Below are 72,089 nucleotides of genomic sequence, written 5' to 3' on the forward strand. Positions count from 1 at the left end.
TGCAGCCTCAGTAGTGTGTGTCAAAGGGTATGTACAGTTTTACAGCCCTTTGGGCATATTACTAGTTCACAACTACACCAATAATGCATGTAAAGAAAGTAGTTTGAGAATGAAATGTTACAGTGCTGTTCCTAAGTGCTTGATATCTCTTTATCCATTCTAGAATTTGGTCAGAGATCAATGTCAAACTTAACAGTTTATGCTTCCTAGAATCTACTTCTTTTCTTTTTCTTGAAAATGGGGAGAATTTTTGAACATATCTAGTCTTCTGGTATCTTTTTAATACTCTGTTTTCTCTAAACTTGTAAAAAGCATGTGATGTAATTCATGTGAAAATGAAGATGGGTAGTATTAAAGTGGTTACCATCTCCCTACCTCATTGAATTTTTAAACATGCTGGTTCTACCTTTCCCAGTTTGAAATGATTTTTTTTCGGGTAGAAAAGTCAAAAACAAATTTGATCTGAAAATTATCTGTCTCAGGCTGGTAGTCTTATTCTTTCTTGTTCTTCTTGCTCTGAATACAGCTCAAAATGGTCTTTATGTTGACTTTTGCATTTATTGTTGCTGTTTTATTTTGTAAGATTTAAACCTTTCTGATATTCTGTCTTCATCCCACTTTTGTGTAGTTTTCTTTGGTTATCATTTCCTTTTGTGTTTTAATTTCAATGGACTCATATTCTCTTCAAAATGGGTACTTCCTGTAATGATGCCAAGTGTAGCCCTCCATGCCCACCTCTCATTGATCTGTGCCCTTATACCAAAGGGTACATCTTTTTAGTTTATTTGGATACCAGTGTAACACTTAGGGAATCCACCTGTCATCACTTTCTTGTGCTACTTAACTTGTGAGCTCTATCTATATATCCATCCATCTATCCATCTACTTAATTTGTGAGATCTATCTATCTATCTATCTATCTACCTATCTATCCATCTATCTATCTTTCTATCTACCTATCTATTATTCTAAAAGTTGCTAGGTGGCAAACTGAACCTGGAGTAAGGAATACCTGAGTTCAAATTTAGTCTCGCATGCTTACCAGCTGTATGACCCTGGTCAAGTCTCTTAAGTTCTGTATGCCTCAGTTTCCTCAACTATAAAATGGGGACAATAATGGTAACTACTCCAAAGGGTTGTTGTGAAGATCAAATAAGACAATATTTATAAAGTGCTTAGCACAGTGCCTGGCACATAGTAGACATTTAACAAATGCTTGCTTCTTTTCCTCTCCCCTTCTCTTCTTCCCTCTCTCCTTCACTCCCTCCTTCCCATCTTTCCTTCCTTTCTTTTCTTCATTCTTCCTTCCTCCCTTCCTTCCCTCCCTCCTTCCTTCTTTTCTTCTTTCTTTCCCTCCCTTCTTCCTTCCTTCCCTCCTTCCTTCCTTCCTTCTTTCTTTCCTTCCTTCCTTCCTTTCCTCCTTTCCTTCCCTCCCTCCTTCCTTCTTTTCTTCTTTTTTCCCCCCCTCCTTCCCTCCCTCCTTCCTTCTTTTCTTCTTTCTTTCCCTCCCTCCTTCCTTCCTTCCTATCTTTCTTCATTCCTACCTTCTATTTTTGGTTGTTTCATTAGAATTTCATTACTACTTCTCATTCCTCTTGAGATTCTCCCTTTGTAGTCTCTCTTGCCTTGGGAGTACTTTTGGGTATGCTTCTTACCTGCACGGAAATAAATTAAGCTACATCCTTGTTTTGAAGCCTTACTTTCTATAGAAGAATGGAAACAATTGAGATTTTCTTGAAATAGGATGTTAAGGAACAAAATGAAGGCAACAATGATATTTACTAGTATTTCCAATCACAGAGAGGTTCACTGCTGCATGGGAGAAGTATTTCTCACCTTCCAGGCTCTCATTCTGTTCACACATCACTTCTTGTGAAGTGCACTGCATCAGAAATTTGGCTGCAATCTGGAGGAATCCTGAAATCCCAGAACTTTCCCAATGGCTAAAATATGGCACTGTGAAAACAGAAGCATTCATGCCCTAAAAAACAGTGAAATGAGTCAAGAACCAGTTGAAATTCATATAGGAGAGACAAAAAAGTAAAGAAAAGCAAACCAAAGCACTTTAAGAGATGGCATAATGATTTATCCACTCTTATGGATTGTTATGCTTTTCCCTTTTGCAGTAAAAGACACTGTGATTCTGTTTCCACGTACTAATCTCTTCACAAACCCCAAAGTGCCACATCTCTTGGGATAATATCCTTTTACTATCCTTTGTTTGTCTCACCCTGTTTTATCTGTGTTATTTATTGTCTGATAAACAAAATCATCTATTGCAAATATTATATCATTTCATTCAAAAGGAAATTTGCCTAAATAAGCAAAAGCAACCATGGAAATCCTACTGGTTCCTAGTTAAAGAATTTAACACATTGATTTTTCACAGAAACTAAAACATGTTAAAAAGAAATGGCTTTATTAATTATTTTAAGTATGGTCAATACAATTCTGTATCCAGAATAAGAAAAAAAAAGTGGATTCTGTTTTGTTGTTCTTTACTTACAGGTTGTTTTTATTGTTTTAAAATATGTATGACTAGAATCATAGCTTTTTAGAACTGGAAAGAACTTTGGAATTCTTTCAAGACCAATTGCTTTATTTTCCAGATGCAAAAAGCGGAAGCCTAGAAAGACTGAATGTCTTGTTCAACCTCACAGAGCTAATTAATGGCAAAGCCAGAACTAGGACCCACTTTTCCTTTGCCTCAGTTCTCCTTCTAGGAAGATGAGTTAACATTTGCTTCATAACTTAATTTATGGAGATAATTTAAACCAATGTAAGCATTTTATGATCAGGGTTAGGTAGGTTCACCTCTCCCTCTTTATAATAGTCCTGGTAAACAATGGCAGTTAATTGGGAAAGACTTTGGTATTTGAGAGTAATCAGACCTGACCGCAAGTGCTGTCTATACTACTTACTAGTTATGTGATCCATTGCAAGGTATCTGTGTCTCAAATTTCTCATTGATATTATAGGAACAATAATATTTGCACCATCTACTTCACAAATCTTCAGTGCTGGATAAATGTGAACTATTATTAACAAAGTGAATTGGACTCAGGCTGAAGTATGTAACAAGAAAAATAATCAGTTTCTTTTTCATAAGGAAATATATTTTTCTTTAGGGGAAAAATATATTTTTATGAAGATTTCAGAGATGCATGGTAAGATGTGTGAAATGTTATAGAAGTGAGCCAGAAGAACAGTGTACGTGATGACTAGAGAAAGGTAAAGGCAGAGAACAAGAAAATTAACTCAAAAAGCCCTGAATGTGGTATATTATAATGACCTAGCACTGTTCCAAAGAGAAGGCAAAAAAAAATTCACCTCCCTCCCTTCTCAATAGAGGTAAGAGAAAATGATCTGGAGAGTCACCTAGACTGATGGGCCTGGATGGTTCATTGGTTAGTTTTGATGAACTTTTTTTTTTCAAAATCCCTTTCCTTTTTATTCTTTGTTGCAAGAGATAGATCATTATTTTTGTTTTATTATTAGACAAGGAGGAAATGAACTAAAACAAAAATAGAGAGATGTATTTGAAAAGGAAGATGAAATAAATATATTAATATATTTTAAAATAATGTTTTCAAGTATCTAACATGAGGAAAGCTTTTTATTATGGATTTAATATGTGAAGAAACCAGCCCCAATCTCAGAAGAAAAATGGTTTGTGTCCTATCCACCTGACAAGTTGAGTATGATTTTGAGGTCTTATTTTGTATTGTAGCACTGTGTGACAGATGTCTTTATTATCTAGAAGAAATATTGCTGCTATCACTTGTATAATAAACAATATAAGTGTCTGTGTGATACTGCTTTAGTAATGGGAGGATATGTGTAGTCATGTTTTCATGGCTTTCAACACTTTGGCACCATTGGTTTTTAAATGGAGAGCTGTCATTTTTCTTCATGTCAACCAATGCAATTGTCTTTGTTATTTATGGCAGAAATCCCTTGTAAGATATAACCCTCAAATTAAATAATCTTTTTCCCCCTTCTTCCCCATTTCACAGTGGATGTAAGGAAACAAACATTTAATAGGCATATATAACATGCAAGGCATTCTGTAGAGCACTTTGCAAATATGATATTACTTGACCCTCACAACTCTGACAGGTAGGTGTTATTATTACCCCCACTTTGCCATTGAAGAAACTAAGGCAGGCAGAGATTAAGTGATTTGCTCAACCTAATACAGCTAATAAGTGTCTCAGTCTTCCTGATTTCAGGCCTAGCACCCTATTCACTATGCCACCTCCCTTCCTTAAGTAGTATTAAAGAAAATCAATAGAAAAAAAAAGTTGGGCGATGACTCATCTCCAGCAGGGGACAGGTTAGATAATGATCTCTCCCCATTTTTTCTCTCTTTGTTTACCTTGGATAGGGAGGGATAGGTACTAGTTGTATGGCCAGTGAGAAGAATAGCACCAGGAGAGAGAAAATAACTCACATTTATATTGCATTAAATTAAGAGTTATGAAAAATTCTCCTACGTATACAGTGCAGTATTATGATTCCCAACTTGCAGATGAAGAAACTGAGGCTCAGAGGAATAAAGTGAATTTTCCAAGGCCGTCTACTCAGGTGATAAAATCAGGACAAGGACCCAGGTCTTCTGGCTTCAAGATCAATACACTCTCCTCTGACCCATATAAAGCTAAAGTATCATCTCTGGACACAGGAAGATAAGCACATTCTTTGATGGTGGTGAGTTCCCACTCCAGATGAGCTTCATCTTTCTGTTTGAAATGAAACCATTTAACATTACTGTAAGTGAATTTTCTCAGGTCTAAAAGGTGTTCTGTTTATAGTAACAGCACACAATATTGGTGCTTGCCTTCTGTACCTCAATCAGGCTTGGAGGGATGAGGAGGGGAGTGCCCAGGGACTTAATCAGCATCCTTAAATATTCAGAGGAAAGTAACCTTTGATGTTGTGTTGACATTCTGTGTTTAATTCACACATAGAACTTGATGCTTCTTTATTCTCTAGGAAGCTCCCAAAGGAGAGCATTCCAATAAGAAGAGATGCAGGTCAAGGTGTGACCCTCTATGGAGCTACAATGAGAACAACTTGTGTGCCACCCCTAGTGTTATGCCTGTTTGCTAGCATTGCTATCTCTAGAGTCGGATTAAATTCAACTTCATTGGGTTTTGGGGGAGGCAATCTGGGTTAAGTGACTTGGCCAGGGTCACACAGCTAGTAAGTGTCTGAGGCTGGATTTGAACTCAGGTCCTCCTAACTCCAAGGCCAGTGCTCTATCCACTATGCCACCAAGTTGCCTCTAAATTCAACTTCAAATCCAACATTTATTAAGCACCTGCTAATTACAAGGCACTGGGAATATAAAGATTTAAAATAACAGGGGTCCTGCCCCCAAAGAATTTGCAGTCTTTTAGTGGAGGGTGTGTGTGTGGATATCAGATATACCACAAATTACAAATAGAAACAATACAAATATATATGTATATGTGTATATATACATATATATGTGCATAGAGAGAATATACAATAGTATTTGTTGTTATTTGATTATTTTCTGTCATGTCCAACTTTTCATGAGCCAATTTAGGGTTTTCTTAGCAAAGATACTGAAGTGGTTTGCCATTTCCTTCTCCAGCTCATTTTACAGATGAGGAAACTGAGGCAAATAGGGTTAAGTGACTTGCCTAGGGTCATATAGCTAGTAAGTGATTTGAACTCAGGAAGATAAGCCTTCCTCATTCCAGACATGGGACTCTATCCACTGCACCACCTACCTGCCCCATATATAATGGTATAGACATTATATAATATTTGAAGATATGATAGGGGAAAATAGAAAAGGGATCATGCATTTTTAACTAATAAAAATGTCAGGAGGGATCCTTTTATTTTAAATAAAATAATTTTCAATGTTTCTGAAGGAATATTTCCCAATACTTTACCTAATTACTATACCAGTGAGTTTCTATGCTGATGTGAACATTTTGTAACTATTTGATTTGCATCTTAAATAATTGTTAAAATCCTTTATATGTGTAATGCCCCTGCCCAAGGACAATTTGGGGCAGTTCCCTGAAAGGTAGTGCTGTGATGCTACTTAAGAGAGAACTGTGACTCCTGATTGTTTGGGAGACCTTTGAGCCCATGAAACTGTGTGAGTATGGAAACTTTGGAGAATCAGAGTTTAACAAAGATGTGCTAGAGAGATGGTCTAAATTTTTGCATGCAAATGGGATCACTTAGAATCTTAGATACATGGGGGATGTCATTCTCTATGACTTCTCTTGATTCCCAATTTCTGTGCCCCCAAAATGACTAAGAACAGACCTGCACAGAGATAATATTCCCCCTAAGGATTGTATCTTGCTTCTAAATTGAAGAACTCAATTAATTTTGTGTATTCTGTCGACTACTTTAACATTCATAACTTCCCTGACTTCTATTTACTGTTTTCTTTGATAAATAGGTTGTTCTTTATTTGTGACTCTCTTTTGTGTAGCCAGTGTTGGGTGGAAAGAAGCTAAGCTGGCCAAGGGTAAGTTATATTTATCCTCTCCTTTAGAGTGACCAGAAAAAGTGGCTTTTATTCTGAATTCCTAAAACAGCATCAGACCATAAATCACAAGTATTTGAGGTGTCATATATAGATATTCTAGCCCAATACCATTCTTGGGGCTAGGAAAGTGAAGGAATGAATGTTCAACCACAGACTTTTCTTACTCCCACAAAGGCAGGACTCCCTTGGATAAAGAGAGGAACGGACCCCAGATCACGTATCTATTTATCCATGTCACACACCAACCAGTCTGTGTATGTTCAATGATCGTCTATCATATATTACATGTGCAATATATTTTCCCCAAAATCTGATTTTTTGTTGTTTTTAAGCTTATCTTCTAATTATTCTGAGTTCAAAATAGTTTTTTTTTAAAATACAGTCAATGATTTTGACATATCTGTAAAATCAGACAGGATTATTACAGGTGAAGAAACTGAGGCATATTTTCAAGCACTGCAAGATATTTGTGATCTTTTAGGAGAAACAGTTTTTAATATTAAATGGCCAGATGACTTCTATAAAGGTATTCTGAGTTAGTAACCTGAAGCCCAAACCCAGATAATTTGTTTCAAAAAATAGACAAGTTATTTCTATAGATTTATACACATGGAGAGCCAAAGCACCTGTTCCAGGATTTAAAGTCAGAGAAGACTGCATATTACTTACTGACTCTGGCTGCCTTTAAATATCTCCTAGCAGTGAAAATAATTGCTATTTCAAGAAGGCGGTTGAAAAAACAAATGTAGAGTTTCAAGTATTTTCTATACAAATTTCTTTTTTATGACTCTTTTTTGTCTTTGGTAACTCCCTTCAGAATAAAGCAGGAAATTTCATTCATTTAATAAATATATTTTCAAATGACCTTTCAGTGGCTTGAATAGTTCAGAGAAAAGTAATCCAGCCTAATAAGGAGCTTTTCACCTTTCTGAATGTAAAGATTTGTGATAAGTAAATAATAAAGGGCACCATTTTAAATATTTTCAAAATGTTTGCCATTTTGGCATTATAATTTTATTTGAATTATTTTATTATAAACCTAGCAAACATCCACAAACATTTCATTGCAAATAAAAACAAAAATGTGAACTTCTATTACTGTTTTTTGAAAGTCTATATTAAACTTAAGCAAAGAAAAGCTGAGTAGCTTTGAAAATAATGTATATTATTTATTATATAGGTTTTTTGATATGGAAATTTACAGTATTATATTGAATCCTCTCATATTCTGCTGTGTACATGGAAATATTCTCTTTTTTTCTCATTTTGTATATAACTTTGAAACGAATTTTAAAAATTATAAGAAAAAAGTGAACCAAAAATGTCTATGTTAAACTCAAACTGAAAGTAATAAAATTGTGGATAGAGCACTGGCTCTGAAGTCAGGAGGACCTGAGTTCAAATCTGGCCTCAGACACTTAATACTTACTAGCTGTTGTGACCCTGGGCAAGTCACTTAACCCCATTGCCTAGCAAAAAAACAAAACAAACAAACAAAAAAAGTGATAAAATTGCTGTTTGTTTTCTCCTGTGAAGTTTTAGTATCTTATACTCTTTTCTTTCCTCTTACTTTACATCTCTATTTCTACCTATTAAGCCATTGTTCTCTCCCCTCCCACTATAGAAGCCCTTATTTGTTTAAAAGAAAATACAGTGAAGCAAAACATTTAAGACATTGTTTTCCTTTACAGCATTATGAAAATTGTCCTCCTGATCCAATTCATTTCACCCTACATAAGTTCATACATATTTTCCCATGTTTTCTTGAATTTTTCATATGTGTCATTTCTTACGGCACAATAATATTTCATGACATTAACATATTAGGGTTTTTTTCCCAACTTTTTTTCAGTTGATGGGGAACCCATTTTGTTTTTAGTTCTTTACCCCACAAATATTGCAGCTATCAGTATTTATGTATGGAATGACAGTCTAAAACAGATGGCAGACCCCATCAGCTTGCTCCGATGCCATCTTTCTACAAGAAGAGGCTGAGAACATGTTTCCCCATTAGTCATCATGATGTGTAAGAAAACTACATTGAAGAGACAACAGACCATACATTTACCATTCTGTACTTGGTTTCCATTGGCTAATTCATTCACTGGAAAGAACTTTTTTTTTTGATGGACTGTTTAGCTGGGACAGTCAGCATCTTTAAAAGACCTGAGTAAGTTTCAACCTCCCCTTTCCCTCATTCTTGTCTAAGGAATCTCAGTGACTTTTTTGGTCTTTTGGTTGACTATGCAGCAAGAGGAAAGGTCTCAGAGCCTTCATCTCCCTGAAACCATAACCCTTACTCATTCCCCAAAAAAGACCTTGGTCTTTGATCTTTTTGATATATTAATTTCCATTTTAAGGAGTACAGTCCCCATCTTGGTCCAGAGAGTGAGCCAGAAGAATCTAGGATTCATAATCCAAAAGAGGTGTGACAGAAAAAAATTGTTTGTAATGACAGAAATATTACTATCCAGTAATATTACCTATTTCCTGCCACTCTTCTAAATAATCCTATTAATGTCAGAATTCTACAGATGTCCTTGCCTTCCTCTTCTTAAAATATTTGCTCTGAATTAGGTTGAGCTGAACTACACTCTAAGTTTCCACCCTGGGATTTTACCTTGTACAAGAACCTCGCTTGAATTGGATCTCAGCTCCCAATGCCTTTGTGCTGTTCCTTGAGATTTATAGTGAGTTAGATCACAAATGGTAAACTAATCAAATTAATGGTTATTCTTGCTCAGATTGTGAAGGGTGACTGGGATTTCATGACCAGGCTTTGCTACCTAATGTGAACCCATCCCCTATCCCCTTTCTCCTAAAAGTATAAGAACCTTTTATTGTGAGTCTGCTGAAGGAACATCCCCCAGAGCGGCAGATTTGCTACCCTGTTGTCACAATTAAAGATGCTTTATTCCTCCACTCATGAGCTTGATTTATTTCAGGACTTGACAGGTGTCACAGCCAGTCCAACATTGATACCTTTGAATGTGACTTTTGGGACCCAGTCTAGTGGTAGCTGTGAAATGAATTCATCCAGAAGAGATGACACTTTTGGAGGTGAACTTGGTGGAACCAATGCTATGTAAGAACCAAGAACTAACTAAAATTTTTAGCCTATTCCTCCAGAGACTGAGGTGCTTTGTAAGGAAGAGTATGCCCTGGAGGTATTGGAAGAAATGTTTGTACTTTGTTCTTCCTATATCTTTGAAGTAAATATCCCTTTGCAAAAGGAATTAAGGTGCTAGTGAGTAGCCTCTAAAAATGGAAGCAATACAGCTGGGCCTAGAAAAGCATGACCTCCTCCCAGGATACTCTGGTACCCTGTGGGGTAAGACAGCAGAGCTGGCTCTGGGAGAGGAAGCAAGAACATATATGTTACATGTACATAGGGGTTTTTCCTATCTTTGACTTCTTTTAAATAAATATCCAGTATTCTAGTTGTTGATTTTATTTATTTATTTTTACTACCTCTGTATTTCTCCAGGGCAAGATGTATTGATAAATATGTTTATTTAACAAGGGATCATGGAAGGTATTTGGCTGGCTAGTAGAGCTAGCTGCTACTGTCTTTGAACTGATTACTACTCTGTGTGCTTGTAGAACAACCCCTTTAAGGATCCTGACCTTGAGGCATGACTTTCTAGACTATGCCCATAAAGCTGCTCTGAAGGGATCTCTCACTCAGTTCCCAAAATGTCATTACGTTGCACACGGTTTCCCCCTTGGACATCCCAGCCTTCTCCCACCAGTCTCCTCTGCTCCAAATACTGACATGCATTCACTGCCTCTCAAAAGGCCTCTCCTCCTACCCCTCTATTAAAATGAGTGGAGAAACATTGGGGAATTCACAAGTAGAGAAACATTGCGGAATTCCTCCTGTCCACTGGGGGGCATAGATCTCCACCAATTTTGGATTACCAATATCTATTTTATATTAGTTGTACCTGTTTGCAAAATGCTGTAAGCATTCCAGTCTAAGAAAAAAAAAAAAACACAACTTTTTCCTGCATGACCTGGAATGAACCTAAATTCTTAAGCACAGTCTCTCACTTAGCTCTCCTGGCAACATTAAAAGAAAAACTGGGTCCAAAAAATGGGCTTAACTTTTTTTTTTTAAGTATGGATACAATAAATAGTAAGATACAGCTCTACCAAACTAACCCCATGGTATAGTCTCCCATGCGCAAATTTAGAGAATCCACCCCACATGTTCACATGGACTATTTGTGCCCAATCTGTGGTAAAACATTCAGAGCTCATATTGGTCAGATCAGCACAGCCCAATGCACTGTATCTGACTCTAGCATAGTGATGTCATTTTGGTCTTTTTCAAGATCAAAGAACAACAACCAATCATTAATTTTACCAGGGTACTAATGAAGGAAATGAGAATTGTTGTTGGAGCAGAGGCAAAGAAGAGGCAAAGATAACAGGAGCACACTTCCTTCTTTTCCCAGTTGACCTCCTCTTCCTAGTTGCCACCTCTCCCATAGAAGGGAAGGGAACAGGAGAATGAGCTAAAGTGATGGAGAAGAAAACCAGAGGGCTATTTCCCTCCAATGTATACAAGCATCCTAGAATAGTTTAAACCTATTTTTTAAAAAAAGAGTAGGATAAAAATTGTCATCCTAAGAAGTGCTGGAAATCACTTTGTTCTTCCTCATTTTTCTACCCAGCTCTTATAAATAAAGAAATAAACTAAGATGGTAAAATTGGGCCATGGAATCTCCTACTTTAGCATTCAGCCTGTAATTAATGCTTTTTGACAGACTTACTAACATGACATGATCCAAGCTATGGGACAGGTTCCCAAAGCTTTTAGCTTCAAGTAATTTCAATTTCTGCCTTGAAATATTTCTAGCTACTCTCTGGTGCTTTAGGTGGAGAAAGTTTTCCAGGAGAACAGTAAATGCAGGCTGTGAAAATATCAATGGTGTGTGCAGATGATAGATGTGGGGAAAAGAGGAAGGAAAAATCCATTTGGAAGGGGCATTCATGTTGGCAGGTCTTCATGCTAGAAAACAGGTCTTCCGGTGAAGAGATAGTAAATGGCTTTGTTGCCTTATTTTATTTTATTTTATATTTCAATAACCAGCTCTGTAGGCTTAACTTAACTAGTCTAAATTTGCATGTTAAATCTTGGCAATAGAAAAAAAAAAGAAGAAAAAAACACTCAAAACTCAAATAATTTGCCCTCCTGGATATACCCTTTAATAATGAAATGTTTTCTCTATAAAAGGGTGCCCATGAGAATTCAGCAAAAGCAGAAAGTCTGGGATGCTAAAGGACTGAGAAGCTGAGATTGCTTGAATCTCAAAATTGCCTATGAAGAGGCCAGTAAGACAACAAAATTGTCTCTAGGGCACAATCTACATTCTTACCTGGTGCTAGGTCACTTGTCTGCTCAAGATTCCCAAAGCAGTATGGAAGGTGAAACTTAAAGAATCCAAACTAATCGAACTAAAGGGAGATGGAGGTGCTGAAACAGAGATGTCACAGAGAGGCATCAGAGGGAGATTTGAAGGCATTAAGTTGAATTGCTTTTTTTTTCTTTTTCTTTTTCTTTTTTAACAAGTTGTAAGTACTGTCTATTATGGTATACAGAGCCAAAAAGCCAGATGTTCTGGGTACAATTCCCTGATTCTGCTGCTCAGCTGCCTGTGTTACCATGAATAACTCATCTCTCCTAGTCTCTAACTCATCTGTAAATTGAAGGAGTTTGGTGTCAAAGTCCTTTTCTACATCAAGATCCTAGGATCTTGTTTGAAAGCTGACAAAAAAACCCACACATTCCTTTTTAAATATCCAAGTCTATTCTCTCCTCTCTCTGCTCCTTATATTCATTCTCTCCTCCCTCTCTGTCTCTCTCTCTGTGTGTCTCTGTGTCTCTCTCTGTCTCTCTCTGTCTCTGTCTCTCTCTGTTTCTCTCTCCCTCTTTTCCTCTTTCCCCCTTCCCTCTTCTCTCTTTCCCCTCCCTCCCTCTCCTTTCTTCTTTTCTTTCTTCCTCCTTCCCTCCCTATTCCTTTGCTGCCTTCCCTTTCTCCAATCTTCTTACTTTTCTTTCTCCACCCTCAAACAACATATCCACAAAATGCACCATTCCCAGCTTTGTGCCTAGGATTTGTTTCATTCTATTCTACTTTAAAAGGAAGCCTTTCCCCCCCCCCCCCACATACACTAAAAAAAATCAGCTAAACATTGCCTCTCCACAGATGTTGAGGCCTCAGATCACAGTTCGGAGGGAAGGAACGATTTATCAACATCATCTGTCAGAAGTCAATAGGCTGTCATTCAGACTCCAATGGTCCCAAACAGGTGCCTGTTCCTTATCCCCACAATACCCAAGACTCCCAAGAGGGAGGCCCCATGTCAGTCCTTAGTGGTTCCACTGACAGGTGTTTCTCTCTGTGACCAGACAACAGGTGTTTTCCTGATGTATCCTTCCAAGAGCCAGGGAACTGAAGGAGAAAACAAAACTGATTTTTGAAAACTGATTACTGTAATTAAGAGCAGTGGTAAGGCACATGATACACACACATATATGCACACATCCACACATGCATGCGTGCACACACACACACACACACACACACACCTTGCTTCAACTTTCAAACCTTCAAACTGAAGAATAAATCACATTATACTTACTAAAGTGTTAAAGATTTGTCTCTTTTTTGGAAGAAAATTCAAATATCTATTAAATCACCTTTTATAATATGTCTTATACTTTCTCCGTTACATTCATTCATTTCTTTTTCTAGTTATTCAATATCATTTCTGGAAACTGCTAGTGAATAGCATCACACTGGGGGGTACAAATCATAGAATATAATGTTTATCAGCAAGAGGGACAACATATACTTGCATAACTAAATAGTAACATGATTATTAAACCTATCTCATAATATCTTTTATCATGATGCATCTCTTAGCCAAGGAAAATGGCTTCACAGGTTATAATGAGAAAGAAAGAAAGAAGGAAGGAAAGAAAGAAGAAAAGAAGGAAAGAAAGAAGGAAGGAAGGAAGAAAAATTGTACCTGATGCTGAGTAGGATACATATCCTTTTTATATCCATTTCCATATTCAAGAAAGTGAAATTCCTTTATGTGGTCATTGTCTTTTGTCACTCCATCTCTCCCTATATTTCATTAGTCTTGAACCTCTTCTCTGCTCTCACCATGCCCTCCCATTACTCCAACCTTCAGTCCTTTTTTAGACAATCATTCAAGCTCCAGCTATACTTTTCTCCCTTCTCAATTTTGATCTTTTGTATATCAATCTACTCTCCACTCTCCATTATTCCCTTGTCCCATAACTGATCAAACTGTGTCAAACTCCACCCCTGGTTACTCCCATCATCCACTTCATTTGTTCCTGCTCACATGCTGCTGAGTAAAGGTGGAAGAAGTCATGAAACCAAGTTGCCTGGGTCAAATGCAGTAGCAAGGCTACTCCTATCTACTCTTCCCTACTCAGTTATCTATTCCAGTCACCATAGTGGTTATTCCAAATCTCTTCTCACCTCAAACTTCCCACAGAATCCTTTATCTCACTATCTCAGCTCAATACTTCACACTTCAACAAAGAATTGAGGCAATTTGGGGCAAGCTCCCTTTTTAATCCCAAATTCCTCATACCATACATGTCTAATATAAGCGTATGGTATTTCCTCTTTCCTTCCACTCTCTGATGAAGAGATGATCCTTCTCCTTGCCAAGACTAACATCTTGATCCAATCCTCCTTCACATTGCTATAAATTATTTTGAACATATGGGTCCTTTCCACTTTATTTGATTTCTTTGGGGTAGTAGTATCACTGAGTCACAGGGATGCACAACTGAGTGCCTTTTGGGGGCATAATTGCAAATAATTGAAATGATTTGTATTTGCAAAACGCTTAGACCAATTAACAGATTCACCAAAAATACATTGGTGTGTCTGAACTTCCACACCCCCTCCAATAGTTGTCATTTTTCTTTATCAAACTGATAGATACAAGGTTGAATCTCAGAGTTGTTTTAATTTGCACTTCTCTTGTTTTTAATGATTTGTAGCATTTTTCATATGGTTGTTGACAGCTTGCATTTTTTTCCTGTTTAGAACTGCCTATTCACACCCTTTGATTATTTCTGTGCTGAGGAATGGTTCTTGTTCTTATGTCTTTGAACGAATTCCCTATATATCTTGGGTATCAGACCATCATCAGAAAAGATTGCTGCCAAGTTTCATTTCCCAAATAACTGTTTTTCTTCTAATTCTAACTGTATTGGTTTTATTTGCACAAAATCTTTACATTTATCTGTATTCCACTAACCAACTTTTCTAACTTTTAAGTAATATTAGTTTTGATAATTTCTGCATTGTGATATATTTGTAGATCTGATACTACTAGGTCCCCCTCCATCCTTTGGATCTTGAATGGAATACAACAAATTTGTAAATTTGGGTTGCATTTTCATTTCTGGATTTTTTTGGGGGGGGGCATGTTCCAACCACGGGAAATTAATAATTCAAATTATTTGAGCCTATCTTTATTTCTATAAAGTATGAATATTTCTGTGTGTCTTTTCTGTGGAGTCCCAAATAGTTTTAACATTCTACAATTACTTTAATATTTTTTTCTATATCTTCATGTAGGGTGGGCTGATTATTTTTTTTTTTTTTTAGGCAGGGGTTATTTTATATTCTGCTTTGCTGAAATAATTATTTTATTTAATTTTAGTTGAATCAATAAAATTCCCTAAGTAAAACATCATATCTGCAAAAATGATACTTTTGCTTCCTAAATACCTATGTTTATTCCTTTTTCTTCTTATTGCCACAACTAGCATTTCTAGTACTATATCAAATAACAGTAGTGACAGTAGACAAACTTGCTTTGCCTTTAATGGTTACAGATAATGCTGGCTTTTGGTTTTAGATTCATGCTACTTAAAATATTGAGAAAATATCATATTTTTGTGCTTTCTTACATAAATGTGTGTTGCATTTTGTCAAAAACCTTTCTTGCATCTATTGATATAATCATGTGATTTTTATGTTTTTGTAATTAATGTAATCTATTATGTTTAGAATTGTCCTAATCATAATCCTAATGTCCCATCAACCTTGCTTTTCTGGTGTAAATCCAACCTGATTATAACTTAACCAATGTAATGTGTTGCTGTAATTTCTTTGCTAATATTTTATTCAATATTTTAATATTAATATTCATTGTGGGTATTTGTACATAGTTTTCTATCTTTGATTCATATTTCCTTGGTATAGTTATCAGGGTCATATTTGTTTCATAAGAATTTGGTAGAGTCCCTTTTCCTATTTTTATAAACAACTGATAGAATATTGGAATTTATTTTTATTGGAATGTTTCATAGAATTCCTTTATAAATCAATCTGGTCCTGGGATTTTTTCCTTCGGAATTTTCTTTGTGGTGATTCAAGTTCTTTCTCTGAGATTATGTTATTTAAATTATGTACTTGTTATTCTCTTAATATGGACCATTTACTTTGGGAAATATTAATTTATTTTATCTAAGTTATTAGTCTGGTTGGCATATAGTTTTACAAGATAGTTTCTGATAATTTCCTTCGTTTCTATTTAATCTGTTGTAAATTTTCCTTTTTAATTTTAATTTTCATTAAATCATTTCATTTTAGTGTTATTAATTTTGTTTTCTTCTTTTTTCATAAATTACTTATCAGTTTATCTATCATATTAGTTTTCAAAAAATCAATTCCTACTTTCACATGTCAATTCAATGTGGATTTTTCTGCTTTTAATTTCATCTCCCCTTTCATTTTCAAAATTTTTGGTTTTGTGTGTTAGTTAACAAAAACATTATTTTTCTAGTCTTTTTTTAGTATTATTCTAATTTTGCTCTTTTTCTCTTCTATTGAGAAGAGTATTGAGAGATGATGTAAGCAACAAGATGGAGGAATAGACACTTTCTGCATTTATCATGACCTCTCAAACCTCTCCAAAATATGAATTATGCATAAAAGATAAAGCAATTTCAGCTATCTCTGTGCTCTAAGACCTCTTTGACCTTAGACCTCACCAAGAACTCTGACAAAGTAAAAACCCAATGAACTAACAGCACAGATTACTAATCCTTTTTTTTTTTTTGGCTAGGCAATGGGGTTAAGTGACTTGCCCAGGGTCACACAGCTAATAAGTGTTATGTGTCTGAGGCCAGATTTGAACTCAGATCTTCCTGAATTCAGGTCCAGTGCTTTATCCACTGCATCACCTAGCTGCCACTAGATTACTAATCTTTAAACTCTAACTTTCATTAAGCAACCATCCTCTACCAAGAGGCATGCTCTGGCATAGCTTACCCACAGGTTTGTAAAAAATCTCTCAATTCTCCCTTCTTCCCCCCATTCCCAATCCTTGGAAAACCAAAATGTAGAAGTTTCCTCTGACTGGGACTGTAATAGTTTATGCTGCAATAGTACTCATCTAGAGAAGAGAAGAACGGAGGAAACTGAGGCAGAATGCTCGTGTGAGTAGAGTATATTGTGCTCCACTAAGCCTAAGAAAAAGTGAACTGGTATTTAGTTATAACTAGTTCTGTACACACAGAAATCACTCAGAGCAAACACTAGAGATGGTGAAATAGGAATTTTTCAGTATGGAAAAGGACTGAGATAGCTTTGATATAGTCTGTAGGGAAGGAGTCAGAAAGTGAGCAAGGAAACATGACTGAAGTTAAACTGAGTTAAGAAATGTTAAGAAAACATGAGCATAAGCAGATAAATCACAGGACATGTAATAATAAGAGGGGATATGGCCTCCAGATCAGCTAAGGACACTCAAAAATCTGTGAATAAATATTACAAGAAAAAGGAAAATGAATTAAGACCTTATGAGGCAGAGAGTCCTGTGGCTGTGAGGCAGGAAACAGAATGTTCCCAAATTGTTTAAAAGAGAAATAAGAATTTTAAAAAGCAGAATTTGTGGCTTGCAGAGCAGAAAATAATTGGCAGGATGGAAAAAAAACTCAAAACCACAGTGGCAAAGCTCACTGAAGAAACATAAGGACAACTGATTAATCATGCAAAAGATGAGGATGATAAAGAAGAGAAGCAAAAAGTAAAATGGTGAAAGAAAATACGTTCTCCACTGCATCAAAATATACTGATCTTGAAGATAGGGTTCATAGAGACAACCTAAAGATTATGGGTCTCCCAAAAGAACACAAATCAAAAAACCTAAGCAATTCATTACAAAAATGCAAAAAAACTTCCCAGAATTTCTAAATATAGAAAACAAAGTGTCAGTTGAAAGAATCCATAGATGGACCCCAGTGGTGGGGTAATAGCAGAGTTCTGTACCACAAACTGACACATGGTAGTTAAATTTTACAATTCCAGTGAAAAACAACAAATTCTGCAAGCAAATATCAAGATTATAATTATTAAAGAATGTCTGTAAAAAGTCTGCATTTTTATGAGACTTGTATGTCCTAGGACATGGATAAATTTTTGTAAAGGTACCATGAGCCTCTGATAGGAATGTATATTCTCTCCTATTCCCATTCAGTAATTACTAGTAATCCAGTATATATAATTTGCCACTTCCTATAATTTTATTAATTTTTCCTTTAAATACTTACATGTAACTTATAAACCAGAACTACAACTACTCTGGGTCCCCAAAGACAGGGATGAGTCTTGGAGGCTTCTGAGATGTCACTTACTTTTTCCTTACTCTGAGTCTTCCTCAGAAATATCAGAATATAGTACTTATCTAGGAGTCTAGAAAAAAAAATACTGTTATTTGAATCAGATAAAGCATGCATACACACATATTTGGTAGAAAAGTACATCAAAATCAACAGGAAAAAAGGCAGGCAAAAGAAAGTGGGAGGAGGGGGGATTAGGAGGAAGAATACAAGGAAAACAATAACACTGGGGCATAGATTTTCAACTGAGGAGTATGTGGAAAGAAAGTATAAGAAGTAGTAGTCAGGTTGTAGCCAAGTTGGCAATAGGAGGGATAGTACAATAGGAGTAGATTACTTCAGTTATAGACTACTAATATCAAACACATTCCTTTTCTTTTATCACCTTATCTGGAAATAGAGGTGGAAGACACAGAAAAAATATATGAAAGTACCTAATGAAGGTAAATACACAATTAACAATAATTACTTCTAATGTGAAAGGCATGAACTCATAAAACAGAAGATTGAAAGTGTATTAAAAAACAGAATCCAATAATATGTCATTTTAAAAAAATACCTGAAACAAAGTTTCATAGAGAGTTAAGATGAGGTTTTAGAGCAGAATTTGTTATGACTCAGAAAACTCAGAAAAAGCAGGAGTAGCAATTATGATCTCAGACAAGGAAACAGGAGACATGGTTAAAAGAGATCAGCAGGTATACTATAAGATGCTTACAGGCAACATAGATATTAAAACAATATTGGTACATAAGTGGAATGTAATTCTTTCCTCCTTGGCCTCTTAGAGTTCTAGCTTTCTTCAAGCCTCAGATCAAATGTCACTTCTGTAGAAGGTCTTTGCTAGACTCCTTAACTGCTAGTGCCTTGAACCCCCATTCATTTACAAATTTTCTCCCTTTTTAGGACATCAATTACTTGAGGCCAGGGACTAATCTTAATTTTTCTTTCTATCTCCAACACTTTGCATAAAGTCTGGCACATAGTGAACACTTAATCTTATTGCTAGGTTAAGTAAACACATCTAAACTCATTCCTGAATCATTGTACTTATCCCTTAAAGAAAAAAAAATTAGGGTATAATTGGTTATTTAGAGTAAATCATAATAATCATTGCAGCTACAGGGCCAGGACACACTTTCTCCAAAACTTACAAACATTGGTCCAAATAAAATATTCAAACCATATGTTTTCAGTATGACAGTTAAGATCCTCTTACTGATTTAGTATAGGTAGACACCTTAATGTGAGAAAATGGTGTTAGGCATAAAAGGGAAGGACTCATTTATTGGAGTGATAAGAGAGTAAAAATGGTTAAAACAAGATGGATTCTGTGTTTCCGTCTTGCCCCAATACTTGACTGTAAGCTCCATGAGAACAGAGAATCTTATTTAAACTTGTAGCAAAGTGAATTTAATTCACTACTTAATATTTGTTGATTGATTGATGTTATATACAGAATAAGTGTGCAGAATCTAGCCATTTTCCCCCTTGTTGGATATGATCTGAATAAGTGTTCATATTTGAAAGTTCATATCCTCTGTCAGAAGACTCCCTCACCAATACAGTTCAAAGACACTCTACAGATTCCAGTCTTAGAACATTGTCTGAGGATGAGAGACTTTTAGTGATCTGCCCATGGTCATACATAGATATTTGAGTTGAACACAAGTCTATGGAGTCCAGCTCCTGTCTCCACTCTACCATGATGTCTTTCCTATAAATATCATCACGGCAGTCAAAATAGGAAAGGTATGTCAGGCCTCCGCATTTCATTGCATAGCAGCCCCTTTGAGGTCATGGAGGTGCCCTTCCCTTCCACCACCACCCCTTTAGAAGAGGCTCAGATAACCTCTTATTGCTTCCTGTCTGCCATGAGGACACTTTTAATTGACTGCTGAGTCAGAACTCCATGGATATAACAAAGGCACAATTTCTGCTCCTTGGGTCTTTCCTTATGTCTGTACTTGAAGTATGAGACTGACTCTCCGATCTCTGGAGGACCAGTGGAGGGATGATCTTGTCTTCCCTGGGTCAACCCAACAGCACGTAGCCTCCTTGGCAAGCCTATGTCTGGTATGATGCCATCTATTTTAATCTTTTTTTCCTTCAATATAGAACCTTGGGAGATCCTGAAAGGCTGATGGCAATTTCCTTCTTCTTAAGGCCCCAAGTATTGGATTATAAAAACAATTATAATGGTAACATTGGCAGTAGACAAGTGGGGAGCCTCTTACTGAGAAAAGAGGGAGAGAAGAGGGAGAGAGAGTGGGAGGGGATTTATTTGCTGTTTAGGCTGTGCTCAGGGGACATGAAATGTATGTAAATAGCTAATGAGCATCCACATTGCAAATATCCCAACAAGGCCTTCCTACTAGCCATTCTGCTGTTTGGAATAATTTCATGATTCCTAATTCCTAAACAATTTCCTTTCTATGTGGAATAAAACTGCCTATTTCATATTGGATTTATGTGGGAAAAAAGGGGGGGTGTGTGTGAAATAGAGGATTTCCAAGCATTCCTTTTGAAAAGACCAAAGCTAAACAGAAAATTTGATATTTGAATAGAAAATTCAAGATAAGCATAAAAATGTACTCATGAAAGAGTAATCATAAGGGACTCAATAGAGCTAAACTGTCCACATTTCTATATGGGAAAATGATACATGTAATTCCTAAGAACTTCATCATTATTAGGGCAGTTAGAAGGAGTTTGCATAGACAGAAGGCATAGCTTTCAATTAATGATGTTGGAATGATCTCCAAAAAAATGTAGGGGTGAGAAAGAGGGATGCACTGGGAGAAGGAGTAAGGGAGAGGTAGAACAGGGCAAATTTCTCACATATAAAGGAGGCATTAAAGGAAGCACTTTTCCAGTGGAGGGGGAAATGGGGGGTCGTGGCAGTCAATGCTTGAGCCTCACATCAGAATCAGTTCAAAGAGGGAAGAATATAGATATACACTCAGGTATTGAAATCTATCTTACCCAATAGGGAGAGAGAAGGGAGAGGGTGTAAGAGACATGGGGAGGGTGGAAATGACAAGGGGGAGGGTAGATTTGGGGATGCAATGATCGGAAGCAAGACAGACTTTTGAGGAGGGACAGGATAAAAAGACACAGAGAGAAAGAAACAGAAGAAAATGGGGATGGAGCAAAATACACAGTTAGTGATCATAACTGTAAATGTGAATGGCATGAGCCACCCAGAGAATGGAAGCAGATAGCAGAATGAATTGGAAATTGGAATACTGGAATTACTAGAGTTGGCATACAAGAGACACACTTGGGACAGGAAGATACACACAGTACACAGAGTTGAAATGAAGGACTGGAGCAGAGTATATTATGTTTTAGCTGAAGTGAAGAAGGCAAGAGCTGACAATCATGATCTTAGACAAAGCAAAAGCAAAAATAGACCTAATTAAAAAAGATAATAAAGGAAACTACATTTTGCTAAAAGGTACCATAGACGATAAAGTAATAAAAAAATTACAGCAAGTTTCTCTTATAAAGGCCTCATTTTTCAAATATATCAGGAGCTGAGTGAAATTTATAAAAATAAGAGCCATTCCCCAATTGATAAATGGTCAAAGGATAGGAACAGGCAGTTTTCAGAAGAAGAAATCAAAGCTATATAGTCATATGAAAAAAAGTGCTATAAATCACTATTGATTTGAGAAAGGCAAATTAAAACAACTCTGAGGTACCACTTCACATTTATCAGAAATGACAAATGCTGGAAGGGATGAGATTAATGAATTCTTGGTGGAATAGTGAAATGGTCCAAACATCTTGGAGCTCTTTTTGAGGTGGCAAAGAGTAGGAAATTGAGAGGATACTCATCAATTATGGAATGGCTGAAGTTGTGGCATATGATTGTGAAGGAATGCTATTGTGCTATAAGAAATGACAAAGGGGGTAGTTTCAAGGAAAAAAAAAACATGGAAAGATCTATATGAATTGATACAAAGTGAAATGAGATCATTGTGCCCAGTAACAACACTGTTATAATAATAATCAACTATGAAAGACTTGGCTACTCTTATCAATACAATGATCCAAGATAATTCCAAAGGATTCATGATGAAAAAATGCTATCCATCTCCATAAAGAAAATTGATGAAATGAGTGCACATTGAAGTATGGTGGGGTTTTTTTTTTTCATTTTTTTTGTCTTTTTGTGATATGGCTAATATGGAAATAGATTTTGCATGATTTCACATATTGCTTTCTCAGTGGGTGAGGCAGGAATGGGAGGAAGGGAGACAATCTCGAAGTCAAAATTTTTAAAAAAGAAAAGAATGTTAAAAGTAAATTAAAATAAAAAGGTATCTCTTTTACTTCTTCCTCCTCTGCCTCCTTGCTGGGGGAAAATCTCTTAAACTAGAGCCAAAAGTAGAATTGTTCCTCAAGAATCTAAGGCAGGCGTAATAATGTAGTATGATGGAGCCTAGTTACCCTATTAAGTGGACAGGAAACTTCAGAACAATGAACTCAGGGCAAACCAGGAGAGTAGAAAAAGAACAAGGATTGGTAATGGCTATAAGTTCCAGTAGCCTCAGTTTATTGGAGCCTAGCTAGCTGTCTACTAGATATGCATATATGTAAAATCAATGGATATTATTTGGAGTGAAAAGGGCAGGTTTTCATTTCTATGGCTTCAGATGAAAATGGGAAAAAGAGAAAACATAGTTATGAAAAGCGACTTCAAAAACCAAACTACCAAACCTAAAAGTCATCGAAAGAAAATTTTTGTCTAGGTGAGTCTTATGAACAAAATACCAGTTATTTCTCGGGGGATGTTCCTGGGATTGTTTCTTCTTTGTTTTTCCCCGTCAGGTAAACACCATCTCTTTCCAACTCCAACACAACATTTTTTAAACAAGGAGTTCCAGATCATTTCTGTTCATTCCAATATTCTATGCAAACTCTTTGGGGATGGGAAAGTGTCATTGGGGAGGGGGGCACGGGCAAGAGCATCGAGGGAAATCATCCACCTGTGGTCCCTACTTTAGTGCCAATTTTCCAGGCTATTTATCTTCCCAGAGCTTGCTACTGCTTTGTCTTTGGGATTGAAGAAAATTTAGTACCTTATTTTGATGTACAAAAACATAGTCTATGTCAACGATCCAATAAATGAGACAGGGAATTCAGCTTTTACCAAATTACTTTCTGAACAAAGGATCTTTAGGCTGGTCGGTAATTGAGTAATGCTTCTATATTTGAGCAACTTCTAGCTCTGTTTTAGCTGGTGATTCCGTGAGAGCGTGTGTGTCTCAAGTGTTGTTTTTTTCCCCCTTCTCTTTCCAGTGCTTAGCATACAGTTGTCTTTGGAAGAATGCTTTGTTTTTCTCTTTTCAGTCACATTTTGCTTTCTGATCTGCCTGTACTCTTTGTGGGATTATATTAAACAACTTCTTTTCAGTAGGAGTGGAGATATTAGAAAATAATATTTCTCGGGGGAGGGAGGACAAACTTTCCAAACCTTCTTTTTAGAAAAGTGGGTAGAAAAGCTAAGTCCTTTCTTAGGGAAATGCATTAAGGATGATAACCAAATTTAACCCTCATCTAGATTAGATCATTGCCATCCCCACCCCAGAAGTGATAGGACCCACGCTCCTAAAATAATAATACAATGATACATCCTTCTCCATTCTTTTCTTGAGGGGAATGCTTCAAGAAGGAATAGGGAAATGATTATTGGTTTTAGAATGTTAACCCCCAAATTGTACTTATTGTGATCTTTTTCCTTGTTCAGTATCTCAATGAATGTTACCTTTAATCATCTTGGGGTTGAGAGCCATGTTAGAGGGCATGGAGGAACTATGCCAGTTTGGACATCTGTCGTAAGCCAGAAATGGCTTGGATATTAGATTAATGTTAAATTAAATAAAATTGTTTCTGGCAGATTTATGCCCAAGTACTCTACACAAAGTATAGCATTGACATTTTTTTTTCTTCAACCACTCTCACTCCACATGTAAAGTCTTTAGCATTTTCTCCTTCTCTCTCACAAGCAGAACTATCTCTCCTAAGAGATTCAGGATTTACCTCTCAAAGTAGATTGTGAAGCTCTGTCCAAAGAGCTGGGGGAGGGGTTAAACAACATAGAGGGTCCCATGATGTCAAATTAGGAACAATGAATTTTTCAGACTGCAGTAACTGAGAAAAGGAAACATTTCCTAGGACATATCAACTTTTTCTATTTCTACCATGAAAAGACGTCTCCCACGTGACCCCTTTTCTACATTCATAGAATTAACATTTTGTTCAGGTTCTAATCACTTCTCACCTGAGTATAGCAATAACCTTCTAATGATCCCCTTGCCTCAAGCCTCTCCCCATTTCAGTCCATCCCCCATGCTGACAAAATAGTTTTTCTTAAAAGCAAATCTGACTACATGACCTCCCCCCTCAATCAAGCACCACCTGCTGCCACTTGACTAACTCCAGTGGCTTCATATTACCTCCTTCATAGCTTTTCGAGCTCCACACAACCAGGCCCCCAACCTATCTTTCCAGTTTCTTTGGACAACACTCTCCCTCACACATGCTCTGAAATCCAGCCCAAATGATCTTCCCTCTCTTCTTCACAAATGCACAACACTCCATCTCCCAGATGGAGATGGAAAGGTGCCTTTACAATAACCATCCCCCATGCCTAGAATAGAAAGTTATTTCTATTCAATAAACATTTATTAGGTGCTGGCTACATGCTAGGCTAGGTGCTAAGCACTAGGGATATGAATAAGAAAAGGAACTTACAATATGAGGGGTAAGATAACACACAAAAGAACCTTAAAAGGGTGGGAGGAAAACCAGAGGATACCTGGCACAGGAGTCTGTAGCTCCCTGGAGTTAAAGTCAAACAGAGCTGCTGTTAGCCCTCTATAAAGGAAGGCTTTGGGAGTTTTGCACTCAACCTTCAGCCTTCCAATCAGAGGGAAGAGGCAACTGAGATTGAGGAGGTGTTGAGTAATTTTTGGCATTTTCATTTCATTCATCTCATTTTGATGAGATTTCACGTGATCAGCTAGATATGGGGAGGGGTAGAGTACATTGTTCCCAAACAGAGCAACTGATGGAAGATGGAGTTAACTCCTCTTGTAATATACTACTCAAACACCATCTTCTGGATTAAGCCTTTCCAGATCCCTCTAACTGCTGGTATCCTCTCCAACCCCCCAAAATACCTTTTATTTAACTACTTAATATTTATTAACTTTATATTTGTGTTGTATATACTTATATATGTCCTTTTTTTCCCTTCCTTATGAGAATGTAAACTCCTTGAGAATGAAGGATTCTTTGTACTTATATCCCTAGTACCTAGCACAGTGCCTGGGACACTTAAGAGATAATTGTTGGTTGTTTGAATGGTTGATCAAAGGGGTAAAAAGAAAGTTAAAGGAGCTGTAGATTTCTAGAGCTTCAAGAACAGCTGGATAAAGTCTCTGAAGTTGGGTGTCAAGCAGGTGCATGGAGTTGGTTTGAGAATGAGATCAAGAAGTAAAGACAGGAAACAAGTGCCTTTAAGGAGATTTAATTACCAAAGTGACTTTAAAAAAAGATGTTCCTTAATCCCAGCTACCTAGGAGGCTGAGGCTGGCCAAGTTTTTTGAGGTGTGGAATTGTGAGCTCCTTTGGAATAAGCAAACTGGCCTAGGTTTGCTTATTTAGCAAAATAATGTCAGAAACAGAGTAGGTCAAAGCTCCCAAGCTGATCGATAGTGTGGTGGAGGGGGAGAAAGATAGACAGACACACAGACAGAGACAGAGAGAGACAGAGAAAGTGAAGCAGAGAGAAGGAAGAAGAACAGGGGGAAGAGTGAAAGGAACTGAGAAAGTAAATGTGTGAGAATTTTTCAAAAAATCTTTTTAAAATAAATGTTCTCATTCTTTCTAGAAACAATGTCTTTGCTCCTCTCCCTTTCCATCTCACGCACCACCCCAAGCTCTACCTCCCAAACCCCCTTCTGCAAAGAAGAGACTAGTAGCCTCCTGTCCCCTATTAAGAGAACAGATGCTTAGTCAGAGGGATCAAGACCTTAGGAGAAGCCTGGGTGAGCTGAGCTCCCTGGGCCAAAGCCTTACTATCTGCAGGGGGGTTTCCAATCATATTTCGCAGTGCCATCGGGACCCAGAGCCTCTCTTTTCTCTCCAGTCAGTGAGTGTTCCCCTCCACCACACACTCTCCTCGTGTCTTTGTTTCTTTCCAATCCATGCGCCCTCAAAATGCCCCCTCCTTTTAGCCTCCCCCTTTAGCCAGAGGCTATTTGCTAGTTTCGGCTGCCAACTTGGCTGATCAGAGGACAGGCCTGGTGGAAATAAAGGGACCTGGCAGCAGTGTCGACAGAAGGCCTCAACAGGATCACTTCCCGACTCCTACCCACCCCTCCCCGCCCCCAATTTAGGCTTTAGTGGAATACTATATGCTGGGAGGGATGGGGGGGATGGGGGAGGAAGTCACTACGGGATGAGAGGGACCTCTGCCTTACTCTCTGAAACCGAGGTCATAAGGTAGGGGTGAGAATGGGAGAGAGGAGTCTCTTAAAGCCCATCTGGAAACTGCCTAAGAAGAAGCAGCACATAGAGGAAAGCTCTACAGATCTTGTTTGTGCCTTTCGGGGAATCACACAATGAAGGGATCCCACGTGCATATTCTACTTACTCCTAATAGAAATATGCTGTCCTTCTTTCCTTGGAGGGTGTGATGCATTCTAAATTAGGGCAACGTGGAACTCTGGGCTTTCTGCTTGTTGGTACTGGGAGTCAGTGACCCCTGGCCTCCACTTTCCATCTAGCCTCTTAGGAGAGTCTCAAGAACCTTGTGGCTTAGGTCTTCTTCTTCTGAGCCCAGCTCTCTCTCGTTCACTTCCTGGGCTCCAACCTAAGGCTGAAGGTAAATGACAACTCCCTTGCTGTTGTCCCTGACTGTGAACTTACTCACACACTACGACTGCATAACAAGGGAAAGAGCCGCCGGCGTAGTCCTGTTTTCACTCTGGGAGGAAAGAATGCAAGCAGACTACATAGGTGATTCACAGAAAGGAGTCTACAAGACAGCTAGAGGAATAGATAACAAGGGAGGCAGGAGCCAGGCGGGAGAGGCTAAGGAGCCTCAGCTCTCCAGTCAGCCGCAGGCGCTCTCTCAGGGCCTGGAACCAGCTTCTGCCGATTTTCGGAGTTGGCTTCACTTGGTCAATCGAAAGAAAATTGTCTCTTGTCTTTAGTTTATTTCTGCAGGTTGGGCTGCTCGAATAAATTTTCTCCCTGACCTTGATGTCAGTGGCTGGGTAATTTGTCGGTAATTAACTATAACCATTTAGCCGAGCGGTTAGTAACGCAAATTCTATGCAGCAGCCTTTTGACCCATAATGAAGCTCCCTCCTAGAGGCATCAGAGAGACCCAAGAGTTGATAAAGGGGCACAAAGCCCCTCTTCGGTTTGAGTGCTTTTTAAGCAAAGCTTTAGCTGCTCGCTACAGAGAAAGTGCGATAACCTCTCTCTTCTGAGCTGTTGACACGAATTGAGCCCGGTGCTGTCGGAATGAGAACCGCTCATCTTTTTGGAGCCCAGAAGTATGTTTGGGGAACCGGTCTCTAGAATTCTTGTAGTTTGCGCTGCCTCAACTCATACCACTTAACCTGCGGGCTTAGCCTTTGGGGAAGACCAGGAAAAGTGCTTTGAGCCTCCCAGCAGAGCGAGCATGGCTAGCTAGGGGACCTTTGTAGACCTTTAACCGGAACAGTTACTATATTGTCCCGTTCTCTGGTTCTCTGCTCATCCCTCTCAAGGATTCTTCCTACTCTGACGTCAATTTGGCTTGTAAATGAGTCTATGTCCAAATATATTCAGAGTCTATGTGGCTGGCCTTGGAATCAGGAAGACCTGGGTTCAGGTCCCTTCTCTGACGTATACCATCTATATGACCCTGAGCAAGTCACTTAATCTCTCTCATTGCCTTATTGCAACTCTCTGTGACTTAAGTTTCAGAGTAGATGCTGATCTGCATTGGAGCGGGAGGGAGTCTCTCATTGTGATTCAGGCATGCATCGCGACATAATCTGAAGTCATCATCAGGTCTGATTTGTCTAACCCTCAGGCACAGCCACAAGCATGTAGCATCTAAGAGTAGGTTCGAAAGTTGGAGTGAACATAGGAGTCCTTTAGATTTCTGTGGGAACATCACCTTCTGTTCTTTTGCAGCTAAAGTCTTATTTTCTTCTTTTGAGTCAGTGTGCCAGAATGAGGGTAAGCCTTTAGTGATTGTAGCCAAAATTCTCTTCAGGTGTTACTGATCCAAGGCACAAGGCTTTCTTTCCCTTTCTGATATTTCAACTTTAGGGGTTCCTGCAAGGTCACCTCTTCTAGGAAAAAACAGAAACGGAATCTGAAAGACAATGTTTCTGTCCTTTAGAAAAATGACGATACAATCTAATAATTGCAATAAATACTTTACAGGATCATACAGAGCCAAGGCATTTTTATTTTAGATTCCACAGATTTACTAGGACAGTAGGGAAACCTGCAAATATCTGGCCCTACCATTGGGAAATTTTATCAATCCTTTATTCACCTTCCCTGTTCAGCTTCTTCCATCATTAAGCAATAAGACATCAAATGTTCTTTGGAATTTCTGTGTACTAAAAACAAACAAACAAAAAAACCCCTAACATTTTAGCATTTAGCATTTAACATGTTGCTTTTTCAGGGTATGTCTGCTGAAGGACAGTCAAATCTCAGCCACTGCTTGAGCATTAAATAGCCAAAAGGTTTTTATTCAGCTCCTGACTGTGGGGTTTAGCCTTTTCTTTCTTTCCTTCTTTAAGTTATTATATGTCTTTTTATAGCTCCTTCTGTTGATATACACATTCATTTTTTAGACTGTCTCCTTTCTTTCTTGCTGACATTGTTTCCAATGCTTTGGTCAAGTGATTCTCTAGCTGGCTTGATGCTAAATCTTGGAAGAATTGAAAGAATTTCAGTTCTGAAACATATGCATACATTTTATGTACTTTTCATTATTAAGATAGATATAAAGCCAAATACTATTAACCTTACCCCTGGCTTCTGTGAACTGGCATTATTGGCCTATAATACAGCTTTTTCATTAAGATTTCCAGTGAATAATGTATCAGAATGTAGTTTATAGCTTTAGTATATTTGCAGACTATTCCAAGGATACAAGTAAGGTGTATTTTTCAGGCAAGTGACAATGGGGGCATTGTATAAAGAGGAATCCTCCATTCTTAGTTTTCTTAAGGTTAAAATCAGAAGGTATCTATCATTAATAATTCATTATACTTCTTCAAATAGCAGATCTGCATACCCTAAGGAGAAGGGAAACCTTGTGGGAGGGAGGACAACTCAGGCAGACTTCTGTACTAGCCCAGACTCTGTCCTCCCATGGATATAGTCAAATGGTTGAGTACATGTGTTCACATTGCAATAAAGATCATAGAGTTGTCTGCAGGAGCGGTAAAACAAATACAAATATTATTAGGATTGAGAGGTAATGAGTTTCTCATCACTGGAGCATTTCAAATGAGCATCTGGATGACCAATCAATGAATAAACAAACATTTCTTAAGTGCTTAAGTGCTATAGTCCAGGCACTATGCTAGTTTTTGTCCAGGACCGAGTAGATGGAGTTATATTCGGGTAGGAGAATTAGATGAACCCTGAGGTCCGTTTCTGTTCTTCAATTCGAAGATGCTGATCTGGATGGATGTCTTAAGTGCAGAAATTAACCAGTCTGGGCCTTTGCTAACCTTAAAGCATTTGATTTCCCCCATTCCCCTTCCGGCTTCCCACCAAAGCCTCTAGAAATTAGAACTGGGCTGCCAGACACAGAACCTCTCTGCTCACGTGGAGTTTCTAGAGTAGAGAAGTCTCTTTTTGGCTTTGAGCTCTAATGTGCTTCAGAATTGCTTCAGAATTTAATTCCTTAAGGGAAAACATTCCGGTTTTAGGGGGATCTTCAGGGACATGGGAAGGCGGAGAAGGTAAGTTATTTGCTTGTGAAAGGAGATGGTGACCTGGATTGAGGTGGGAGGTATTTCTGAGGTGTGTACGGCGAGGGCGGGGGAGAATGGCACATTTCCATGTTTAAATCACCTATTTCCGCCACTGCCTGCCGGAAGACCTGTCTTTCTTGTGTCAGGGATTCCCAAGGCTTTGCTGCGGGATGGGGATTAACCCTGTGCCAGTAGTGAATGAGAGCTGTCGGCGGTGGCCCTCCGGTGAATGCATCCAGAGTTAAGGGTGCAGCCTTTTCCCTCCCTGTTTCTCCTCCTCCTGCTCATCTTTTCCCTTCTCCTCCTCCCCCCCCCCCACCCCCCATCTCCTGCCTTAGCGAGGTCCCCTCACCGCTCTGGCCGGCTCGTACACAAAGCAGCGGATGGAGGAGAAAGGTCTTGTAGCTTCGCAGGCATGCATTGAGCAGTGAGATCACTCCTGTTATAAATATCTCTGGGCCACGGTTGAGATTTGTTCGGGTTGTCCTCAGTCTCTCTCTCTCTCTCTCTCTCTCTCTCTCTCTCTCTCTCTCTCTCTCTCTCCCTCTCTCCCTCCCTCTCTCTCTCTCTCTCTCTCTCTCTCTCTCTCTCTCTCTCTCTCTCTCTCTCCTCTCCCCTGTCTCTCCTCTCTTTTCTCCCCCCCTCTCTTTTTCTCCACCTCCCCTCCCCTCTGAGGATATGTCCACCGAGTGCAGAGAGGGGGGCAGGATAGGCACGCAGCCGCCGCCACCGCAGTCGCACCGGGGCCAAGGATCCCGGGAAGACCCTCGCAAGATGCTCTTAGGACTCCTGGGTCTGGAAGAATGAGCTTGTCCTTCCTCCTCCTCCTCCTCCTCTTCCTCGGCCACCTGATTCGCAGCTCCCGGGCTGAAGAGAAGCAACTCCTTGCCAAAGCGCAACTAGGACCCACAGCCAGTCATCGGAATCGAGGGGGCAGCGGTAGCAGGGGCAGAAACGGCACTTCTTCCTTGGCTTCTTCCTCATCTGCCTCCTCTGCCTCCTCCTCTTCTGCCCTGGGAATGAAAGGCCGCCACTCGGAACGGAGCAGCTTTCAGCGGAGCGCATCGGGGCGCCGGACTGGCAGCCTCTACTGCAGAGTTGGTATCGGTTTCCATCTGCAGATCCATCCGGATGGCAAAGTCAACGGCTCCCACGAAGCCAATATGCTAAGTAAGTTGTTTGCTCCCCTAGAAAACCGGCCCCGCAGCGCCAGGTGTCGGACGAACTGGGAGAAAACTGGAGATTTCAGGGAAATAAAAACATCCTTTCCCGACCCTTGGACACTGGCACCCGAACCAGTGCTGCTTATAATCACACGAGTTGGGTGGGGACCCATCTTTGCTAAACACACACTGCACACACACACATACACACGCACACGCTATGTGGGTATTTATATTCATGTCTAGATACCTACAGTCCAGGTCTTTGGGTAGCTCAGCTAAGACACCACTTTGGCCTCTTCCCCCATCCTCTATATGTAAACACCAGTAATGGTCATAGGATGGCAATCAGAACCACAAAAAAAAAGAAAAAAAGACTTGCTTCCCTCCTCTCCTCCAATGCCTTCTTTCTCCTTCCTAGCTATCTCCTCTCCTCGATGAATTTCTCTTTAGTTCAGATTTATTGCATGGCTGGAATTCTCATTAAGAATTAAAGCACATCCTTGCCCCCTCGGCTCCAGCCCCTTCATCGCAAAATACGACACTGAGAGGAACAGCCAACTATCTCCACAAAAATCCTCTAAGGACATCTGACACCCGCTCACAGCCCCAGTCTCCACCACATGCTGTATTTGCGAAATATCCCGAAAATGGTGATTCTGCCAACAGGCACGTTTAACAGGGCGAGTTGATTGACATCCGAATGAAAATCAACTGGGCTATTTGCAGTTCCTTGTAATGATGTTGTCCGAAAGGTCTTTAGTATTCCTGGAGGTAGATTAGAGGGCAGTTATTTATTTATGAAGAAACTGAGAGCAGGCAGGGCTGGAATATAAGTGCTAAAATGTAAGGGCTTCAGCATTCACGGCTCTTTTTCTGAAAAGGAACCCTGTGTTAGAAATGAATTTGCCAAGTTTGCAACTCCCTCGCATCAGCCTTTTAAATGAAATTTACTATGCACCCCTAAATGTACTTTCCTTCTTCTACCTCCTTTATCCTTCAAATACTTTTAACATCTCTCTTGGTAAATAATGGCAGCATTTATGCAAATGAACTGTGTTCTGCTTTTCTTCTCTGCCATGTGCCAACTGGGTTTATGGGTTGTTTGGGTCTGGTGGGTTGTATTCAAGCACCCTGGAAAATCAACCACTGAATTAGCCCTAGAAAAAAAATTTTTTTTGTACCTCAGTGGGACATAAAATTTAAAAATTCCACCAGGAGAATTTTAAGTAAGACTGTGAATGGATACATAGGAAGGGAAAGAGAGAGAGAGAGAGAGAGAGAGAGAGAGAGAGAGAGAGAGAGAGAGAGAGAGAGAGCACAAACAAATTAAAGTATCATGTTTCTCTGACTTCTCAGCTCTATATACCCTCTCCTTCTTCAGAGTTTCTCTCCCAAACTTATAACTAACACAAACTCTAAAGCTACATGTAGATTTGGGTGCCTCCAGGTCAACTTGATTATTTTGCAGTCTGGCTAGTTCCAGGAACTTAAGCCTCTGAGCCTCAGTTTCCCCATATGTAAAAGGTGTGATTTTGACTATATGTGATCTATAAGGTTCCATATAGCTCTGAATCTATGATTCTAGAATCCTTCTGCTCCATGGTCATAGGTGTAGGCAATGTTTGAGAAGGCAAACTAAGGTAGTGCAGCAAGGCCAGCTCTAGTCCAGACTGCTTCCAGAAGCCTAGAGGTTGAAGATAGTGGAAAAGCAGAGACAAGAACTGGATGCCACAAGACTAGGGGAGAGGCACATTGGTGTATGTATGTGCATTGGGCAGGAGGTGTTCTAGAATGCTTCCTTCATGAGGTTGAGAAAAACCTGTCTTAACAGTGTCTGGTTGTCTTAACAGTGTCTCAAGTCCCTAGCAGAATGAACCATCAATTTCTGTGCATCAGGTCCTGGATCCCATACTCCTCTCAAGGCTATTCAGTGCTAGTGTGGAGCTGAGCAGTCAATGTTCCATGTTCTGGACTCCCAAGCCTACCTCTTATAGCTTAGCTGGGTGGCAGAGTTAGTGTAACTGGCTAAAATAAGTCTAGGGCTCTCTTCAACTTCTAGAGAAAAGATAAAAGACTGGATTTTGACCTCCTGAGAATGGACATGCATCCCCTACCAACATAAGAACTCTCCCGTCCTCCAAGATCTGGGGAATGCATGGCTATATATGTGTGTATATATATATATATATATATATATATATATATGTAGGGTCCCCTGTCAATGCCCTCTCATTCAGTCATGTTTCTCCTGCTGTTATACCTGCTGAGGTGAAGGGATCCCGAGCTGGGATTTGTAGAAAAGTAATTTTCCATTCTATCACACTCTACTCCACTTTAATCGTTAGTACCAGGAATGCTTTGGGCCCCTCCTTCAGGATTCACAGTTGTCAGCCTCAGGCCTTTCCCACCTCACACAATCTCCTTCACTCCTCCAAAGGAATCACTTTGCACACCACCCTAGACAGTATGTCAAAACCCCCACCCCTACTTCCTTTCCTAAGCCTTTTTTTAGATCAACCCTGGCTGTAACAACATTGGGGTATTGCCCCAAATTGGATTATTTGTGGACCCTGAGTAAAGTCCCTCTGTCTTTCTCCCTTTGTTTATTTTTTATGTAAGTTTTTGTGCATAAGTACTTCTAATTATGGAAAACAATTCTTGTAGGAATTCTGGTTCCCATCTTCTATTCTGAAAGTCAGTTATAAAAGAACAAGCGATGTCTTGCTGTATCTGAGCAGGTCTAAGCAGAACAGGGGAGAAGTATATAGGTTGTGTGTTTCAGTGGGAGGAAGGGGATTGACTTCTGATCAGGAAACTCTAATTTCTAGATTCCCCTCTTTATAAAGAATTGCTGAGAAGAAAGATTATTCAAGACAGAAAGAAGGAAAAATGTATCTAAGACTAACAGTGAACAATCAGGGCAAATTCATTTAAGAAAATAATTTATTGACCACAATTTGTTTGTTTGATTTGATCCAAGAACTTGACAGTGAGGAAACTGACACTTGCTCTTCAATTTATAGTCTCAGAGAGTGGCCTCGGGCACTCAGAGGCATACTTCACCTTGATTTGCTTCCTGTTGACTAGTGCACACAGTTTCAAACAGCTTGGAATTATAATTCTATGAGATTAAGGAAATAAGGATAGCATTCATTTCATAACATATTGAGATTTACAAGATGTCTTCATATATCTTTTTGATCCTCACAACAACCCTGTAAACTAGGTAGAGAAGGGTTTACTTCTATTTTACAATAAAGGAAACTGAGGCTTATGAACTTTCTCAAGATCACATGCCTCTACCTTCAGACCCAAATCTTCTGACTCTTCACATCCTTCCACTATACTACCTTGCCTCTCTCTGGCTACCCTCCTTTATGTCTTTATAGAAAAAGGTTATTTTCTTAAAGTGCTAACCAAATGAGAGTTTTGATTTCCTTAGTTCTTTCATACTTCATCACAGTGGTGGTCTTCAGAATTCATAGATCTTTTGTCTTTCCTTTTTTTTTGTGCCAGTGTGAAGAGCTGGGATTTAAGTGGTCTATGGAACGCTTGGGGAACAATCTCTCTCTAGCATAGATGGACAACTATTTAGCAATTTGGTTTTAAAGAGTTGCCTGAGGCCTGGAGGAATTAAATGATTCACAATCAGCGTATGTCAGAGGCAGGATTTGAACAGAGACCTTCTTGAAATCTGAAGCCTGATTCACTATGAACCACAGCCTCAAATGTCTTTCCTTAGCCACAAAATGAATATCTGTGTATCATTCAGGGTAAATTAGACTCCCTTCTGGAGTTAACACTTAACTGCAATTTCCTCTCGTTGAGCATTGTGAAGTTTAGGCTTTTTAACAGTAATGAATTTTAATGACTAGGTTTCTAATACTGCTCCATAGCATGGAGAGACCACATGACTGGAACCAGGAAGACTTAAACCAGGTCTCACCACTAACACACACTGCCTGTGTGACCCTCGGTAAATCATTTAACCTCTCAGTGTTGATCTAGGCAAATCTCTCAAACTGTAAGTTGAAGAGAATTTGCTGACCTGCATTAGTAGAAGGTATTTCCTGATCAAGGGGACCTCTATGCCAATTAAATCGCAAGTCCAGACCCTATCCTTAGCACGTATATTTAATGTTGTATTGATGTCTTTTGTTTTTATATCACAGTCATTTCTTTATAGACCACTTCCCCTGTCCCTGCAACTGAACCCTCCTTTGTAGCAAAGAAATCCCTCCACCACCACCACCACCACCACCTCCTAAAAAATCAATATAGAGATTGAATGCATGCAAACACATGAAGTATTTGGTTCCCAGATTCCTTGACTCTGCTGAGAGCAGAGTGGAGGCCGGAGCCTCATTTCCAAGTTCTGGCTCCACCATTTACTTGCTGTATGATGGGCAAAATACTTATGCTTCTCCCAGTCTTCATTTCCTTATTTGTAAAAATTTCATAAAAATACTTTAATACTCCCACCATGCAAGGTGGTAAATGTCAAATATGATATGTGCTATAAAGCATTGTGTAAATGTAAATTAGTCTTTTCATATTATTGTTTACTTTTTTATGTTCAGCACTATGCTGGGTACTGTGAAGGATGGCAAGGAAGTTTAAACCCTGATTCTTGCCTCTAAGCAGCTTTGATAGCACAGCCCCATACCCATTGGTGCCTTATTTCCTTCCTCCTTCAGATATTTAGAAATCTTTAGGTTAGTTATGTCCCATCACTTAGGAGCTTTAGATTCAGAATAGGAAGGGCTGGTAGAAGTAGTCCAATCACCTTGTTTTACAGATGAAGTGAAATGACTAGGTCAAGGTACCATAGGTAGTAAATGTGTGAGCCAAGATTTATACTTATTTCCTCTAACTCCATAACCGGTTATTTCTACAGTACCACATTATGACCACGTTGTAGGCTTCATGCATCCGAAGTAACAATCTGCAATATGGGGAAAGTGATTGAACAAAGGAGTATGTGTAAGAGACCAGTGATAGTAGAAGAGATAGGGTTGGAACAGAGCACATTTAAGAAAACTGACGATCCTTCAAAGGGTCTCCAAACACCACCGAACAACGCTAGCATGTATTCTTTGCAGCAAAGGCAGAGACCTATTCAAAATATGCTCACTTTATACATTTCCCCCTTGAGAAAAGATAAGGCTTTGCTATGCAAAGTCATTCTAACATTCGTGTAAGTTGAAAAAGAGTTATTTTAAATGTTAACATTTTAACAGATGGAATGTGGACATATGTTACAAAACTATTTTACTTTGGGAAACTTTTCAAATTTTTGGAGCTCTGCAGTTCAAAAGGATAGATTTTAGGGTCCTAGACTTGGATTTGGGCAGGAATTTAGAGGTCTCCTTTTATAGTTGAGGAAACTGAGGCAAGAGGGGTTAAAGTCATAAAAGTAGAAAGGATGTGGCAGAGTTTTTATTCTAATTTAGGATCTCTGACTCCAGACCTGGTCTACTAAGTTCCCACCAAGTTTGAAATAATTTGAATAGGGTGTCAGGTTAGTATAGAATTATGAGCGTAACACATTTTTAGGCTCTCTGATATACTTATCAGGATATCAGTGGTCTCAATGAAGTGTCCTGGATCAGTAATCAGAAGATGTTATTTCCTTCTCTGGGTCTTAGTCTCTTCACTTATAAAATGAACAACTTTAAATCCCATAAATTCTTCATCGTTTGGAAATACGTAGGGATAATAGAGGTCTCCTTCACTGATTTAGTAGGTCTGTAAAGGTTTCTGTATCATCCGGTCCCACCTCACCTCACCCCCCTTTTCTTATGTGTTTCAAATATAGCTGGAATACAAATGCTTTTGAAATGTCATAGCAATTCTCCTGGGAATCACCTAGTTTTGGACGAGTTGCAGCATAGGCAAAGGCCACATCTCAATGAAGCAAAAACATTTGCCTGAAAATTGAAAAGTTTCATCATTTGATTTTGTCCAAAGTGCTACTTTTTCATTGATTTAAAGTACTGGCATACATATGCATGGAACTGGATTGTTCTGTATTAACAGCCATGATTATGTTCTTCCCAGCCAAAGTGGATTACAAGCCATGTCTACTTTGTGCAAAGGGAAGGCAGAATTAGGTAACCATCTCATTAATCTGATTCTTTAAAAAATATTAAGTTTTCTGTGCTGGCCTCTGCACTGACCATTGGGAAGAAACAAATGCTTTCAGGTTAGCCAGGTGCTTTACATAGAGCATCTCCTCTGGCATCACAATACCCCTGGAAGGTATGGGCTACCCATTTCACAGAGAAGGAAATTGAAACTCAATGACTATGCCATCTCTTGATTATGAATATTAGATAAAATCACTGTAGGCTGCCATCTGGATACTGTAAAAACCTTAAAGGTTCTTTTTTTGGCTTAAATTGGCTTAACTAACAAGAAAGGATTATCTGGTGGATTTGGCCAATGTAAGGCAATTCAGGGGGACAGTTTGAGGATTTCCAGAACTGTCTGGTGCCTGAATTTGGCCTATATTTTTTCAGCTCTTCACTTTGCAATAGCTTCCAATACAAGGCTTTACAGACCAGAGAAATAAATATTAACTGAGGAAGTAATTGTTTACATTATTAGATCTCTTGGTGTAACTACACAAAGGAACATTCTATATGATTTTATAACTCAGATATATTTCTCTGGCATTAATATCCCACAGGAAAAAAATTCTCAAGAAAACATTACTTTTCCTAATTTTTTTGCTGCTTTTCAGTATTCTCATTTGCTATATTATGATGCCTAATTGAGTATATTTATCTTGGAACAATGGGCTGGCCTTATGCTTCAGTGGAGCACATAGGTGCCTGTGTCCTGTCACTTGGGAGGCACCAAGGATGTACTCTTTCCTCAAAATATCTTCCATGCTTGGGTGTTATAGTTATTACAGTTCTTCTGTTAGTGATGTATTCCTTTGAAATTAGCATTTCTCCCTCCTTGTGATCTCCTTTTAAAATGCAAACATTCTGGAAGTACAGCATATTAAATCACTGAAACCTCAGGGTAAATTATCTTAGATAGTTTTCTTCTGTGATGAGAGGGAACATTGAGAATGGAAGGATGGTTTCTGAGAAGGAAAGCAAGAAGCTAAAAACAAGGGTGGGAGTCTGAGTCAAGAATATGAACTTGCTATAATTTTCAATGATCCATTTTTGTTCAACAAATATGTTAACCACACATTCTGTTTAAGATTAGTCCTTTTGGTTGGTATAAGATGATTGCTAGCACAATGTGATTTCAATACTCAAGCTTCTAGGCTTCTAAGGACAATAGGGCTAAATAGTTACTAACTTCTTTATGACATATATTAGCCAACTGTAGCACTTAGCATTTCCATGGATATGTGCATTCATATACACACAACCACAATCCTAGGCCTAATTTACCTATTGAGATTTGGCACAGTAAATATGAAAGACCAGTTGCTTTCCAGAAAAATCCTAGGAGTGTATGGGATGAAACAAAATGCAAAATTTGGTCCAATGTCCAATACAAATGAATTACCATGAAACCACTGCTGTAGTTGCTTTGGACTTACTATCCTTAACATCCTTTTTGTAATGTTTGCCATAATATTAAAATAAGGTATAAAAAGTCTGCCCTGGATCTATAGTAATGCCTATGTGAATTAGAAAAGTTTGTGTAAATAGATTGCGCTTTTCAGATTAAGAAATGTAAATGTAGAAGAATCAGTTGCATATATTTTAATATTGTATTCTATTAAAGTAAATCTCATTTTAAGGATAAAAAAGTCTAAATTTCCCAGGAGAAGAATTTATCAGGAATAAATCCCTCAAATACAGTTTGTCTCATAAAAAAAATTCAATGATCATAGCCCTGAAACAGATATGAGTGTTAAAAGAGTCAAAATACTTTTGTTTTTTTCAAAAGCCAGACAAAGAGAGTAAATAACATTATATTTGATATCAAAAATCAACAATATACAATTGCCAGACTGTTCATTTCTCTTCAGATAAGTCAATGTTATCTTTTAACTAAAAGTCTTAAAACTTTTACTTTGAGGGGAAATGTGCTTCCAATAAGTATTTTCTTTTGTTGTTCTCTGTTAGTATATTTCCACTCAAGCACTCAGAAATGTTTACAGATATAGTGCACTTCATTTTTAAATGCTCCAGGGTCATCTGAATGATGAATTTGGGTTTGTTTTCTTGAAATTCAAATAAGAAACTTTCAAATGTGAAGATCTAACTAATATTAGGGGGAAATATCATAAAGAATATCTGTCCTCCTGCCCTGCCATGCTCACTCCATATTTGGGTGGTTTTTTGGGTTTTTGTTTTTGTTTTTTTTTGCTATTTTTCTCTCTCTTCATTTTTTATTTCTCTCTGTTATCCATAGTCAACAGAAACTTGTACATTTCTAAAGGCATTAATACTACTCTTATAGAACCTTTCCCGGGAGTTTTTTATAAACAAAATTAATAACAACCTTAAAATAAGTTCATAGTTAGTTTCCTATTGTTAGATCAGCTTCTTTGTTACATAGTTTGTCCTGTAAGACTTATTAAAGAGCAGTGGTATTTAAAATATATTGAAAATCGGAATTGACAAGGCAATACTTTATTTAGTAACTGGTATATTTATTCACAATCTAACAGCAAACAACATTTCTTTTTTTTCTAGAATTTACTTTAGGAGTTAATTTAAAGTGAACATCTTTAAATTAGTCATTGCTTTCCTTAATGAAAGCTGTGCACTCACAGCTAAGAATGTTTTTTTTTCTTCCCAAAAAGTCCTTCAGATGATCCTACTTGCTTGGGGAAATTGCCACCTGGCCAGGTAATCTAATGGAATTTAGCTGAGAGATTTCTCTCAATAGTGCTGCATTTAGGTGCACCTCACTCTCGAGAACTGATAAAGTTCTGAAAAGTTGAGTATAAATTGAAGAATTTGAAAAAGTATTTCCCACGTGCCAGGAAGAATTGGATTTTTCAGGAACTCTTTGGGGAAACCCTAATGTGAAATAGAGCATCCTTCTGTGATACAAGTATGATCACACATTAATACATAGTTTATAAATGTGGAGTGTTGTGTATCAGTTTTTCTAAAAGTGCTGTTAGGTCCACAACATGATGGGAGGACAATAGGCTTCTTTTGCCCTCTTTCTCCAGTATGCAGATAATGTGGAAAATGGAAAACCAGGGTAATTTCTCCCCACAATATCACCCGTTTTTTCTCTGATATTTATATGACTGTGAGATTAAAGCTATATTCTAACCTCCTCTTTTTATAGCATAATATTGATTCTCAAAATGCAAATCTATGGGATAAATCACAATTGTTTCACTTACAATTTTCTGCCATCTACGATTTTTTCCCTTAATCCCTGTGGATATGTAATTTCCAAATAAAGGAACAGAGACTTTAAAAAAAGCGTTAATAATATTGGACTGATATATACAATATGAATTAAGTAATTCCAATTAAATTTTTATATTTCCATAAAAAACCCAAGCTATAAAAAACTTTATTCAATTAAACTTAATTTTATTGAGCCAACAGTTCCTAAATACCTGTAATACAAATATTACCTTATGCACTGGAGGCATTTATATAATAATGCATTTTCATAAATTAAGGTGGAAGATATGCTTTCTAATTGTAAAGATTTGTCAAATTTGAATTTAAAGACATAAAATATTTTCAATGCTTTTATTTCTTTATAGTTGACTGAAAGAGTGAATTCCATATATTTAATAGAAATGAGGATTATTACTCTTGCCAAAAACCCTGTGTTGGGTTTTAGAGAATACGAATGAAAAAAAAATTCCTTTAATTTCCATATAAAAGGTATTATCATCGAATACTATTTAGTGAATGTGGATCAGTACTTGCAAGAAAGCATTTGAGTATTGATAACAAAAAAGAGATTAATGAAATATCTTTGGAGCCTGCAATTAATCATTTAAGGTGATAACAAATTTTCTCAAAATTGATGTTGAACAAAACAAGAAAGTAGATTTGGTTTTACAAAGAAGATATAAAGAGAAACAACATAGACATTGAATTCTTCACAGTATTATCAAACAATCTGTGTTTTATTTTGGGATTTCTGTCATCCTAGGTGTTTTGGAAATATTTGCTGTGTCTCAGGGGATTGTAGGAATACGAGGAGTTTTCAGCAACAAATTTTTAGCGATGTCAAAAAAGGGAAAACTCCATGCAAGTGTAAGTAGAATTGCATTATGTTCATTAATTAAAGATGTTAAGGAAACTTTACGTGCAAAGTTATTTTCCAAAGTCATAGGTAGAGGTGACAACTTGCCTAGAGATATATATGTGTCTGATTGTATATGTATATGCATATGCATATCTATGTGTATATATGTCTATATTAAACATGATTAATTTACATTTTAGCAAAAATTGTTTTTGCAATTACATGTTAGATGTTCATTTCATTTACTCAAACATTTTATTGGATTCAAATATCCTCGCTTATTAAACTTAAGTACACATGGAAATAGCATTATTTTACTTGTAAAATGTGAGTTTTCAATGCTTAGAAATGAAATGAACACAAGTGGTGCAAATGAGGTTCATGAATTCCTACATTTATGATTAGGACACTAATTTTCATTATAAGTTTATTAGGCATACACCTAAAAAAAAGATCCTACCATACAATAGTTTCTTTAAAAGACTGTATAAAAATATTATCTACTACACATTGTATACAAGTAGTTTCTATTTCATAGATTGCATACAAGTAAATTCACATGTAGATAAATAATTTCATTTGTTTTCTTGGATGGAAAATATACAACCCTTGTGTATTCAGTCTCTCTTATCATTTATTTCCATGTATTCTGTCTTTGTATTTTACTCTCATAAAATAATTACTTTTATGTCTAAGAAGATTTTGGACAGTCTAAAATTACTTTCATTCATAAATATTCCTTGTTTTTACGATACTATAGTGCTTATTACTACCTTATACATCATTGTTTTTCTGGCACCAAGGGGAGGGGGATTACTCAAAAAATAAATGTGGAAGATGCTTTTTTCCAATATAGTGAACAAAGATTTAAAGGCATTATTCAAGAAATAAATGCTTTTAAAAGATTAAAATAAGCAATATTTGGTAGGAGAAACACTTTAATTCAATAAAGGAAAAAATCATTTTATGGTGATTTTTAGAGATGATTTGACTCTGATAAATCTCACATACCAATTAAATGTATTATATTGTGATCATTTTACCACTTAGTATGCCTTTTAAAAATCTCTGCTTCTTGGAATGAATCTTAGGATATGATATGGAATGCTTCTTAGGATATGAAATATTTCTAGACCCTACAGTACAGCCTAAAGTTATAGAATACTTTTAAGATAAAGGAGAGGTCATGGTGAAAGTCTATAATCTCTCATTCAAATTAACTTAATGACTTATGTATTTAATATATGTGTGTGTTTATAGAAATATCATTTTCAAAGTCAGTATTTTACAATACGGGAACTGTAATAATATGCTATTTGAAAAAAAAATCCTTTTATTATATTTGTTTTGCCATAACATCATTTGGGGAAATGTAGGATATCCCTTTTCTCTCACAAATCCCATTAGTATTATAAGAATAGAAATCTAGATAAAGGATAGACATTAATAATAAAGTTATCTTTAATGAATAGAATAATTTCTCGCCAATCTACTTTCATTTGTAAAAAGATAAAATAATAAGGAATTTGTCTATATTTGAGCATTACCATGTAATACAGTCTTGTTTTTTGATAACGGTCAATTTAAGTAGAGAAGAATATCTTGCTATTTTCTTTAAATTCAGGTGGATTGCTAGCCTAAGGTTTACATAAATTAGATTAAACTCAGGCCAGGTTAAGGACAATTGTCACCAAGAGTACTAAGTTACAGATGGATGCCAATTAGCTACATTAGGCTATGAAGATAGAATACTTGATTCCTCAGGCAAATTCAAGCAACAAATTTCTAGAAACTTGACCCAAATGTCTAAAGAAGGCTGGTCTAAATAACACAGATAATGCCAAAACAGTAGATGCTCTCCTGTCCTGGCTTGGCAGGGTAAAGTTATTTCATGGCCTAATGAGTTTTAAACAGTTGGCAAATCTTGTTCTCATCACTCACTGAAAGGCTTTGATATAAAAGTCGTTCTGATGACTTTGAGCTGAAGTAGAGATAAATGTTAAGTTCTGCAATTATTTGGACTCTTTCAAACTGAAATTTTTCAAGCCCTCATTCTCTTATCTGAGCCTAGTGGGCTTTATGGGACCTTTTGCTTTATATGAAAATATAATGAAATTATAAAGTGGTTCATTTTTAAGGATTCTGGATTTAGAAATAATATTAATTCTAGCAATTATCAATCTTATGCACAGATTTTTTTTTCTTGTTTTAAAAGTCCTGTTTAAGATTTTGAAAACTTAATGGTGTTTCCCAAATATTGATTAGTTTAGATCACAAAGACAGGTGTAGTACTACCATATTACAAACTATATTATGAAATTGGCATGAATAATTTTGAGTTACTTTCAATAAATAATTTTATAGAGATGCTGAGCTTTCCTGTAGAGGTAGAGCATTCAATTCAACCAAGAAACCAACTGGGTACCTAAATAGGTTTGAGGTACTACGGTCAATGAAAGATAGTCCTTACAAAGCCAATGCTAAAAGAACAAGTGAAGTAATTCTTCCTATAATCAATGTTCCCCTCAATTCCCAACCTTTACTGGGGAAGATATATTGACTTTCTGTTTTTCTTGTTTCTAAATTATCATGATAAAAGTTTACTGGGTACTTAAAGAATTACTTACTTGGATTTATAGGCACATCCTGGGTGCTCAAAATTATCTTGTAGCTAGGTAAACATATGCAAAAGAAAGTACTGTTCTTCTAAGTCCCATATGGAAACATTTGGATTATCTTACTCTGTTGGAAAGTTCTAATTATGGCATTTTATTAGCATTTTGTGTTATATTTGGGAGGTATCATTTTGAACTGGATTCTTTAGTAATATATTTTCAACTTCGGTCTACCTACATGAGGCTGCTGATGCTGCCCCCACTGAGTTACCTTGTATAAGTACTTTGTACATACTTTCATGTGTACATGTCCCTTGATAGAATGGAAAGACCTTGAGGTAAGGAAGAGCCTGCTTCATTTTTGTTACCATATCCCAAGTGCCTTGCACAGCAGCTGGCAGATAACCGGCACTTAATAAAGGCTTGTTGATTGATTGATTAGGCATGTTAAATGAATTTTAATGGGTTGGTTTTGGTTGGCAAAGTTATAAATACTTGATTAAACCTCAAGATGAATCTTCAAAGCTCAAAAGTGGATTTTTTTGAGATATATTTTCCATAAGTTCATCAAGGGGTGAATACCTACTGGTTAACCATCTTAGAGACCTAGAAACAACAGCCCAGACTCTTGACTAGAGGAGATGGGAACAAGCATATAGTAAGTGTTTCACATATGCTAAGTGTTTCACACATGTTGTCTCATTTGATCTTCACAATCACCCTATTAGTATTTATTATGTTGAGAAACAAATTCTAGATTCTTATAATTAGTCTAGATTTGGGGAAGAAAGAAGGAGGCTTGTTTTTTTTTTCCCTCAAGATGGTTTTTGCTTGTCTGCTTTTTAAAAAAAAATTGCATTGTTTGGATTTTCAAAGAACTGGTTTCATAGCACTACTTAGCTCAGTCGCAGAAATTTTGTTTCATTCATTTAAAATTTGACCGTTATTAAATACTGCTGTGTGTTTGGCAATTGTTAAAAAAAGATATAAAGTATTTATATTTATATATAAAATCATATACCCAATCCAGTGTATATAGGAGGCTTGCAGGTTGTACTTTTTGAAAAGAAGGCCAGTATTCAGTTCTACTTATGAATAAGGACACATTTTTAGTACTACACCGATCAGGTGCAATGTACCATAAATAGGACATGATGGTAAGGTGTAGTATACTTGGCTTGACTCTCCTCTTAATTGATTTACCCCAGCAGCAAAAAGAAAAAAATTTAAAAATTAGAAACCACCATGAATTCAGTGGGGAAGTTCAAGGCTGCTGCTCAAATTATCTTATGTATCAGTACTAGAATTATTCCTTCTCTACCTCTTCTCTTTCTCAAATAGTTCTTAAGCTGAATCAAAATTTCCCAGAAATAGTCCCTTTACCTCTCCATCTTTTTCTCTTTTCCCTTCTCATCATTTGCATTTTGCATTTTAATAAGAAGTTTAACAGGGAGTCCTTCTTGAGTTCCCAAGAAGGTCCAGATTTTGCTCTTTTGGAAGGAGATCTCTCCCAGATTCCTGCAAGGCATCTGCTCGCTTCCCCTTAGCATTCTCTCTCAGCAAAGATTTTGTTTGTTTCTTGGCAAGGTAGGAAAGCATCCTCCTTGGAAGCTCAGCATTTTGCTTAGCCTCTACTTCTGTCTTGGTTCAAATCTATTACTTAGGGCACCTTCTGGCCTCTTATTAACAGATGTTTCCTTTCCCTACATTGTGTTTAATTATAAAACTTCCCAAGCTAATTCCTACTCCTTAAAAAGGGTGCATGCCTCACCACAATCTTGTTATTATTCAGACATCTCTTTTAATCTTACTGTTTTGCTTCAGGGAGCTCCTAAAAGAGCTAGATTGATGGAAATTCTTTCATTCCTCTATTGAAGGACATCCATCCATACATACTTCCATATATGTAATATATAATATATTGTATATAATTATAATTAATACATATAATTGTATTATTTTAACTGTGATGGAATGTAAGCTCCATAAGGACAGGTTTCTTTTCTTTTCTTTTTTTAATCCCAGTACCTAGTATAGTGATTGACACATAGTAGACCCTTAAATATTTATCAAATAATTGATTAATATTTAATTCTCAATCTAAAGAGCCATAGAAAATGTTGCAGTAGAAAAATTCTTCTAAGTGGAGGACATTATAAAACAGGTGAAGATGTTACACTTGATCAGAACCTGCAGCCACATGTGACCCTCTGGGACCTCAAGTTCGGCCCTTAGACTGAATCCAAACTTCACAGAATAAATCCCCTTAATAAAAAGATTTGTTCTGTAAAACTTGGATTCTGTCAAAGGGCCACACCCAAGGATCTAGAAGGATGTGGCCTCGAGGCTGCAGGTTCCCCACCCCTGGCCTAAAGTATCATCTAGAACAGAGATACCTCTTCACCCCTCCCCCAACACCTCCTTATCTAGGATTTTATAATTTAACTTTGCTAGCCTAAATTGGACTGGAAGGCAGCTGGAGAATAAGTGACAAATTCACACCAAAATGCAGATGGAAGGGGGTCATCTATCTTTGTAGTTCAAATTCACTTTTTCTATACCACGTAAACTTAGATATATGTGTATATACATGTATATGTTATATGTATATAACGGGTACATAGTAGTCATATGTCTGAATTGATCGTTCTGGTTCTATTAGCAGTTTGTAAACCTTTTGATTATGAGGCATTTGCCCACTGATGAGCTTACAGGACAAGGACAAATCTGCTTTCAGATGCAAAGATTCTTCTCAGTGTTTAATCATATCCATGGTTATATACGTGCATGTGTCTATATATATAGTCACACACAAACACATGCATTATTTTTGTGTGTATGTGCGTATATGCGTATATGCATGTATCTGTGTGTATGTATGTGTGCATATATACATATATATGGGGGGGAGAAAGAGAATATAAGTGAATGGATTAAGAAGGTTGATATCTTTGATGCCGGAGATGGCACTATAGTAAACTTCTTCCTGATGGCAATGCCTCAAATTCAGACATACTATGATGAGACTAGAAGATCTTTGGTTATATGTAGTAATTTTTTATAATTTTTACAATCCTCTCGATTTGAAAAAAAAAAATCACTGTGTGGTAAGTACTAATAGAATCTTAGGAGATAGAACTGGCCTTAAATTTAAGTTGGACATCTTCATTCTAGTTCTGCTACTTAGTTCCTGTGTGATCCCAGGCACTTACGGTTTCTGAGCTACTGTTCTTCGACTGTGAACTGAAAGGGTCGGACGAATGACCTCTAAGTTCCTTTAGGCAGTGAGGTGTTATAATAGACAGAGTACTGATCCAGGAGTCAAGAAAATGAGTTCAAATCCAGCCTCAGGTACTTTTACTACCTGTGTGATCCTGGATAAGTCACTTACTCTCTGTCTGCCTCAGTTTCCTCAACCATAAAATGGGGATAATACTAGTACCTACCTGCCAGGGTTGGTATAAGGATCAAATGAGATAATACCTGTAAAGCACTTAGCACAGTGCTGGCACATAGTAGGTGCTTAATAAACACTTATTCTATTCCCTTCTTCCCCTTCTCTTTAAGCTCTCAATCTCTTACATGAAACTCTGAAGGAGCCTTAGAAATTCTGTAGTCCAGTGGTTCATTTTAGAGAGGAGGAAAGTGAATTCTAGTGAGGTCAAGTGATGGGCTCCATGCCCTACAGCTAGTTAGTAAGTAGCAGAGCTTGAGTTTGAACCAAGGTACATTGATTCTTAGTCAACCATTCTACTCTTTCCCCTTATGTACAATGCTTCCACTGCTCTAAGAGACAGGGTAGAATTAGTGTTTGACTTGGAATTGAGGGAGACTTGGGTTTGAATCTAACATGCAATATTTAGTAGTTGTGTGGCCATCGGCAAGTTACTTAAATTCTCTGGGCCTCAGTTTGTTCATCTGTAAAAATGGTAATAATAATACCAGATGTACCTATGTCAATGGATTGTTATGTGGATCAAAAAGATAAAACACTCTGTCAACCTCAAAACATTTTAGAAATATCAGTCATTTTATTTTGTTTATAAGGTCCAATAACTTCAAAATATTTTTCATCTTCTTCCTATCTGACTCAAAATTCCCAGTCCTAGAACTATTCTTTTTGGTCAGCAAATAAAGATGGTCAAGATGGTTGCTCAAATGGAGACATACTGCCCAACTCTAAAATTCTCACTTTAGAAAAAAAATTAACTAAAATTTGTACCAGACTGAATCAAGAAATCTAATGAGGAACAATGACAAACGACTTTTTCTTCCCCAGAACTGAACAAAACGTCACCCAGAAGCCCCTGTGTAATAAACGGGGAGAGCACAAGAAAAGCCAGGACCAGCACAGTCAAATAAGCCCAGCCTTCAAGCATGAGTAGAGATGGGCGAGATATAATGTGCAGACTGCAAAGCTCAGTGTCCAAAAGCAAGAGCAGAAGCTCTGCTGATAGTGACCTAGAATGGTGAGAAAGCTGCAGAATGGGGACCTTGAAAGCCCTAGGGAGTGTAGTGACCAATGCAACACACTGGTGCTCACATTAGGATAGCATCGGCATCCAGGGCTCAGAGGTCCTGAACACTTTGTTCTGAGGTGCCAGAGAGGACCCCGAAGTTCCTTCACTCTGAACCTAAATGAGACAGGAACATGTGGAAATGTGCAAACCTGGAGAGGTGGAGATCAGTGTGGAAACCTAAGTGATCCAGGGCCAGACCAAGCAGAGGAGAAGATCTCATCAAGGAGCAAAGCTTGTCTCTGGCACAAAGTCTGAATGCAGTAACTCAAAAGTTGGAGAGATGAATAAATCAAAGAAAATACTGACCAATACCAAATATATATGTATATGTGTATATGTATGTATACACACATACATACGTGTATATGTGTATATATACATGTATGCACACATGCATATATGTGTATATACATGTGTGCACACATGCATATATGTGTATATACATGTATGCATACATACATATATACTTACATACCTGTAAGTGTGTGTGTATGTATATATGTATACGTATGTATGTAAACACAGCACAAATCTAGAAATTTTGCAAAACGAGCAATTAACTCCATGCAACTGCAAGCAGCAACTCAGAGGAAAAAATAGATTTTCCATAAGGACTACATGAATAAGTGGAAGAAATGAAGCCAGGCATTTAAAAAATGAAATAAGAGCCATGGAGGGAAGAAGTGGAAGGAGAATAAATAGTTTAGAGGAGAAAGAGGGAAACCTTACCCAGAAAACTAGAATACATCAAATACAAGTAAATGAATAGGAGGCGTTAAAATGACTCAAGAGGTAGAAGAAAATGTAAGCTATCTGACAACAAAAACAATCGACTCGGAAAGTGGGTCAAGTAGAGATCCTTTAAGAGTCATTGGATTCCCTGAAAACCATGTTGATGGATTTCTTTGCTTTTTTGAGTCTTAGATGCTATATTTCAAGATATAAATGAAAACTGCCCAGATCTATTTTAGGGGAAAAAGTCAAGATAGAAAGAATCCACCAATTACCTCCAGAAGTGAGGAAAGAAAATACAAGTGGTATATTTTCTTTCTTTTGACAATACATCAGTGGAATCTAATAACATGAGCAAAGTTTCGTACAGCTATAGTCTCCCAGCTCTGCAGAGAAGTAAGTGAGACCTATTTTTTCTCATCTCTTCTTCAGGGTCAAGTTTTTTCATTAAAAACAACATTCCTTCCTTCCTTCCTTGCCTTCTTCCTCCCTCCCTCCTTTCCTTCCTTGCTTCCTTCCTTGCTTTCTTCCTTTCCTTCCTTCCTTTTTTTCCCTTAAAGTCCTTGATAATTACTGTTAATGTATATTGGTGACAAGGGGGTACTACTGGATGAAGAAAGGCAGGCTCTGAACAGTTGGAAACTCAGGATTGGAACAAAAACACGGGAGGAGGACAGCACCACATGGAGAGGACACTGGAGTTGAATAAGGCAGCAAGAGTGAACATAGATGCGGAGTAGCAGGACTTCCTCCTCCTTGAAGCGTTGGCCTTTCAGAGAAATGAACAGTAATATCTCACTTTTGCATAGACTTCAATTAACTGTACTCCTTTCTCTTTTTGATTCCTTTGATCATTTCCAGAGTCTGCTGTTGTTTTAAGGGGAAAGAAGAAAATCATAAGCAAACAGGAAAAAACAGGGATTTATTTTTATAAACCAAATGTATTCACTCAATCCTTAGTATATCTTATGGCTAGTTAGTGCATATTTGTCTGGACTCCCTACACTTTCTACATAGAATCACAAAATCGTTCAGCTAGAAGGGACTCTCTGAAGATATGTGACTTATTCTGCACCTCTACTCCATCACCTCTGTCAAGAGGTAGGAGGCATTCTTCATCATCAGTCTCCTATGGTTGTGACTTGTCATTGCCTTGATCAGAGTTCTTGACTCAAAATTGTCTTAATTTTAAATTCTGGTTGTATTTAGATAACCTGTTCCCCTGGTTCTGTTCATTTGACTTTGTCAATTCATACAAGTTTTCCAAGGTTTCTCTGAATTTATCCCTTTCATCATTTCAAGCAGCACAATAATATTCCATTATATTCCTGTATCATCTTTTGTTTGATCATTGTTCTTTTATGTGCTAAAAACTCTGGTCTTTCCTCTATCCTCACCTTTTTTAATGATGTAAGCTCTTATCTCTGTTGATTTCCTTCTGGATTCTTTTTGCTTTCTTTAAGCCTTTGCTGCAGGGAATCCCACGTCTTCCTGAGAAGGTTCACTTTTTGGATAGTTGTAATTTTTAGTAAGGTTTTGCTTGCAATGAACTGAAGACTGCCTTTTTTTTCACCTGTTGCTCATCATTCTGCCCTCCGGAACCAAACAGACCAGGCCTTCTCTCACATGACAATGACTTTAATCCAGCAATCACATTCCTATATTCTCTTTTCTAGAATGAATATCCTCATGTCTGTCAAAGAACCCTCATTTATCATGAGGTATAGTCCCTTCACCATATCAGTAACATTAAAATGTGGTACTCAGAGCAAGCATATTACTTCAGATGAAGACTGACCAGGGCTCCCCATTCTATGGATTTTATGCCTTTCAAGGCAACCTAAGAATTATATATATATATATTTTCTGTCATATCACACTGCTGACTCACATTCAGCTTAAAGTTCATTAAAGCCTCAAGATTTTTTTTTGTAGAAATTCTGTTATCTAGTCACATCTGCCCCATGTTCTACTTGTGAAGTGTTTTTATTTTATTTCCAGATTTAAAACATTATATTTAGCCTTGTTAAATTTCATCTTGTTAGATTTAGCCCAATATTCTAGCCTGTTCAGAGCTTTCTGGGTCCTGACTGTCATCCAATGAATTAGTTATCCTTCTGAACATCCTTCTGTCATTTTAAAATGGGATAAACATGCCATCTCTGTGTTTTATCCCAGTCGTTGATAAACATTTTAGGTAACACAATGTCAAGTACAGATCCCTGAGGCATTTCATTAGAGACCATCTTCCAAGCTGACCAAGAACTATTGGCAGTCCCTTTGATTTTGGTGATTCAACTGGGCCTGAATCCACTGAACTAAACTGTGTGTGACATGCAGTGTTTAGATTATCTCCAATTTATCCTGTCTATACCTTGTTTTTACAGTTGTTTGAAGGTTCACTCTCCATTAGGCTGTGAGCTTTTTCAGAACAGGAGTCCCTGTCTTATGCCTTTCTTTTTATCCCCAGTGCCTGGCACATAAAAGGAGCTTAATACATGCAACTGGTGAGCTGACTGATTAATCAGAAATTTTAAAAAAGATCTCTTAATGTTTTAATAAATCTAGTTCTCTTACATTATTTATATTGAATTAGTAAATAGAATACTTATCTGGCTTCTAATCAAAATGATGTTTTCACTGAAATCTCATGGAAGGGAATAAGTATTTATTCAGTACCTACTATGTGCCAAGCACTGTACTTAGTGCTACACAACTATTATTTCATTTGATCCTAATAACAACCCTGGAAGGGAAGTGATATTATTATTCCCATTTTATAGTTGGAGAAACTGAGGCAAACAGAGGTTGCCCAGGGTCAACTAGCCAGTAAGTGTCTGAGGTGACATTTGAACTCAGGACTTCCTAACATGAAACCCAGTGCTCTATCCACTGCACCACCTAGTGGCTTCATAGAAAATTGCAACGGGGAAATTTATGTTTCTAAAAAAATCTGCTGGAGGTGTACAGGAATTCAAGCTTAGTCAGCACAAAAATCTCATTGCATGACATGAAAGGGTGTCTTGCATGCTTTTTAGCATCATGTATGCATAAGGCTAGGAATACTTATTTTGGGTGAAGTTTCTTCGTAGAAAAGCTATATTTTCTGAAGAAGCATTTAATTGAAATGTTTGCTTCAAATGGGTCTTTTCCGCCAAAATTCAAGGAAGTTTCCAGACAAAATATTTAATTAAAGACCAATTGAGATGTCCAAAAAAAATCTATGAGACTGAGGTCTCACCCCATATATTGGTGTGTGTATGCAATGAGATTGGTGAGGTGCTTCCACTGATTATCACTCATCTCTCAAATGGTCATTGGACCCTATTCATATTCTGGAAACTTTTTGAAATATTCTCTCATCAACAACTCCCCTCATTTAACTGAAGATGCACTGTGAAAAATGGATGCCTTCCTCTTGAACATCAGGGCTTTTGGAACAAGAGTTTTGGAGAGGGAGTTTTTGGGGGAGGATTTTCACTAATGTTCTGGATCCCAAGGAGAGGAACTAAGACCAGAAAAGCAAGGTTTGTGTATCGATGATAATGAAATAAGGCCCTTCCATTGAACAAACAACAACAGTGATAACAAACCTTGTCAAATCCTCTACACCTTTTTTTCACTGCATCTTTAAGGGAAATAAATACAAATCAGGGACCAAAGAGTTCAATACATTTCAATATACTTAGCTCGAACTCTGGTCTTTCCCAATGCTAATCATTCCCAATTCTAAGTTTTAGAGACAATGGATTTTCTAAGACAGAAGTGAAAGTGAGGTCAGTGAACCATGTGTAAGACATTTTTCATTGTATTCAACTGCATTTCAAGAAAAAATTCAAGGATATAAAAATACTTTCATTTCATCTACTTTCCTCTAAAACTCAACTCCCTCATCATTTCTAAGATGCTTATCTTTTCATCCCTGAGAGCTCTAGCTTTTATTTTATGCTAAAACTTTAAGACTATATAATTTAAACAGGAGAGCATATCAATACTTCAAAAAGCTAAGAAATTAATAGCAAATTCACACTTTTATTTGTAATAAATCATTTCTTTGTTAAAAATATAAAAGAAATTACTATGTGGTTTCTTAAAATGATACCTGCATTAGCTGTTACCTTAAAAGGATTTCTAGAATATGGGATCAAGATCCCAAAGATATTACATTTTGTTTAAAGTAGCATTAGTAAAGTAGTAGTTTTCAGCTCATTGTATTTCAAACATAGTGATTGTTAAACACTATCAATAGTAGAGTTTTAGAAAATTTGAATGCACAAGGACACAATTCCCAAATAAAGGCTACCATCAGAACTCAAACTACACCCACCTGTAAATAACCAGCATAAGCAAATTAAATGTCATTGGTATCTAGTTCTTTCCATATGCCCCAAATTACATGTGGCCCAAATATTCCAAGTAGATCATAATGCCCACTCTACCTATCTCAGCATTATTGTGTGGAAAGAATGCTTTATTAGATTGTTTGGAAAACTAATTATTATGACATTTTAGAGACTGTTTGCACCAGAATGTCATCTTGACCCCAGTAACTCTCTAGGAATGGAAGAGACAACTAAAAGGAATTTGGGGTTCCTGCAGGTCCTGAATTCACATTCAGTCTTGGGTGTCCACCCAGGCTTATGTTTTGGAATCCCTTCATGTGATTTCATGTGTGACTTGTGTGTGATACCTTTATCAAAATCTATATAATTTAAACCTTCCAGAACCTGGAAGAGGGAGTCACTTCTTTCCAGACATATCTATACTAAGTGACCTAAAATTTCTTTCTAAAGCTATGTCAGATTTTAGGGTTTGTTCTCATGAACAATTGTTAAGTGTTGAGTGAAATGTGAAATAGCTTTGGAACCTCTGAAGAGCTTTATCATTGTAGCTCATATAGAGATGTGACTCCAATAATACTCAGTTCTCTCTCTCTCTGTCTCTCTCTTTGTCTCTCTCTCTCTGTCTCTCTGTCTCTCTGTCTGTCTGTCTGTCTGTCTGTCTCTCTCTCTCTCCCTTTCTCTCTCTCTTGGAGTTGCCTTGCTCATCCCACCTTTGTTCTCACTGGTAGGTTGGAGTGATTTTCCATATTTGGACAGAAATGTGACTACAATTCACTCTTAGGGTTCTAGATGTAACCTGGGTAGGGATTATACCTCTACATTCACATTGTAGCTCCTGAGCCCCCACCTATATGCTTCACATTTATACAAATCAGGCACGATGATACCATTAACTCTTAAACATGAACTATTTACTAAATAAGAAGTCAAAAGCAACAATAATCATAACATAACATTACTCAATACAAGACAAAAGCAGTCATAATCAAAACCTAACAGACTACCTATAAACCAGTCATACTTTTTCATGATTTCCAGGGATGAGGACAGGTGGGGAGGGATTCATTATACTCTTACAGAAACATAGCAGAGAAACACATGAGTAGGGAAAATGCATGTATCCAAAGCATCTCATGACCCTAGAATCTTCAGATCTGGATTCTTTCTGATAATAATCTGTACCCCTTGTCACCTGTACCTCTTTTGAGCCAGGTTATTTTTCTGTTATTCTTGGGCCACTAAAATGAGGTTAAGATCTTTTACGTAAAATGATCTTTATAAGTGAAGTCTGCAGAAGTTCTGGCTTCCTTTGGCTAAAAGCTAAGACAATGTGGTACTATTTCAATGAAAAAAGCACTTCTTTTTAATTCTGGGTTGTCTAAAATTCCCCTCCACCATTACAGGCTGTGATGGGTTTTCCCCTTATGAGAGAATTAAAGGGAAATATAGATAAGTTTTCAAGGTTTTACTCCTCTTTCAAGCTGTAGATGGTGTTAGAAAGCAATGCAGCTTTTCTACTGCCCTACGATCAATTCTTCATCCCATACTAAAGGATTTTCCTTTTCTCTAATCAGCACTTTCAAACAGGCATGATCTGATTTTTTTTCCTCCAGTATCTAAAACCTTGAATCAGACTCCCAATGACCTATCTCTAACTTAGGTTGAGAAACCCAGAATCCACAGTAATGTCCAATATAGCATAAATGGTTATCATACATTAGTCCCATAGTCCAAAACAGTCCTTTGATTTGGAGTTTCCTGGTAACAAACTCCTGAAGTCCTGAAAAAAGTTATATTCAAGTTAGCAGTGGGAAAATAATGCAGTCACTACTCTGAAAAGAGTTTCCTCCAGTCGTCTCAGAACTTTTATCTGAAGGTCTACTTTCCTCTTCGTTTCTCTCAACACAATCTGTGTTTTTCCCCTTTTCTCTATTTTACACAAAATGTCTTTTTTTCCTTCCCTTTTCAGCAAATAATGTATTTCCATAAAAAAAGGGAAAATGTCATTATGTAAACATATCATTTCTGTTGTTATCTCTCCCTACCACTTCGCTCCTTCCTAGAATTACTTTTTGGTTTTCTCATAGGCATAGACACAGAGTATTAGTGACATATATTTTTTTTCTTTTCTGAATGAAACATTGACTGCTTTATATACTTATTGGATGCTATATTTTCTATATACAGATTTATATTATTAACATATAAATAATATATATTTATATTATTTATATATTATATATGTTATTTGTATTATTTATTTCTTAATAAAACTTTATATAATTTATTCATTATTATGTTTATATAAATAATGTATGTTTATATTAATTTATATTAGATATTTACACAGAAATAATTTCTTATATTTACATATTACTTATTTCTTTATAAAGAAAACATATCCTCTAATAAAGCAATCAATGTTTGATTCAGAAAAGAAAAAAAATAATTGGAAGTCACCAACACTCTGCGTCTATGCCTGTGAGAAAATAAAAAACCAAAGAGCTATAACAAAATCTGAATAAAGCTACATGATGGCCCTTTCTTAGCAGTCTAAGTCTTACTGATAATGATGGAAAATTTATACTTGTTTCAAGGGCATTATATAACCCCGGGTCACAGAACACAAATGCATGTGTTGCCAAGGGACAATTTCTTGGGGAAATGTTTTCTGGTTACTTCTAAGGCTAAGGGTTCAGGAATTTGCAAGAGTCTGACTTAGAAGAAAGTGCTTTTTCTGCAAATCTGCAAGTGACTACAGATCTTAAGGGTCATTTATTTTTAGGCTTTTCATAGAGTTAACAATAATTAAATGTATTAAGGCATCTAATCATTGCTTTTATGAATGTTAATGTTTGGGCTACTGAGCCTGTAGTAACTCAGCACAGAAATCAGCGTTGTGAACGACGGAACAGTGTTGAGGATGATAGTGATAGCAACGTCTGGGCAGTTTTATTTTAGGGAATGGAATAGGGATCAATAGAAACTTTGGCTTCTCTTACTGGAATTCAAACTTTAAAAAATAACATGCTGAAAATTTTGCAGCTCAAATCTATTCAAGGCTGCCTTCCGATAGTCAAAATTCTCTCCTTTTGTTTTCTAGGCCAGGTTTACAGATGATTGCAAATTCAAGGAGCGGTTTCAAGAAAACAGCTATAATACCTATGCCTCAGCCATCCACAGGACAGAAAAGACTGGAAGAGAATGGTATGTGGCACTGAACAAAAGAGGTAAAGCCAAAAGAGGCTGCAGCCCAAGGGTCAAACCCCAACATATTTCTACCCATTTCCTTCCCAGATTCAAACAGTCAGAGCAGCCAGAACTTTCTTTTACAGTCACTGTTCCAGAAAAAAACAAGCGACCTCCTCACCTGGTCAAACCAAAGGTCCCCCTTCCTACACCTCGAAAGAAGCCAAATACAGTCAAATATAGACTCAAGTTTCGCTTTGGATAGCAGTCGGTGTTGTGAGGAGACTTTTTTTTTCTCTTCAGTCGTTGCTATGGGTATCTTCAGAGTTCTAGGCCTAGGATTGCAGGCCGAGCTGCACTTTTCTCCACTAAGGACGTGCAGGGAGGTAACAATTTATATCTCTAGACCCAAGCAATGCTGCTGTTTGACGGTGAGGAAGAGTGCTAACTCAAGTGATGCTCTTAGCAGGAATCTAAAGGGAAGAAGGTGGCTTCAAATCAGTGAAATGGAAAACCTTTTGTTGGCTTAATTCTCAATGGCATTTGGACCTCTGTTTTCAGGATTGGACTGTGTATTTTGATGATTTTTACAAAACAACTTGAAAGAACATACACAGAACATTTTTATTTTTATTTTCCAAAGAATATTTTGGTGCAGAGAAAATATTTTATTAACTTTTTGTTTTGTTTTTTAAGAAAAAAAGCATATTTTCTTACTTTCATTATTACAATTTAAGGAATCATTTTAGTGTAAGATACATCACTTATCCATGCACTTAAAACCCTTCTGTAATTTATGCAGATTTCTTCTGCATTTTCTTTCCTCCCAGACTTTTCATTATTTTTGACCAGATTTCATCAGATGCTCTAAGTTTAGCTCTGTGTCTTAAAATGTTTATTTCCTTCCCCCAGAGCCCCAGGGTCACCAGGGTTTCTTTTTCTTTATAATTTTGCCATAACGTGGATTCATTCCTCTTTGGTGGCTGGGCCAGAATGGGGGTTGAAGTAAAGGGAATTGTATAGGGAAGAAGGCATTGAGGAGAAAAGGAAAAGGCATTTGGAGGGGCAAGTACAGAAAGGATTTTTTATTCCAAATATGTATAGCATTTGGTCAGGACAACCCTCATTCTGCTTCCCTCCCCTTCCCTTTCCCCTTTCCTTTTCCCTTTCCCTTTTCCTTTCCCTTTCCCTTTCCCTTTTTTTCCTTCTTTTCTTCTTTGTCCTCACAGTTACCCACCCACCTCCTCTCCAACAAGTGGAAGAATACACTTTACTTTGTCCAACAAACATGCTGTATGGAGGGCTTAAAATACCTTTAATGTAGCATCCCTGCTAGATAGGCCTATGGAAACACATTATTCTGCAAGAAAACAAAAAGAACCATATCTATGTCAAAGATCTATCAGATAACTCTTATCTGTGTCCTGTCTCATTATCAAAAATTGTCACTGTGGTCATAAAATAAAACTTTTCAAAGTCTTTCCTTCCAAAGGTAATCAACCATTCCTATAACAATGGCAGCCTTTCATTTCAATAGAAAACAAGTGATGTATGTATATTGGAAGGCAACTTGTGTGCTACAGTAATCCTCCTTTAAGAAAGGAGCAGATAATGGTGGTGTCTAAGCTTGCTTCCTATTATACAGCAAGTGCTGGTCTACAAACATTTTTGCCTAATATGAGTTGCATAACTTATTTATTTTGTTGAGTATTCTCTTATATGCAGTTTATGTGAATATATTTGAATTCATCTTCTCTACAGAAATGTGGCAATAAAAGTGGTGTAGTGACCATGGGAATTGTGTGTCTTTCTTGATGAGAGTGACGTATTTCACAAAAGGTATCTGTTTCGCCATACTCTAAGAAAACATATAAAGGTATGTTTGTTGGTCTGGGTGTGCGTGTACTTTAAAAAAAAAAAAACAAAGATTCAGCTTTTTTTTCTGTGTAAGTATGATGCAAAAAAAAAATAGAAGATTTGAATGGATTACCATTTAAGTCAGCCTGGTTTGTTTTAGTGGGATAAAAAATTTTTTCATTAATTACGCTAATATAGTTTAAGTTGATTAGCATAAATAGCAAAGACATGCTGTAATTCAAATAGAGTATATTATTATTCAACTAATACTCTGATTAAACTTTATTTCAATTTAATGCATGATTTCTTTATGAATTCAAGACTTTTGTTTTTTTAACCTTGCAACCCTCCAAGAGCTATAATTAATTTATACTCTAATAAATGCTTCAGCCTTGACTAAATTTGCTGGTGATATAGAGATTTTTACAAGCACAGATGTGGCATACGCTATGGATTAAGGTATCCAGCTATCAAAGGTTGGCTATTTTATGTACATAAAAATATACTAATAATTTTTAATCCACAATAAAGCATATTTGTACTTTTTGGGCAATCGTTTCCTTGTATGAATTGATTTAAATAAAGTTCTTCACTAAATAGGAGAAATTGTAAATAGGAGAAGTTGTAAAACCAAGTAAACGTGTTTCCGTAAGGGCTGGCAAGGATGACATCAGATCTGAATGCATGTCTTACTATTTTGTTAGATGTTACTTGTCATTTAGATAATGCTTCAAACTCCCATAGCTTATCTCATATACTTATTTTGACTAGATTAGTAGAAGCTAAGATAAAGTAGGATAAGCACAGGAGAGATATCTTATGCATGCCAGGACTCATTCATTTCAAATTTTAAAGCCAAGCTAAAATAAGAAAAAATTAAATTGCATTTCTTATCTACAGTTTACCAGCCATACACAGTTACATTTAATTAATGCTCAGTGAAGCCTAGTTACCTAAATTAGCTAATTGAATGAAACATTTTCAAAAAACATATATCATATGCCACCTCAATAATTCTTATTATCTAGAGCCTTCTGTTTATAGTATTTGTGGATGCATTTGAATCCCAGAACTCACTCTACAGGTGGGATAATAACAGGCAATAATCAGGTTATTTAAATGTAGCTGTGATCATTTTAAAAAGTTAATTAAATTTACTTTTAAAACTTTAGGAATGACAAAAAGTTAAGTCAAATGGTAATTTTCTGTTTCATTATTCCAAATTTTCCTTTAGCATTAACAATTTTGTTCATTTCGAGCAATCTATGAAGAAGTAGCTGTAAGAATATAAATATTCATTTTGCACGTGATATGCTTTGGATTTCTTTTCCTCTCCCCTACCTTCCTCTAAACAAAATAGATTGACAGGAAAGAATATAAATGACATTAGTTATCTTACAGTAGCTATTGTAATACCTTGATTTTCTGATTTTCTTTCTTTTTTTTTCTGGTGAGGCAGTCGAGGTTAAGTGACTTGTCCAGGGTCACACAGCTAGTAGGTGTCAAGTTTCTGAGGCCAGATTTGTCAGGTTCTCCTGACTCCAGGTCCAGTGCTCTATCCACTGTGCCACCCAGCTGCTCTTATAATACCTTGATTTTCAAAAGACATATGAAGGGTGGTGTAAGTACTAATTCCGGTAGTTTGGGGTTGTAATAATTTTATTCTCTAATTAGTGCCCTTATTCAGAGTAACTAAACATTTCAAATATGATCAGTTTTATATATGGAAACATAATTTCAATAATAATGTCATATTGAATTGATGATTATTACCATTTTTTCACAGAATAAGGAAGCAAGACACTGAAAGTTTCAGTTGGGTTTACACTTGCTTTTCAATAGTGTAATAAAAATGTTGTCATGCAAAAACCAGAAACTTTTGCTTTCGGATGGATCTCAATGAAGAAATTGTTCCCATGTGTGTTTTGTTATTGTTGTTAAAAATTTTTGTTTAGATTTTGAAGCAGAGGCAATTTTAGAAGTATGAACAATCTTAAAAAGCATTATTAAAATACTGATCAGTTAGTTATATAAATAATCATAATTTTTTTTTTGGAGATTGTTAGAGGGAAACAGCTCTCTACTTCACACCCATTTCCTGAATTGAAGGTACTACAAAAAGGAAAGACAAATACCCAATCTGAGCTTACTACTCTGGGTGTTAAGAAAAAGCTATTTCATGGGAAAGCCATAGCTTGGCCTGCCTAGACAGGGCTTTAAACGGAGTCTGTTAAAGAGTTGTCAGCACTTCCTCGCCAGTTTCACGTCCATGTGGAATGGTGGAAAAAGTGTTGGACTTTGAGGTCTGAGATCTGACTGAATTTGTTTGTTTGTTTTATTTTGTTTTCAGTTCCAAATTCTCCCCCTCTCTACTACCGCAACCTAAATCTATTGAGAAGGCAAGAAATATGATTCCCATTATACATATGAAGTCATGTCAAACATATTTCAATATTTGCCATGTTGTAAAAGAAAAAAAAACAAGAAAATGAAAGAAAATATGCTTCAATCTGCACTCAGAGTTTGTCAGTTCTTTCTCTGGTGGTGGATAGCATTTTTCATCATGAGTCCTTTGTAATCATCATGGATTATTGTACTGATCAGAGTAACTAAGTCCTTCACGGTTGGTTGTTATTGCAATGTTGCTGTTACTATGTACAATGTTGTCCTGGTTCTGCTCACTTCCTTCTTCATCAGATCGTACAAGTCTTCCTGTGTTTTTTGAAACCAACTACTTTGTCATTTCTTACAGCACAGTAGTATTCCATCACAATCACATACCACAATTTGTTCATCCATTCCCCAACTGATGGGCATCCACTCAGTTTCCAATCCTTTGCCACCACAAAAAGAGCTACTATAAATACTTTTGCACATATAAGTCTTTTCTCCTTTTTCTTTGATTCCTTTGGGATTCAGACCTAGTATTGGTATTTTTGGGTTAAAGGGTGTTTACAGTCTTATGTCCCTTTGGGCATACTTCCAAATTGTCCTCCAGAATAGTTTGACCAGTTCACAGCTCCATATTAGTGTCCTTATTTTCACACTTCCCCTTCAGCATTTGTCATTTTCATTTTCTGCCATCTTAGTACCTGAGAGTTGTTTTAATTTACAATTTCTCTACTTATTAGTGATTTAGAGTATTTTATATGAACATTGATAGCTTTGATTTTTTTTATTCTGAAAACTGTCTGTTCATATACTTTGACCATTTATCAATTATGGAATGGTTGAGACCTTTATCAGAGAAACTCACTGTAAAATTGCCCCCCAGTTTTCTGCTTTCCTTCTAATTTTGGCTGCATTGTTTTGTGTTGTTATTGTTTGTTTTGTTTTGTTTTCTGAGGCAATCAGAGTTAAATGACTTGCACACGATCACACAGCTAGTAAATGTCAAGTGTCTGAGGTCAGATTTGAACTCAGGTCCTCCTGACTCCAAGGCTGGCAGTCTATCCACTGCACCACCTAGCTGCCCCTGCATTGGTTTTGTTTATGCAAGTATTTTTAATTAATGTAGTAACAATTAGCCATTTTACCTTCCATTAACCATTCTACCTCTTGTTTGGTAATATTTTTTTTTCCCTTATCCATAAATCTGACAAGGAATTTTGTCCATGATCCTTTAATTCACTTATGACATCACCCTTTATGTCAATATCATGTACCCATTTTGATTTTTTTTTTTTTGGTATTTGTTGTGAGATGTTGGTCTATGCCTAGTTTTGTGTATGCTTTCCAGTTTTCCCAGAAGATTTTGTCAAATAGTAAGTTCTTGCCCAAATAGCTTGAATCTTTGGATTTATCAAAGGCTAAGTTACTGTGGTCATTTACATCTGTATGATATGTGCCTAATCTATTCCATTGATTTACCACTCTATTTTTTTATCCAGTACCAGATTGTTTTGATGATTACTGCTTTGTAATATAGTCTGAGAACTGGTATTGCCAGGACACCTTTCTTTACTTTTTTTTTCATTGATTCCCTTGATATTCTTGACCTTTTGTTCTTCCAGATGATTTTTTAAAATTATTTTTTCCATCTCTATAAAATAATTCTTTGGTCGCACTGAGCAAGTACATTAATTTCAGTAATATTGTATTTTTTTATTATGTTGGCTCAGCCTATCCATGAGCAATTAAAATCTCTCTAGTTGTTTAGATTTGTCCTTATTTGTTTGAAAAGTGTTGTGTAATTGTGTTTATTTAGTTCCTTTGTGAGTCTTGGCAGGTTGCCTCACAAGCACTTTATATTGTCTGCAGTTAATTTAAATGGAATTTCTCTTTCTATCCCTTCCTTCTGGGTTTTGTTGGTAATATATAAAAATGTTGATGATTTAGGTGGGTTCATTTTATATTCTGCGACATTGCTGATATTCTTAATTGTTTCAACTAATTTTTAAGCTAACTCTCTAGTTTTTTAAGTATACCATCATATCATCTAGCAAAAAGCGATAGTTTTTCATCATTGCCTGTTCTTATTCCTTCAATTTCTTTCTCTTGTCATTGCTATGTAGCCAGCATTTCTAGTATGTTATTGAACAATAATGGTGATAATGGACATCCTTGCTTCAAACCCCATCTTATTGAGAAGGTTTCTAATCTATCTCAATTATAGATAATGTTTGTTCTAGGTTTTAGATAGAGACTTTTTTTATCATTTTAAGAAAATTTCCATTTATTCATATGCTTTCTAGTGTTTTTCATAAAAATGGGTGACCTGGCTGGATTTGAATTCTGCCTCTGAACATTTATATCTATATAGCTATGGGCATGTCACTTCGTCTCTGTGAAACTCAGTTTCCTCTTCTGCAAAATAATGAAAGCAAAGATTTGCATGACTTGCCGCACAGGGTCTGGTGCAAAAAATAGGACTTTGTGAGGTGTGATATAAATATGAATTGTCATTATTCATGATATTTAGTGCATAGAAAGGATCAGTAAGCCATTTTTAAAAATTGATACTTCCAGGCTGCACCTGATCTTGTACAAATATCTGAAATTGTCACCACACCTTTGATCAGGTAAGAGACAACAGAAACATTGGGATTATACATTTTGAACCCAAAATATGAATGTTCTTTCTTTTTTTTTGTGAGATTCAGCCAACAAGTATGTATTCAATGAATACTAAAGACAAGAAAAGTGATTTGCTTTGCAAAAATTGCAACATTTGCAGAAAAGAAATTGCAAAAAGATTTGCAATTACAAGTCTTAAAGTCTTATAAGGGTCAGGATGGCATAAGAGAGCTAGCCTTGGAGTCAGGAAGACCTGAGGCAAATCTTACCTCTAACATAATGATTAACCAATTATAGGTAGTCACTAAACTTTAAGTTGCCCCAGGGAATTTTCTTAGACTAAGAATTATAGATGAGCTGACCATTGGCGTCATTTGAAGGAATTCCTGCTTTAGGAATGGAGGACGACTCTGAAATTGTAAATATGCGTGACTAGGAGGATGATTCTTCTAGGGCTAATTCAAGCTTCTTCAGGTTCAGAATTGGTATGAGATAAGACACTAAAGCCTTTGGACCCCTGGACCTTCCCATCTGCACTGCAACTGAATTCATTAATATATGTTGTATTTCCCAATTAGACCCTGAACTTGAGAGGAAGGACTTGTCTCATTTTTTATTTCCTATCTGTATTTCCAGTGGTTAGCACAGTGATTAGAATACAGTAAACGCCTAATAAAATATCTTTTCATTCATTCTTTCACTTGTAGATCATCCAACATTCAGCAAAATTAAGCTTATCTAACCACAGCAGGGAAAATATTTCCCTAGAATATAGTGTTGATTCAATTGGGCACAGCTTTAGTAGTACCTACTAATGTCTAATAAGCAGTTGATGATATGGAACTTGAGCTTAGGGAGTCATCTTAATTGAAATCATAAATGAACCCATTGAGGTTGGTGAAATCATCAAGGAAAGGTGTAGAGAAAGAAGTTGGTACAGGATAAGGGCTTTGTATTCCCACAGTTAGGGGGTAGGACATGGATCGATGATCTAGCAAAGGGAATAGCAGAGAACTCTTTTTTCCTGTTCATCTTTTCTATTTTTATTCATCTTTTAAAAAAATTCAGTTCAACATTTGTTCATTTAGTATAATCAGCTAGGTGATGATCATTTCTCCTTACTCTGTGCCTTTTGGACATGAAGAGAGACTATCTTTCTAGTTATAAGGAAATTCATGTTTCCTTGTCAGGAAACTCCATTTTCCATCAGCTGCTCTATTAGTTCATGCCTCCCCCAGGATAAACTGATCACCTGAAATCTTATCACTATGCAGATTGACTCAGTTTTCAATACACAAAACCTTCTCAACTCTCTCAGTGAGCAATATTCATCTCAATATAGACTGACTTCAAATATGCAGTGGGTTCCCATTATGGCATCTCCTTGAAAGCTAAAACATATGTAGATATACACTAAAACCAAACTCTAATTATAGGCTTCATTCAGGTTTTACACTGACAAGAGTTGGGCAAAGAGCTGTGGCCTATAGTGAGAAAAATATGAGACTCTTCAATTTCACATGAAATTAATTTTTTTATTGCTTTACTTATTTACTTAGTTAACCCATCAACAAACAAATATCGTAAGCCCACTATTTTCAATGCACTGTGCTAGACATGATATTGAAAACTCCAGAAGCAAGCCATTAGGAAGGAATTAATATATTCAATTCATATTTGACTGTCTGTCTGTCTTGTCTGTGTCTCTATTGGTGAGTTCACTCTTAGCTTATAAACCTTTTAAAGTAAGGAACTGCATCTAGTAACCCCTGTCCATTTTTTCAACTTAATGTCCAATGTAAAGAGGCACTGTAAAGTTTCTGGACGTGACTTTGGGCATGAAGGGTATTTACTCCAATGAGTCAAATTTGCACAATGCCTAAAATTGCTTTCAGCAGCAATACTACATCCTCATGCATGCACAGGTATTTATCAATATAGGATAAAGTTGATGATAATTGTAGTTCATAAAATCACATTTTTTCCCACATAGAACTGCATTTATTGTGATTTTTTTTAAGCAATACTGTCTCTTTTTCTTACCACCTTTTTTTCCCCCCGAGGGTCTCAGGAAGTGAAAAGCTCTCTTTATTCCCATTAGGCTATCATCATATGAAATTTTTATTTGTTTTGCAACCACAAAAATGCTTAGATTATCATGTAGTTGTCAATGCTAGCTATTCATAAATCAAACAAGCATTCCAGTGGGATGTCAGTAGGAGGGTGAAGACATTGCTTTTGATAATTTGGTTCTAGTTGTGTTTCCCCATCTCCTTTTTGCCCTTCCCCCCACCCCCACATGAACTTTCCCTGAGAAAATAGACTCATTCTATATCCTACAGAGAGATTAGTTATTGTATAATCTCACCATTACAATTACAGTTCAAATGTGTTTCTCATTAAATTCTCTACCATTCCCTCAGTGGGAAACTAGAGAATTTATCAGATTTCCATATAGTCAGGTGAATTTCTGCTGAAGAGGCAATAGGATGTCCTTTTATTCTCTAGAGTACAATTAAACCTACACTTTCCTGGCTAGGCTTCATTTTATGATCAGTTTCTCTTTGTAGTATGCTAAGATTCCATAACCTACCTTCCAATTTTGACACAGGTTACACATTTGAAATTTGAAAGAACTCACTAATCTCTCTAAATTCCCTTGGATATAGTACCCATGGGATTAAATGTAGCTGCTACCAGAATATTAAAATGTTCACAGGAAAACAGTAAGACCTTCATGACAGTCACCATCCATATGAATCAGTAGAGATGATTAGTTTAATTTTTAGAAGTAAGAGACAGTATAAAGCAGTCTGGGAAAATGTGCTGCCTTCTGCTAAAAGCATATAAAATCATGATTCATCACAATGGCACCCTTGGGGTCTGGGCCACTACCATACCACAGTGTAGGAAGGACACTCATAAACTGGTGAATGTTGAGAGGAGGGCAATGACGATGGTGAAGGGCCCTGAGCCTGTGACAGATGAGGATAAGTTCAAGAAACTGGGCATATTTAGTCCAGAGAAGAGAAGACTCTTTGGGAGACATAAACGTTCAATCTCACAAGGTGAATTGCAAACTAATGGAAATCTCTGGGAGTGAATGCCTTTGCATTCACTTGGCAGTCCTTTGTCCCCCTTAGCTCATCAAGGCTTTGTGACTTTGAAAGACCACAGAACAGGGGTGGAGCTGGAGATCTAGTACTGCCGGTTCATTTTTACAAATGTGGAAACAGTACCTTACAATGGTCTCTCAGCATATGGGATTTGGAACCTTAATTCTCAACTCATTTCAAGGCTGAACATGCCCCAGAAAAAAATGGATTATTCTACCTAAATTCAGGAGGCTAGCTTGTGCCCGAATAAATGTATTAACTTACTTAAGAATATAGAAAAGTTTCCTGTAAATGGAGGGCTATTCATGTTACACACCCTTCTTGGTTGAAAGCCTTACGCAGGAAACCAAATTATATGTCAGAAGGCCATTTGGTGGGTATAGAACCATAGCAAACAAAGCTGTTTTTCTATCTTATGGCACATTTTCATTCATTTATGTCATTTTGATGAGCTATTTTTTCCTACACAAGTTAAGCTGACCAAAAGCTCATGTTAATTGACCAGAATTCATTGCCTTTTGAAGGGTTCTAGAGTGAACACTGATTTTGTGCTTTCTAAGTCTCCTACCCTTACCCCACTCCAAACTGGATTCCATGCTGGATACAGTATTATTGTTATGGTAATTTCTAGTGCCACTATATACACATCTCCTTGTTGGCCCCTGAGATTCCTGATTCTGCTCCAAGACTATCATTTCTTTCTAAATCTAGTGTGATTTACATTCCCACCCTCCCATCCCCGGTTTAAAGGCTTTGAACTTCTGTACTAGTGGCTGCATTGATTTCATTAATGAAGAAATGAATGTCTAGAGATGCTGGACTTGTATCTCTAACCATTTTAACTGAATTTCTACTTGTCTATCAACTTTTCATGATTGAAAAAAAAAGGCATCTTCTTCTTATTGTTGATCTGAATGGGATTATAACTTTTTTTTTTTTCTGAGAAACCTGTTCTTGGCTTGGCTGCTGTGATTGGTATGAATGAACACCCCCCAGGACATTTGAGGAGGCTGGCAATGTTACCATACTATTATGAAGGCACCTCGGGTTTAGTTAGAGCAAGCATTCCAGTAAGGCTGGACTGCTGTCAATAAATATTTTCTGGCTGTTCTCCTGAGGGTGTGCTTAGCGGACCACCCTGTGAGCGTCTGGCTCTGTGGTCACAGCTCTGTGCATGGGAGTGAAGGTGGGCGTGAAGACACAGACAGGATTCACATTTGTGATCATTGGTCTGGCGTGGGGGAAGCCTGAGCTGGGCGCATGTCGACACCATTTCTGTGAAGGGGAAGCAGGGCCACCTGCAGATTTTCATCAAGTATCAGGGTGATTCACTCAAGGGTTAATTGAAGCATGCAGATGAGGTAAGTGAAGTTTCAGCATAAGGGAGGAGTAATGCACTCATCATTCTCACCAAAGCGTCGATGATTTTTCTTTTCTTTTTTTTCCTTAAGTTCTAGGTCTTTCCTTTAAATTATGAATTCTCAAATAGCAGAGAACAAACAGGAAATATTGGATTTTCTCTAATGTATAATGGAGCAATGTAATGTAACGCAATAAATGATCACCCAATAACCTTGGGAATCAAATGAGAAAATATTTGTAAATCAGTTAGCATGATGCCTGGCATAGGTATCTACTGATGCTTAATAAATGCTTGTTTCTTTCTTTCCATCTAAGAAAACATCCCATTACTTTGGATAAAATTATAGCAATGATAGTTTATCTTGCTACTTTAAGACCTTGATGATTTACACCTGCCACCTTTGTACCCCATTACCATGTTTTAGTGATATCTGGTAGGAAAATAGATACATAAAGCACTGTTGGTGGAGCTATGAACTGGTCCAGTCTTTCTGGAGAACAACTTAGAACTCTGAGCAAAGGACTATAAAATCATATGTACTGGCCAGCAATACCACGACTGGGTCTATACCCCAAGGAGACCAAAGAAAAAGGAAAAGGACCCTTATGTACAAAAATATTCACAACAACTCTTTTTGTTGTGGAAAAGAGTTGAAAACAAGGAATGTCCATCAATTGGGGAATGGCTGAACAAGTTATGGGATATGAATGTGACAGAGTAGTATTGTGCTATGAGAAATGATAAAGAGAATTGTTTCAGAGAAGCCTGGAAAGACTTGTATTAACTAATACAAAGTGAAGTGAACAGAACCAGGAGAATCCAGTAACAGCAATACTATAAAAATAAACCACTCTGATAGACTTAGTAATTTTGATCAATACAATGATCCACTAGAACTCCAAAGCACTCATGATGAAAAATGTTATCCATCTCCAGATAGGGAATTAATGGACTTGGAATGCAGATTGAAGCATATTTTTTCCTTTCTGTCTATCTCTTTTTTTTTTACCTAGAATGTGGTTAATGGCGTAAATATGTTTTGCATGACTTCATGTATATAATGAGTATCACATTTCTTACTATTTCAATGGGTTGATGAAGGGATGTTGGAGAGGAGAGAACATGTAACTGAAAATAAAAAATAAACTTAAAAAAAGAATAATGCCCAGAATACACTCATTGAATATAAGAAAACTAGAGATATTTCTCAATTCTGCAAGAGATTATCTAGTATTGGCTCTATTTGCCAGTCATGTGATGTTGGGGTATTCAGTAACTTTCTCTGAGCCTCTAGGATAGTCCAAGAAACATCTTTTTTTTGGATCTAGGTTTGTTTGTTTGTTTGTTTGTTGGAGGTGGGGGTTATCTCTGTTCTGACATATGACAAACCTGCCATTTTAGGAACTTTCATGTCCTATGCTTGTACAGCAAGGATACTCCCACTGTCCAGAGCCACACTTAAGGTTGGGGTAACCAGGATTTGTTAAAATAAACAGAATTAAGTGGCTATTGGTAGCACTTTTAGTATTTCAACAACATAGAAATAGTCGAGCTTAAAATCTAGTTAGAAAGATTAATGAGTTAAAATAGGAAAGAGATAGATGAAGGCCTCTTAGAGGTCTAACCCAAAGTGAATTCCTTCCTGTTCTAGCCCCAATTCTACTATGCCACCACACAATTCAGCACTATGATTGAGATTCATTTCAGGATGTTCATCTATTCCCAAACTGAACTGAGGACAAATTTTGCATTGTTTGCTCTAGGTATTAAAATTGATATATCTCTTCCCTGGCTAGTTCTTAGTAGTCCTCTGACCATAATACAAGATATGAAAAACCAATCGGGGAGTCCCAAGTGAGATACCAACTCCTTCCTCCTTTAAAATCCTGTAACACTGAGATAACCTTGTATTGAAGTAATGAAGGACCCAGGCATCTCACCTCTTCTCTAGGATTGTTGATGAAAGCTTCATGAAAGCCATGGTAGCCAAGTTTAAGAGCAACCTCTCTTAAAACTATTACTGAACACCTTTTTTTTCCTTTGCTTATAGCCTGAAGACCAGCAAACCCAATGCCCAACTAGCCCTGCCCCTGCCCCTCACCCCCCCAACTCAAACTGGTGGCATCTTTTGTCTTGAAACTCTCTTCCTTTACTACTCTTTCCCCATGTATCTATCCTTGTCCTTGTATGTCTAGTTGTAAGACTTAGTCCTTCCTTTGCATGAATTAAAATGAGTTTAAATGTATTAAAATAATAATCTATTGTTTTAATCATTTCTTGGTTCGTGTGATCCTTTTGTAAAATTTCCTTTAAGTACCAAAGTGATTGAAGTAGACTGTAGCTATACCCTTTTTCTCATCTATAAAATGGGGGTGATAAAACATACCTACTTCACCACAACATGGCTGGACCAATTCAATTACCCTTAAGTTACAATGTCAGAGAGTAAGAGTGGTATGTGGTTTTGCCTTTGTCATTCTGGCTATTTCTTCTGCCCTAAGTCTGTTCTTCTTGTTCACTACATTGACAGATGATAGGGCACCACATTAAAAAAAAAGGTCAAGAGATATTTTTATGGGCAAAAGCATTTTTATGAGATTTATCTTAATATACAAAGTAGCAAAATAGCAAAGCAGCAATGTAAATGTATATAGTAAGATACTGTTTTATCAATAGATGCAATATCACCCAAAATTTGTGGGGAGATTATTAGAAGTTACTCTATTACTTGTACTATATTTGTAATAGTGGAACTATTTGGTTCAAAATGAATGAATAAATGAAAAAAATGTATCGGGTCAGACATCGTGCTCAGCAGAGGAGATATAATTACAAGCAAGCAAGACTAGTCCCTACCCTCAGGAAGCTTATGTGAAGGGGATTAGGGAGGGACTACCTGAGGGTATGAGTTTGTACTGGCCAGGAAGTGTCATGGTGCCTGGTTCCAAGCAAGATAAATTGAAAGCTCACCTATAAGAGACCAGGCCCTCAGAATAAGAAGTCTGAATTCCATTGGGAGGGTGAGAAAGGCCCAGATTTTTCTGACTTGGAAAGTTGCACTAATAGTCCTAAGCATAAGTTTCTAATGTTGAACTTCTCATAGAAACAACATGCATAAACACTCTAGTGATATGCCATAAATCGAGTACAAAGAATTTCTTGCAAAAATCTCTTCTACTGTCAAGAGTCTAGATCCACCAAGGACTTGGGAAAAGATTGTTTTCCCTACCTCTCTGGAGGGAGAAGTTAATGCAGTGATTGGTCATGGTCTATTCTTTAGTTTTCCAACTTCATCAGAAAAGAATCATACAAGAGAGCACATTCACATAGTGCACAGGAAAAGAAAAGGGATTTGATTTAAACACACACACACACACACACACACACACACACACACACACCCTTGGGAATATCTTTTACCAAGCATAATTGTGGTCATTCTTACAATGCCATTTAATAGCCCTTCACTTTTACTACTGGGTTCATCAGATCACACACTTTTGGTGCATTTGGTACTGAAGCTTAACTTGTGTGTAACCAGTGATGCAAGTCCATAGTCACACCCCTTAGGGCACACTGGGAATCTTTTCTTCTGAGACTGTGAGTCAGTCTACTCTGTGTATTACTCAACACATTCCGGCATTTTCATAAGTTACTACTGGTCTAAAAATGGATATAATTAAAAATGAGTAAACCTACCACAGAGA

General features: G+C 37.1%; 1 protein-coding gene across 3 annotated transcripts; it reads left to right on the forward strand.

The window, feature by feature from the left end:
* The first annotated feature begins 30,909 nt into the window (after positions 1–30,909).
* FGF5 (fibroblast growth factor 5) lies at positions 30,910–57,682 on the forward strand. Of its 3 annotated transcripts, XM_027854609.1 has the most exons (4): positions 30,910–31,426; positions 41,536–41,639; positions 56,945–57,048; positions 57,139–57,226. In XM_027854609.1, coding segments are annotated over exons 1-4 (576 nt in total). In that variant the 5' UTR covers positions 30,910–31,059; the 3' UTR covers positions 57,140–57,226. The 3 variants fall into 3 exon arrangements, with proteins under 3 accessions (XP_027710410.1, XP_027710409.1, XP_027710411.1); XM_027854608.1 differs by having other exon boundaries at positions 56,945–57,682; XM_027854610.1 differs by lacking the exons at positions 41,536–41,639; positions 57,139–57,226 and having other exon boundaries at positions 56,945–57,042.
* Positions 57,683–72,089: the final 14,407 nt, after the last annotated feature.

Source organism: Vombatus ursinus, unplaced genomic scaffold (genome assembly GCF_900497805.2).
Source record: "Vombatus ursinus unplaced genomic scaffold, bare-nosed wombat genome assembly UNPS02010461.1, whole genome shotgun sequence".
NCBI lineage: Eukaryota > Metazoa > Chordata > Mammalia > Diprotodontia > Vombatidae > Vombatus > Vombatus ursinus.

Coding starts and splice junctions, on each gene's coding strand:
- FGF5 (XM_027854608.1), top strand. CDS start 31,060: ATGAGCTTGTCCTTCCTCCTCCTCCTCCTCCTCTTCCTCGGCCACCTG. Junction 31,427..41,535: donor CCACGAAGCCAATATGCTAA/GTAAGTTGTTTG, acceptor CTGTCATCCTAG/GTGTTTTGGAAATATTTGCT. Junction 41,640..56,944: donor AGGGAAAACTCCATGCAAGT/GTAAGTAGAATT, acceptor TTTGTTTTCTAG/GCCAGGTTTACAGATGATTG.